Source organism: Cupressus sempervirens, chromosome 2, assembly GCF_028749045.1.
Source record: "Cupressus sempervirens isolate cs-2001-9-10 chromosome 2, ASM2874904v1, whole genome shotgun sequence".
In the NCBI taxonomy this organism is placed as follows: Eukaryota; Viridiplantae; Streptophyta; class Pinopsida; order Cupressales; family Cupressaceae; genus Cupressus; species Cupressus sempervirens.
In genome coordinates this window covers 718,750,545-718,822,633 of record NC_143119.1, presented here as the reverse complement: position 1 = coordinate 718,822,633, position 72,089 = coordinate 718,750,545, and the positions used below count along the sequence as shown (strand labels likewise).

At 36.0% G+C, this 72,089-nt stretch overlaps 2 pseudogenes; one reads left to right on the top strand and one right to left on the bottom strand.

The window, feature by feature from the left end:
• Positions 1 to 9,238: 9,238 nt before the first annotated feature.
• Positions 9,239 to 12,828, bottom strand: LOC149575403 (protein CTR9 homolog pseudogene; annotated as a pseudogene).
• Positions 12,829 to 29,535: 16,707 nt separating this feature from the next.
• Positions 29,536 to 68,843, top strand: LOC149575402 (pyruvate decarboxylase 1-like; annotated as a pseudogene).
• The last annotated feature ends 3,246 nt before the right edge of the window (positions 68,844 to 72,089 follow it).

Below are 72,089 nucleotides of genomic sequence, written 5' to 3'. Positions count from 1 at the left end.
AAGGGGGACCAAGTCACAACATGCAATCAATTCTAACCTAGATGCAAGGAAAAGAAACATGCACAAATAGCTACAACAAGAAGAAGAAAATAAGAAATGGTGAAATAAGTAATTCCCGGATTACATAATTAGTTGATGTTTGGAAAATACTTGGACTATCTATCCCTCAGCTTCTCCATGCACTAGTTTCCGGCTTCCTCATGCAACTAACTATACTAAACACACAAACTACTGCATACATCAGAGAGAATAGAAGACTTTTCTTTTTGTTGAGGAGAGTAAGACATACAATCTATTGAATGAAGGAAACAAAACCAAGCTCATTCACATTAATTCAATTCTGAACATTAGCATATTCATTCCATACACTATACTAAAAATAAATGAACAACAAAACTTAAAATAGGCTCAAAGTCACATATAGTAGTCCCAATTACAAGGGTTTTCCAAAAGTAAATTTTGTTGATCTTATTAACTTCATAAAAGGTTACATTTATAGGTCTTCAAAAAAATGGCTAGTTACATGGATGATTGCTTCACATAGCATCTTTGAATAGAAAGACTAAAAATAGGACAAGCTTGAATCATTGTTTGTTACAGGGATTGACAAAATGCCAAGAATGGCTAAAATTAGGAAAGGTAAGAAGGATAAAGGAAGATGTCTGCAAAAGCATCAAAATCATCATGTCTTTTTAGAAGTAAATGATATGGTTTTGTAAGCCTTCACGGCATCAGTTACTTTGTCTAGCTTTTCAACATCTAGAATGATGATATCATTGGCTCAGACCATCTAATAGTCATGCATCTCTATCAGTTCATCTATTTTGGCAACTCATGACTAGAATTTCTCTATTTTCCTCCTTATGATTGTATCTTCTGCTGCAAGTTCCTAGATCTTGGACACTTGCAAGTTGAGTGGGTCAAAAGCTTCATCAAAAAATCCCAAGAAATTTGATTTCATTCTCTCAATGTCCATGAGCTTTCCATTAGTGGACACGAAGGAACCTATGTGCAAGATATTCAAATATTGAAACAAATTTTCAATGATCTTTTGTACTAGGTTGTGTGCATCCTTGAGCTCATTTGCAAATCTCATTGAACTTTCTATAAAAAACTCCAAGGATTGTTTCCAATGAAATAGTGACTCTTTTCGTGTCTTAAGGATCCCATGAGCAATGGCCACATTTGTCTTCATGTCTATTACTTCTTTTAGGAGGGTCAATTGCTCTGTCAACTTAAATATTGCCTTCTCTATGGTCATCTGATGATATGAAGACACTTCCCTAAGCTTGTGAGCATCTAATACTAGGCTTCCCAAGTTTTCAACTAGTGGGGAACCTTGAGCCTTCATCTGATGTACCCATACTCAACCTACCCACCTGAATTTTCTTTCTTGATGTAGCTTTAGGATTAAATTATTATTCTCCTCTACATTCAGGTCAAATTGACTCGAAGACGTACTCCCAAGTGCAAACCTTATGCATTCCACTGATTCTCTATTTGCACCTTTCAATATTTCCTTCTCTTCTCTAAGATCTTCTAGCTTATCCTTAATTTTCTCATTGGTAGACTTCCACATGTTCACCATTGAGTCATGAACTAGGATGCCAAGATTTACTATCCTAATCTAGAAATCATCCTTTGAGTGCTCATTAAATCTACTTTCTTTTTGTGGCTCAACAATCTCAACTAGCATATGGCTAGTTGTTGAATCCATAGTCAGTGTAACAATTATCTTAAGCTTCTTTGTCTTTTTAGATGGCTGAGAGGAGGTGACTTGTGTGATCAAGTCCTTTGATGGGTCTACATCCTCATATCTCCTCTTCTTCCTATCAATCATCTCTTTGAGCCATGACTCTATAGAAAGCACATTGATAGCCGATTGCAATACAATGGGGTCAAACAACTTCCTTGAGATTAATGGAGCTGGCTTGCTCTAAGAAGCAAAATTGAAGGCAATGACCTTAGTTACCGAAAGGTCTAAGGTATCCCCTTTCTAAGATACATCTTTCTCCTATTCATCCATGGGGATGGTGTTGCCATCCAAATTAATTACTTGGACAGGGGAAGATGGCTTAGCTAGTGATTTTTTTTATTCTTTCCCCTTATCATTTTCATCCTCCTTCTCCCCAACTTTCTTGGTGTTTGGAAGAGAGTCGACCCCACAGGTAGGAGTGAGTGGTACATTCTTTTCTGGAGGTTGGTCTCCACCTTGGCCAATCGACTGTGATGGCCCTGTAGATTTTAATGTAATAGTTGTGGTGGTTTTTTCTATGGTTGATTGGGCAGCTTCAACTGATACTCAACACATAGAACTAGTGCTTCCAGTCCTCTTCTTCCTCAATCAAGTCCACTCCAGCCATTTGTATGTTCTCTTGATTATCCCCTATATAAGAACCTCCATAGTGTCAATGACTGGATCTGTTGGTGGGGTAGACAGAGTTGGGGTGCATTTGATCTTCTTGTATGATGTGGGGTACACGTAGGCTCCATCATCTGCAAGGTCAGAGACATCAAAAAATTCATTATATAGTTTTATCTCATCAATGCTTAGCCACAACCAAAATCTCTCCCAAGTTTGGTACTCATTGAGACACCTGAACCAGAAGTCTTCAATATCTAAGACATGCCTGTAGGCATATCCCAACTTCAGATGATCCCTTACAAATTTAAATGGATCATATTAAGGCTTGAGCACCTCATAGTCTAACAACTTAATTTTTCTCTCAAAGCTCTTCACTAAATTCTGAGCATCTGATCTGGAGGCACATGAATACGGGCCAACCACTATGGGGAAGGAAATCCTGACTATCTTTTTAACATTAGAGCATAGGGTATTCACTTCAAGGATTTGTCGACATAGTTCAGCTAGGACCACCTTGTCTTCTGGATATCTTGGCAATCTCTTAGGAAATTTGACATAAGCTCTTATTCGCAAATAGGAGAAACTTGAAAACTAGATGAATGAGCATCCAAATTAACTTATGGTTGAAATTGCCTTTGGTGAAAATCTCCTCTCAGGACATCCTTGAAATTATCGGCATAGCCTCATTGTGAAGGCATCATTGACAACTACATACTCCTCATAGCTTCTTTGCAACTACATGTGTGGGTAAAATTCACAAATTCTGGTGTGCTCATCATAATTTGGGATGCTAGGGAGGTCGGGCCATAAGTGATGAATTGCCAATGCATAGATCAAATAAGAGGACATGTAGAATTTTTTGAATCCTCTCGTCAAATTCAACCATGAGGCAAGCTCATCACAGATGATTTATGCCTAGTTGATCTGCATATCCTCAACACATATTTCTTGTAGTAGGAGGAAATGATGCTTGATGAACTCCAAAATCTCCTCTTTTTTCTTTCAATCTGAGGAGTGCAAGGATATCCACAATCTCTCTTTTTAGATTTGTGACAAAAGGGGTCTTTGGCATTTTGCTCTTCTTTGAACGAGCAGTCTAGAACCAAGTCCTTTGCATGCCTTCTTGTCTAAGGGTCTTCTTCTTGTTGAACATGGATGTGGAAGACCCAAAATTGACATCACAATACTACTCCTTCATAGGAATGCCAAATGTGGACTACATCAGTGCCTTGTTTATTGATATGAGAATAGACTAGTCAGGAAACAAAATCTTCTTTGTTTCTGGATTGTATCTTTTGATGCATTCCCTTATGAGCTCAGGTTCATGCACTACCATAGGAAACCCAGCTGCTTCTACTAGTCTGCCCTCTTTAAGTTTCGAAGTAACTGGGTGAATGGGTTGAGAATTAAGTCTTCTATGAAGATCACCCAAATCATAGAATTTGAAGGATGTGTCTGTAAGCTCTTTTAACTCTCTCCAAGACAATTAACTTATCGTAACCAGTACATCTTATTTCCATTTGCTATGATTGCACAAGATGTAGTTCTCCATAAATATCCATTTAAATATACTTGAAGAAACCAATTACGTGCAATTCTAAGAAAATAGCTTTAGGAATAAGAACGTTGGCACCACATGAACAAAATTAAGTTTGGCCAATGAATTTAACAATAGGGTTTGCATTTAATTCCATGAGTAATGGCTATTTAAGCTTTCTATTCATTTTCATGAAAAATACTAAAGTCCTGAAAGCTTTATTACTTTACTTAAAGTAAAGTGATATGACTCGGAATCACTCAACACACAAATGATTTAACTTTTTGGGAAGTGCCTTACTTGTCTTCAGAATCTGGAATGTAGATATACTTGATAAAATTAACATGAGAGGGAGAGAGAGAGAGAGAGAGAGACTTAGCTTTTTCGCAAACCCAATTTCCTTCTATTTGGAATCGCAACTCGGGGAGTAATCCTTTTTCTAGCTTGTGCACTTCATTCTTTCACTTTCTACCTAAAGATTTTAACACTACATCTCCTTTATTACGAGTTCATTTTTATCAGTAACTTTTGTGAAAGTATCTTTTGAGCATCTCTAAAGGATATTTGTATTTAAGAGTAACTTGATTTCTATTTTCATAGCTTCTAGAGAAGTGGCCTTTTTCATTGCCTTGGGACAAAAACCCCTTTCTCAGCAACATTTCCCAAACTACAACACAACAAACAAAACTTTTATTCTTTTATCTTAGTCGAATAGCCTTGAAGCTAGATCTTGACTCTTGAGCATGCCTTATTGGTAATGAATCCTTAAATGGCTCTTTCAACATTATGTTCTCACTATTTGGTCATTGGAACTATGATTTGCTCAAGTTATATAGCATCAGAAACATAACAAAATAACCTCTCTTCCATAAGTACACAGCAGAAAACCCATTTACCTGTGTTCCTTCATAGTACTTGATCTTATCTCCACAAATTTGAATGATATTCATTCTGGCTTCGATCCATAGCTTAGATGGCCTTTCCAACATGACACAATCATATTCTCAGCATTAATTCCTTGTGATGGTGCGACTACTTTTATCTTTACCTTTTTCGCACCTACACAACAAAAAACACAAGGCTTGTTCTAACAGTGTTATGTTGTGATCACAATTTTGATTAACCGACACTTTACTTCACATTAAAAGACCTTAACTAAAAATAAAACTTTTCGATGTTGCATTGAACTTTTAACTCAACTGTTCCAAATACATCTCGAAAGCTCACAACTTAAGATTTTAACTCAAAGTCAAATCAAAGAATTTCATCACTTCACTACTAAAACTAGAGGTTGACTTTAACTCTCTACAATCCTACAATTTCTCAGGCCTCAATTATCTTGCTTACCCTTTTTGCACCTTTGCAACTTAAGCTTTCATTGTAAATCAGACTCTTGCAACTCTGTCATGACCATTTGAGGTTAACTGTTTCCTTTCATTGTAACTTCGCAACTTGAATTCTTAACTCATTTCTTAACCCTGCAAAGTTGTGATCAAAGCATTTTGCTACTTTTCCACCCTAACTCTAGGTTACCTTTAACCACCTGTGAAGATGCAATAACCACTTAACTAAACTACTAATGTCTTTTGCACCTTTGCAGCTTAAAATTATTCAAGCCAGAAACAAGCTACGATCATGTGATTTTTAGTAAATTGCTCCTTCACAACTCTAACTTGACAATTAGCATTAACATCTGCGAGAGTGAAAAAACCATTTTGAATACCACTTTGTTGCTTCACTGCATCTCAAACAACATAACATGATCATATTCTCAGCCTTTTTACTCTTTGTTATGGCTTCATCCTTTGGATATGCACTTGATAGAGTTTGCTCAAGGGAAAAATAGCTCAAAAACTCAAAATACATGGGATATGGAATGTTAGTGAAAGATAGTAGAGAATTAAGTGTGGAAAACTTATCTTTCATCAGGAGGACACCAAAACACATCTCAACCATGCCTACATCACTTAGACACTGCACGCACCAAAAAATAGGAAACCCACATAGATGGTGTGTAAAGTTAATCTAAGGGGAAAACTTGAAAAACAAACAAAGTAGAGTACTTTGGGAAAGATAAAAAGTAAGTGACCTATGGACAATTAGAAATCACACTCACTTTCATACCAAAAGACTTCAATCTTTAAAGGGGTAAGACTAAAACTTGGCAACAGGTGTACCCCACTAGTGCGTTTTACCCTAAATCGCGACCAAAAATTGCGACCAAGTTTTTTAAATGGGTTGGTTGGTCGCATTATAAAGAAAATTTTTGTTTTTTTTAATAACATGCCTGTGTTGGTCGCAATTGCGACAAATTAGTTTTGTCGGAATTGCGACACACACCGCAGCATAAAACAAAAAAAAAAGGGCAAAAATGTAACATTTCATTTGGCACGAGGGAAGCTGCAAGTCCGATCGCCATTGAAACATTGCAACATTGGCGCGAGGGGTTGTGAGTCCGGTCTCCATCCCACCACTTCCTTCACTTCCAGCAACATTGGCGCGAGGGGCTACGAGTCCGGTCTCCATCGAATTTTCAAGGGTTAACCACTTGCCAAGGTAAAATCGTTACAGTTAACAATCTAAATTGGAGAAAATTTTCTCTTGATAACATGTGCATTTAATGTGAAAAGCCTGAAGAATCCATTAATCATCTGTTCATTTAATCCCCATTTGCTTGAAACCTCAAACAAGATTTACTCAAAAGCTTTGAAACTTATTGGGCTTGGCCCCAAAATGAATTTTCTTTGGCCAAGACATCTTACTATTAAAGATATTAGAAGCAATATTTTTTCTATGATCAAGAAGAGCATCTCCCTTTTGACCTCATCTTTCAGCAGACCAACCATAAGCTGTGACCAGTTCAAATGCTTCTGGTGGTGCCTTTACCTCTGCTGGTTCCGAGTCGACCATTGCGGGTAAAACAGTAAACCCCTATTATTCTAAGGGGTTTCGCAACCCTTGGTACTAAATTAGGATGGTGTTATTGGATACCTATCCATCAATTGTGTTAGCAATTTTTTTTTAAATTGGAACCACAAAATCAGAATGCAACAAATGGAATTCAAAAACACAAAATCATGATAAACGCTCAAGACTTAATACAAGGGCACGTCTGCTACAGATTGACGGGTGCATTTGATTCAACAATTTACTAAAACCCTCATTTTCAGCAAGCAATAATTGCATTCCACGCTACCACATCTCTTTGAGGCATTTCTTCAAACACTTCGCGCGCATTGTGCATGCTTCCACATTTCACATACATGTCCATTAAGGTAATCATCACAACAACATTAGATTGAAATCCACATCTAAATAATCTGTTGTGGATCTGCAAACCATGTTTTAGAGAACCCATACAGGAACGTACAGGGAGAGTTGTGAGAAATTGAAGTGATCATGCTGGACAATTGTTCTCTGCATTTGGTAAAACAGGGTGAATGCCTCTTTAGGAAACCCATGTTTTCTATAAGTTGAAATTATAACATTCTAAGAGAAGACGTCAAGTTCACTCGTGAATTCAAAAATGTTTCAAGCATTCACTAAACTTCCACACTTTTCATACATGTTGATAATCACATTTTGTAAAAATGTGTTTCTGGAAAATAAAGGTCCCTTGTCATTGATATGAGAATGGATTTTCTTACCCTCTACAAGGGCTTTCTTGTCAATGCAAGCCTTTAATAGATGAATATATGTAGAAGAGTCTACACAAGTGTTATTTAGAGTAAACAAAATGTGTAACGCATCTTTCAAGCGACCCTCTTTGCACAGTCTTCTGAGATGGGATGTAGATGACATTGTGAGTTAATCAAAATCATGTGGGCAACGCAACACTCACGGATTGTGATTTTTGTGGTTTCACTCAAGATGCTAAGAAAGTACTTTTTTTCAACCCCTATTATGAAATTGATTGGGTCTAGTTCATTACTCGACATAGAGGATGTGATTTCTCTCTTTCACTTCAGAGATATTTGCACTTAGCTTTAAAATGCTTGATTATTGTACAAGTCTCTACAACACCTTTAATTATCCATCTATTTTTTTAGATGGGTCCTAATTCTGTAGCACCAAATGGGGATTATGGAATCTTCAATAACTTTGAACTCATCTTTATGCTTGCCTCTTACTGGTCAATTTATCTATTTCATCTAAGGGGAAAGACCCTTATAATATTTGGTTCATCAAAGCCAATTCAAGGATTTTGCAGTCTTTCCATGTAGTAAACATCCTACTATTTTTTCTAGAAATTTCTCCAACAATGGGAATATTATATACCTTGCTGACAAAGATTATATTTCTATCATCAAAGTCTTATATAGATTTGACAAAGATAAAATTGTTGTCATTTAAGATTGATTTAGGTTTAACAGGAATATTCAAGTGTTCATGTAATGGCATTTAAAATATCTCTATCATTATTCATAGATAGAACTATTTGATGTAATAATCATGCATAATCATGCATGTTCCTTAGTATTGGATATAATAACCATCAGTTCAGAGTTTACCTTGCACAAATATTATGTTTCTAAGATTTTTATTAAGGTGACCATATTAGATCTGATGATTTACCATATTGCAACATAACTAATATTTGACCATGATAGTGAGTACATTACCCCATATATATATACCCCATTTTCCCTATTCGTCTTTTGTCTTATTCATACTACCAAATGCTGACTCTTTAATAAGATAAAACTGCAAATGTTTGTTAATTAATTCAGTGCCTTTGTAATATTAATTGCTCTTCCCTTATAATCAGATGATTCACTATCATTTTAGCTCAAATGATATAATTCTCGAGTTATCTTCGAACATTATGTTCCTTTCTTGTTTTCTATGACATCCTTGAGTAATTGCACGCAATGCATCCCATATGGAGCCACATAAAGTATACTTTCCAAAACTGGATTTCTTTCATATGTCATGGACATTCTTGTTCCACTATGAATATGACTTAGTGCAGACCAAACCGTCCAAAGTTCTCAGTTGTTGTAGAGACCGTACATTCCACCCTCATAGAGTTCTCATATAATTTGAAGTAATTTTTTATTACTGCTCAAGGATAATGGAAAAAATAATAGTTATTACTTGTAGCTATTTGTATGTCATTTTGATTTAATAGTGGAAGTATTATGTCATTTTTATTTAATATTGGAAATATGATTTCCTAATAAGGATATCTATATATTTTATAAAGAATAAATTGGTACAGTCAACTACCCAATAGATCACATGCAAAATATGAAATTCTAGGAGAGCCACCCACATCATTTTACATAATAGGATGAGGTGCATTTTGATATTGATGATTTTATTATTATTGAAATTTATAATATTGATGATTTTATTCTTTTACAATCTTGCCACTGTTCTGCTTCATAATGTGATCGAGCTAAATATAATAAAATTTGGGTGTCAGTGCCAAAATAGAATTTCCTCAAACAATTTTGATACATTTTCACTGCAAGCCCAAACTGTCCTTGTGCAAAGTAAACATGTGCTAGATTTACCCACACATTAGGCATCTGAACAAAGATGCTTCCTACTGCAGCTTCTTGAACTTGTGTGAAAATTTCCTTTGCAATATCAAAATGACCCCTTTTTGCTAGCACAATGCCTGCCCCATTTGCAGCATAGACATTTCTTGGTCTCTGAGCCAACACTTTACAATACAGTTCCCTAGCCTTATCAAGATGTATTCCCTCCGCATCTGGATCCTTCTTCTCGTTGCATGAAGCTGCAAAATAATTCCAGTTTCCAAGAGAAATGTCAGCATAAGCATCCTTACCATCTGATACATTTTGTGCAGTTTTAATTGTTTCTTTTCCTTTAAGCCAGTCATCTATTTTCAGTTCCAAGTTGCCAAGCATGGTCATCGCATTTAGTGAGGTTTTATCCACCTTACGTGCCTCCCCAATCAATTCTAGGCTTAGTTGGATCTCATTTCAAGCCTGGGCCATGGCTGCAAGTCGTATATATGCATCCACATAATCAGGAAACTTGAACCATATTAGCCTGTACAAAAAAAATTCTTTTTCAGTGTCATGTAGCTGTTCAAACAGCCTGGCAAGATTAAATAGTATGGTATATGAAATGTTTTACATATTCAACAATGGATGATCTATATTCCAAGAGATCTTTTGTAGTCAAAATAGAAGTTTGAAAATTATTGAAAATCTAGTATAAGTTCATGTTGAAAATGGTTCTAATCTTTTAAATTGAATTCACCAAATAAAGTTATTTGAGAAGATGTTTTGTAGTCAATATAGAAGTTTGAAACATAGAAAATGTTATTTGTTTTTTATTTTTTTTACAGAAAGATTTTGAAGTCAACAAAAGGAAAATCAAGTGATGAAATTTTGTTCCTCGTATGTTCAATGATATAGTTCTATTATCTTTTTTTTTTTCTTTTTATTGAATATATATCTTAAAATTATTTTAAATAAATCTTAGGTTCCAATTTATTCAATATTTGATTTATTTTTCAAAAATAAGAAATTGTAACCCACTTGAAGATTTTTGTGACATATGACTTCTAAATGATCCATGAGAATTTAACTTGTATCTTGAAAATATTCCAGATTGATTTGATTTACATTATTACATATATACCTATATGTTTCTAGAGATATTTAGTTTATTTAAATATGTTGTTGCTTCTGATCGATCTACTGTATAGGTAAAATACTAAAGGTTCACCACACAAAGAGTCTTTTTGATGAAATGATGTATTCACCAAATAAGAAGTATTACCAATGTAGGATGGAATGAATTATTTATTATATCATCCCCAAAATACCTCAATAGGAGATAAGAGGTAGTTGAATCATGAGCTTTCCATTGAGTTCGAAGATATTTTTAGAAAAAAATATATATTTTTGGAGAATGGTTAACACTATAAAAGACAAGTTATCTAAATAGATTATTGAATTTTTTGTTAGAAAATATCAACTAGGATAAGATTATAAATCAAGGATAACAACATGATTTGGTATCCTATTTCCAAGATAAAATAGGCTAAAAAGAAAGAAAAGTGGTTCACTCATAATATTCTAAAATGCTAATTTGGGTATAAATTGTGTCTTTTTGTCTTCATGGGCTTCATTTGGCTGGTCATTAGCTGAAAAACTAGGAATATATAAAGATCAATTAAATAGGGATAATCATTTATAGTTTTTGTATGAACACATTTAGACTATTTTAAATTAAATATATTGATTTTTCTTTGCATTGAGTTTCTATAATAATTTTGTTTTCTTCAAATCCATATAGCAGATTAAATAAAATGTCTCATTATGTCTATATTCACCACTACTTATAGGTGAAAAAAGAACACTCAAGCATTCAAGGACTATTGTGATATTTTTTATACAAGCTCACAATGTCCAATAGACTTTCAAACAACCAGAATGCTTCATCCCATGTATGAAAGTTTTCATTTATAAAATAGTTATTCTATGGTATATGAAATATTTTATATATTCAACAATGAACGATCTATCGTTCTCTTGTAACATTTAGCAAATAGTTTGAATACTTGACTTTCTATAATATTTTGTTACTTGTAGGCACATTTTTGGGGAGCCAAATGACAAAGATGAGCTTGAAATATTTGAATACATTCCTTTCCATACAAGTGATTATGAACATATGTCAAGATAGGTTGAAATATACATATATATATTTTTATTGCACACTTATGTAGTGCACACATTTAGATATGTGTAGTTACTTTTAAACATGTTAATCTAGTGTAACTTATAAAATATCTAATATAAGTCTAGGTTGAAAAAGGTTATAATTTTTTAATGGAATTTGTCAAATAAAGTTATTTCAGCAGATGTTTTTTAGTCAACATAGAATTTTGAAACATAGAAAATGTTAGTTATTATTTTATTTGCTTCACAGAAAGATCATGAAGTCAACAAAAGGAAAATTAGGTGATAAAATTTTGTTCCTGGGTAGGGCCACAATAATGGTTCCCACTTTCCATAATGAAGAAATCAGATGAAAAGTGGGGAAGCTAAATTTTAGGGGCTTCAAATGAAGCCAAATCTTTGAATGAAGGTCCCAAGGGGCTTCACTCGAAGCCTCCATGCCGATATTGGTGTGGGGGCTTTGAATAAATCTTAGGGTTTCATTCGAATCTGACATGCAGACCTCGTTCATACTCTTAATAACCGATCGAAAAAGCTTTTAAATCCAACATTTTTTCTTTTTTGTCCCATGGTTTCATCTATGAGTTGGTGGACTAGGGCGCTAAGAGGGAAGTCAGTAACATCATACCTTGCATCAGCATCTTCGTCTATGATGCAGGAGCACCTATTCATTGGATTTCTCATGGTTAAATTCATATTTTAAATTATATTTAAATAGTATTTAAAAAGCAACTCAATTTAAATAGTGTTGTAACTTTATCCCATGGCAACTCAAGTGAAACACCTTCTTCTAGTCGATGGAAGAATTCCATATCCTTTAAACACACAGGAAAAACTTCAGAATTAATATTGGGGCTTTTATTGATGAATTCAACCCAAACGCCATTTCCTAATGCCTCCATGAAAGTTTGCTGAGCCAACTCTAGTTCATCACGCTCAAAATGAAGAAACCCAATGTTGTTTAACAATTCAATGGGTACATCTTCTCTGCTCTTCTTCAGAAGAGACTTCACTGTGTTAAGAGAATCTAAGGCTGCACTGGGGTCTGATGATATCAATAACTCACCCATCTTAATAAAGGAATGAGCATCACGTGGATCTATGCGAGTTTCCTTTCTTAGAATTTCCAAAGCCTTCTCTCGCTGCCCTTGTTGAGCATATATATGGCCTACAGCTGTCAAGATCTCACAGTTCTCAGGGTGAACCTCCAGAACCTTTTCAAAATTTGAGAGAGAACTCTTAAGATCTCCCAATTTCATTTAACCCCATCTTCAAGCTCTCACATACTTGCTCCACTTGGTACAACACCCCATAAAGGTCATCTATTCACTTTCAACTTGGATAGCCTACAATATGGTCTTTGTATACAATTCATTTTTTGTCGTTTCATTATATGGTTTGAACAAGTGTGGAAAAAAATCAGATTTTTATTATGAATTTTTTGTTCACCAATCTATGTTAAACTAATTAGCAAGGTCAGTTTCCTAATACTCACTATAGTACTTGCTATTCAATCGGCTCATTAGTTTGTTTGTATTCTCTTTGGATTTTGTTAAAGAAAACAACTGAATGCTATATGATGAACTAAAAGTTTTGTGGTGTCAACAAGCTTGTGTATCTCTTGAGCCAAATTACCAACCCCAGTGACATTTTTTGTTGTTCAAAACTGGCACCATACTAGACTATTTGCAAACAACCATGCAGATAGGCATTCTATAGATAGACTTAGGAACATCTTGCCAAGTCTTCGGTACATAATAAAGCAACTGAATTTCATAAATTGTTTTTTTAATAGTTGATTTGTTTAAGTATTGCCCATCAAAAATTACTTAGTACATCTCATCTTTTTTCTGCATAGGAGCTTGCAGTTCTGAAGAATCTGATAGTGAAGAATTTGAAGAAGATATTGTAGAAAAGGTATATTTGGTGTTCTTTTTTAAGTGAAAATATGATTGGAAATTTTGTATATTGTCATATTTCACTTGCAGAAAGGTCAAATTGTAAATAGAGGTGAAGTTGTATGGATTTAAGTTTCTTCTTCATTATTTATAATGCTCTCGATTCCTCCTTTGTAGCTGTAAAAATACTTGTTTATTTTCACCTTTCCAAATACCCTTTACCAAGTTCTTCAAGATTTCAAAATATCTTGGGCTGACCCCACTCTAGCATGTCCTAACTCCTACTTGGTTTAGAGACCTAACTCCTTTTTATATGTGTCTTCCTCTTACTACTCCATCTGTAGGTTGCAAACAAATCATCCTTCTTCCACCAACGATTCATTCCATTCAAGAAAGATCATGTCTGAAGATATCAACGCACAAAAAAATAGGGAGACAATTGCTAGACTTTGGTCTAACTTAAAAAGAAAAGGTGATAGAAAATGTTATTGTCCTTGCAAAATGTGTAAGGGCTTAAAGACTTGAAGATATCTAATCACAACAGCTAAGCAACATTGTAGGCAACATGGTCACATTGAAGGGGGAAACGAGTATCGCCCATTGGTATGTATTTTAATAATTTATAAATTACATAAGACATGATTTGATGATGACATCATGGTCATGGTTAATATAAGGTCATCATTTTCATATAGGTCAACATCCCTAAGTTTCATGTTATGGACCATGACAATTCGGAGAATGCGGATTTCCAAACGAGGGAACATGGAGGTGTGAATATTGAAGTATAAGGTAATGATACCATGGAAGAAGATCAGGATGATGAAGATCACAATGATCAAAATGATCAAGATGATCAAGATGATAATGATGATGATGATGATGGTGATGATGACATAGAGTTTAATGTACCTTTACTTGAGAAGGCACACCAGTCCCTATATGAAGGCTCCAAAACAACTCTTCTTGCCGCTGTATTGCTATTGGTGAACTTGAAGGTTATGAATGGATTATCTAATGTAGCAATGACACGTATGTTAAGGTATGCCATCTTCTTTCATTATTTTACTCGTAGTTCCCTTACAATTAACATTGGGTTCATGTAGCAATTAATATTCTTTAAATTAAGAAATTATATTTTTGGTCGTAGGTTGATAGGTGAGTGTTTGTTACCACCATCAAACATTCTACCTCACTTGTACCAAGAATCATCTGCCATCATGAAAGATATTAGAATGGAGTATCAAACAATAGATGCATGTCTGAACGATCATATTATATATCATAAACAGCATGAATTTGCAACACAATGCCCTACTTTTCATATCAGTAGATATCAATCAGATCGATTAACAAAAAAGGTGCCTTGCAAGGTTCTTTGGCATATTCTCATTATTCCACGTCTGCAATGATTATTCAAGTGCAATAGCTTGGCACAATTTATGGATAACCATGCACGCAATAGCAGTCAAGATGATATTATGTGAATGCCTGCAGATGGTTCGACATTTAAGGAAATAGAGGAAAAATGGCCACACTTTAAAGAAGAACCTCGTAATCTCAAGCTTTCATTGGCAGCAGACGGTGTCAATCGTTATGGAGAGATGAGATCTACTTACTCAGTGTGGCCTGTTTTTCTTATCAACAATAACATACCTCCTTGGTTGTCCATAAAGAGAGAGCACATAATGTTGACACTGATTGTTCCAAGTATTTTTTGATTTAGTGGTCATCTAAATTAATTTATTATTACTAATCCATGAAATGGTCAAAATAATTATGTAATTTTTTTGCTCATTCAACTAGGTAAGTACCAAGTCAAAGATATCAACGTATATATTGAACCCTTTATCGACGAGTTGGTGGTGTTATGGAATGGGGTTACTATGTATGACATTTGTAGACCAATAGGACAAAGACAATTTCAATTTCATGCAATGCTTGTATGGACAATACACGATGCCCCTGGGCTAACACATTTTTGTGGTATGTTCTCTTCTTGACACCTCTTTTTTGGTATGTCAAAGTTAACAAATTTAATCCAATTATACACGATCTTGTAGGTCTTCAGGCAAAGGGTAAATTTGCATATACAGTTTGTGGTCCAAAGATGAAATCTCGTCATTCAAAAAGTTTAAGAAAGCAGGTGTTTGATGAGAATAGACACTTTCTGCACAGAAATCATAAGTACCGAATTATCGAAAAACATCTTTTCAATGGTCTAGAAGAGACTACGTCAAAGCCACAGAGAATGACACCTCGCCTATGGAAGTTGGCATACAATAAAATAAATCGTCGAGGTAATGTCATTCCATTTTATGCTTTTTGTTTCAAATTTATATTTCGATATTGTGTTTTGTTTACTAATGATGTGATTGATGGTTGTGAAGGTCGTCAAGACATCAATGTCCAACTTCCAAAAAGACTAAAAATTTATCCTACGCAATTTACTAGGTTTCCATACTACGAGCAACTCCCAATTGTGCATTTGTTTGATCCTATGCATATTGGAAAGAATGTAGCAGAGACATTATGGAAAATCTTGGATGGAAGGTGTGACAAAGATCAAATTGTCAAAACTTGTAGTGACATTGAAGAATCCAACCATGCAATGAAAAATGGTATTCAACCAAATAGTAATGGAGATCGTATTGATACAAGTGCCCTTAGTTGGTTATTGTTAGAGCAGCAGAGCAATGCTATAAAAGAAGTCATAAAAAAAATACGATTTCCCACAGGATTTGCTGCGAACATAAACAATGTCATATCAAATAAAAGTGAATTTGGGCCAAGGTTGAAAACACACGATTGGCATACATTTATTAAGGTAATTCATGTTATTTTGTATTCACTATATATTTATATACTGCATGTAGTTTCAATTGCATTCTTTTATAAAATATTGACAGGATCATTTTACAAATATTGCAATACGTTCTACCTCTATCTCTCCCACACCACTTTGTCAACAATGTCAAATAGGTTATATATGATCTTGGAAAATACATGAGGTGGTTGTCATCTAAAGAAATCAATAAAGAAGATATAAAATATTGGAAGAGAAAAATTCCTCTTCTGATGTGTGAAATGCAAAAGTGTCTACCTCCAAGTTTTTTCAATGCACAAGAACACTACCTCATACATCAAGTTGAGGAGATTGAATTGTGTGGACCTATACCAACCAGGTCAATGTGGATGGTTGAGTGGCACTTGAAATTTTTGAAAGGTTTGGTTCGACAGAGAGCACATCTCGAGGGTTCTATGGTGGAGGGATATATGGTATACCAGACCATGGTGTACATTACTGAATATCTTCCTAAGTTTGCAGCAAACATCCATGTAGATCGTATTTGGGATCCCAACTCAATTAACAAATTTGAAAGGGAGTACTTGATGGGCAAAGGTAGATCAAGAAAAATGAGAGGTAAATCTAAGATGTTATTGTGGTTAATTAATTCATATAAATCTTCACTATAAGTTATTTTTAATTGGTGTATTTTTTTGAAACAGGTGGTCGAGATTGGGATGCAATACAATTGTATATTGCGAATAATCTTGATTGGATGACGGAATGGATTGAATGATGTCAACAAAATGGTTTCTCATTCACATGGGAAGGTGTTGCTTCATTGGTTACAGAAGCTCATCATAATGGAGATTCCAATGTTATGCCGATGGTAGTTGATCTAGTAAAGGGTTTAAGAGGTGGAGAGGTACGTAGAAATTTATTAATAATCATAACTCGATGTATGTTTTGTATCAACTCACGATGCATATATTACACACACTTCAAAAATTGCAAGTCAAGCACCACAAAGCTATGTACTATCATGGCCACAAATTATGCATAAAAAGGTTGGATGACACAAAGAAAACTTGTGATTCTGGGATAACTGCAGTTTTCAAGGTCACCAATATATCATCTAGAAATGACATACATCCTCAACAATCTCAAAATCAATACTATGGCATCTTGGATGATATAATTGAGTGTGAATTTAACACCTTCAAAGTAGTTCTATTCGTGGTCAAATGGTACAGGTTATGACTAAATCAAAATGATCCAGATAGAACGGTTATTCAACATGATAATGGATTTACAATGATCAATACAAGGTCGTTTGAGCCAGTTGGAGATGAGCCCTATGTTCTTCCAAGCCAATGTGAGCAAGTGTTTTACTCAGAGGTTCCAAATAAACAGGGTTGGTCATTTTTTGTTAGACATGATCCAAGAGGAAGGCCGATAAAATATAATGTTATGGAAGAAGAAGATATTGAAGATGATGAAGAAGCAAATGATGAAGATCAATATGATGGTGATGACGATGATGGTGATGGTGATGGTGATGATGATGATGGTGATGATGGCGATGGTGATGATGGCGATGATGATGGTGATGATGGTGATGATGATGGTGATGATGGCGATGATGATGATGATGATGATGATGATGATGATGAAGATAATCAATGACTACAAATGTCATCACCCCTTCTATTGATGATCTTACATTCCATATATTAAGGTAAATTTGTTCATGTTTATGATGTTGCATATTGTTCATGGTGTCTTCTAAGTTATTTGTAGCATACACGTATCATGTAATTTTTAGCTAACTTAAGATAAATGATTAACATATGCCGGAAATTTGATTACATATTTATTGTGTTCATTTCTAATGATTACAACATATGTTATTTATAGTTACCAATGTTTATGTTGTGTCTGATATGACCCTTTTTGCAAATAGTCAATTGACTACAGGTACATCATCACCCCTTCTGTTGACGATCTTGCATTCCATTTATAAGGGAAATTTATTGATGTTTGTGATGTTGCCTATTGTTCATGTTGTCTTCTAAGTTATTTGTAGCAAACGTGTATCATGTAATTTTTAGCTAACTTAAAGTAAATGATTAACATATTCAGGAAATTTGATTACATATTTATTGTGTTCATTTCTAATGATTACAACATATGTTATTTATAATTACCAATGTTTATATTGTGTCTGATTGTCACCCTTTTTGCAAAAAGTCAATTGACTACAGGAAATTTGACCCGTTTGGCGTGGATTGTGCACAGTGACATGGATTAGTAGTTATAAGTTAATAAATAGACATAATTTTCTTATATTCTTCTTGTTTATCATTGAGCACGTATGTTATAAATAGACATATTATATAATCATATAATATATATATAGACAAAGCAGGTCCGTATAGAAATATAATTGTATAATCACTTTCAACTTACTACATTTTATATTTGTCACTTTCACTTTCCATTTGATGGATTGCAGGACCCACCAAATAGGTACTTGTCGGATCTATCTACATTGAATGAGGGAAATGAGGAACTGGTAGATGAAAGCTCTACATGTAGTACGGCTAAAATAGGGAGATCAACTAGAGGTCAAAAGAATAGAAAAAATTTTGATAAACACATGCAATTTTTCCTTGCTAATGGGGGGTCATGTTCTTATGATGATGAGACCAAAGGCAACATCAAGGTGCCCTTTCGGTACTCACACATTGAGAAAGAATGGGTATCCAATGAGCCACCTCCAATTAACACAGATTTTTGTGTTAATGAGAGGATATATCGCATTGCTCCATCCTCATTACATGGTTTGGGCCTATTTTCCATGGATGGGATAAAGGTAGGTTACAACAAAGTTGTCGAATTGTTCAAGTATGTCGGTCTATGTTACAATTACAATGATTGGATGCGGATTGTTCGGTATTAAAAAAGTATGCGTAAGTATGGGGTATCAGCTAATTATATACAACAGAAAAAAAAATGATCAAAGTAAAAGATTTTCTATGTACATTGATGGCAAACCAAAAGCAATAGGTAATATTGCAGGTTTTATAAATAGTATGCGACCTTCTTCAACTAGTAAGCAACCCAATTGCATATTTGAGGTGCATGAGGGGAATGAAGTTTTTGTTTGTGCAATAAAATCAATAAGTGCAGGGCAAGAACTGCTAATTGATTACCATTTAAATCGCATAGATACAAACAAAGTTACTATCATGAGGGTTGTAAGTACTCTTTACCATTTTGTTAATAAGTTTTTTTTTTGCTGTCTATTGCTTTCAATTAGCTGAATTTTTTATGTTTAATCTTTGTGATAGGACAATATGGATCCGACAGATGATAGAGGTCACCAGGATGCTACTCCCACCCCTTCTTCAGCGAGGGTAAACCTTTTTGAAATTGTACAAATTAGATAGTTGAAAAATGTTATATTATTACGTTATTTTATGTACGATTTTTTAGTTTTTATGATAGTTTTACTGATATTTCTCTCACAATTTGATGTTCAGGATAAGAGTAAAGCAGTATCAGTAAGTGTCGAGCCACTAGCTACGCCTTCTAATGAGGATATTGTTAAAACTCTTGATTTCATAAAAATATTGAAAAAAAATTTTAAAATTAATTTAGAAGCAATGAAAATTTTGGATGAGGCAAATATGGAATCCGAGGAGATGATGAAGAGGCTATCAGATTTGAGAGTGCAAGCTCATTGTTATGAAGTAAGTTCCAATGAATATTTAGTTATAAGAAAAGTTTAATAAAGATTTGTATTTTATAATCTTTTATGTTGTGAAGTAAAATATGTAATATTGGCAAAAATACTTTATTGATGCAATTTTTTTAAAGAGTTGTAAGAAACTTTAACTACTAAATTCTTGTTATACAGGAATTTTTGGCAACTGATCCACAACTTGGTCAAGGACAACGCGGTGAGGCCAGAAGTAGCAGAGATCCGACTGCCACTGGTAAAATAATCTTTTAGTTGACAAGTTAGAAGGAATTTTTTATTTCAAACATTCAAAACTTCTTAAGTCTTACTTTTATTATTTCAAAATGTCTTTTCTAATAATGTATTGTTCAAGTCATCCAGTACAGGAGACTCCTAAGAGGTTGACGGACGCCCATACGAGATTGCCGACTGCAATGTTGGCAACAAGGGGACGTCTAGCTGGTAAATCTTTGTTTTGCTATATTTGGTTTTGTGTTAATTATGAGTTGATAATATGTACTTTAATCTTGGGTGCATCACATAGTGTATTATTTTTTTTGTGGTAGGAGATGCACCGTCTGGTACTCTGCCAAATGCGGATCATAGTGCATGTATTGGTGATAATTCACCGTCATTTCCTGGAACTACCCGTATTTCTAGCACGGGAGCTATGCAGACATCGTTTTTGATTGACGATGATGAATCAATGCCTTTGAAATGTCCTAAGATTCCAGGTACTTTAAATAATATTGTTTTATATTGTAATAAGGATTTTCTTGCAAGACGTAAATATGATAGGAAGTGGTTTGGTAGGATCATCTGAATTATCAATGACCTTTTGTCTATACCGATAATTCTCTAGTTTATTAATTCGGTACATTGCAATTTCATGCTTTTAGTAGAAGATACTAGCCAATTTTTGTATAGAGAACCAAAAGTGGGAGTCTTCTTTCATATTCAATGTTCAGTTTTCAATGATTTCCCACATCATTGCTATTGCCTGTTAGAGTTTTAGAGTGCTCACTTTCAGCTTCACTGTCTATTTTAGCAATATTTGTTTTCCATAATATCCCAAGTATGATCAGTGACAACATCAATTAAGAATGACAAAAAATGAATGTCATGGCAAGTTATATGTATTATGCACTATTTTTTTTTTTTCAAGGTATATTGATTAATATAGTCACAGTACATTTTTTAGTTTCAGAACATCAGCAATAGAACCCTGGTAGAGTTTGACTAGTTTTAGACATTTTAAAATTTTTTCCAAATTTCTTGTTTGGTCAATTTTGGTCAAGTTGATCCTCCAACCCTTAAATAGATCAGTAAAAAGATGAAATGTATCTCATTTTATGTATTTGTTATTCACTATAAAAAGTATTCTTCGCATGATTCATTTTAATGGTTCTTACTATTAATTATCCCATGACATTTTTTGCAGGAAACAATACATTTTATAGGAGGCTTTATGACCTCACACTGCGAAGATTCGAGCCCACCATACATAAAAGGTGGAACATCATAACTAAACTAATTTTATCCCACTGTTTTTTTTCATATCATTAATTGGTGCAACATTTTCCCTTTCATTCGAGTCTTTTCTTATACTAGCTATATCTAACAATTTTGTGTTTTTTCTTAAAAGGTGGAACTACCAAGATCAAAAATTTAAAGATGAGCTCATCAAAGATATAGAGCATGAGTTTGGTAGTAATAGTTTTGATCATAAGAAATTGTTACAAAAAGCTTCCAGACATCTCAAGGTTGTGAGGGACACATATAGAAAGAGCCTTGTCCTAAACCCGAAGTACGAGCGTCCTCCCTTTGTTTCAATGAGCGACTGGAATGAGTTCATTTTGGATGCAAAGGAGAAAAGGGAACGTCCAAAAGAAAGTACACCAGCAAATCCGAAAAGGTATGCAATAGTATTAACTACTAGTACGTTAATGAGCAAATTTAGGGTTCAACTTCAGTATCAACAATTTCAACTAGCTCAATTTAATCTATCTATTGATGAAAGGTATGTAATTCATATGCTGACACAATTGCTTATAAATCTCAATCTCAATCTGGGCATAAATCTTACATAAGATATAACTGACACAACTGCTTATAAATCCTAAATTCATATGTTGACACAATTGCTTATAAATCTCAAACTCAATGCTGACACAACTGTATATATCTCAATCTGGGCATAAATCCTACATAAGATATAAATAGTGCACTTATAACTTCACATATAGCTATATTATGTCTTGAAACTATAGTAATGCTCAACTACATGTACCATAGTTGTATGTGTTAGCAGTATAGGTGATAAATGATATTCAGTAATTGTAATGACAAGTACATTTTTTTTGAAAAACTTTGCAAGAATTTTACTAATGGTCAATCTCCTAAAAGTAATAAGCATCACGTTCAATGCCAGAAACACAAGTTAATGACAACAATCACGTTCCTATCTTTGAGGACTGACAACAACACTTGTAGATTTATATTTATTGGTATTGTGGAGAGATGATCCAGCCTACACTAGGTAAGACAAACTATTTGAGACTTCGATTGGATGACATTATGTATGTTACCTATAGACCATGGCTAGGCATAGAGCCATATATGACACTGGATGTGAATTGTCAATGATATATAACTTCACATATAGCTATATTATGTCTTGAAAATATAGTAATGCTCAACTACATGTACCATAGTTGTATGTGTTAGCAGTATAGGTGATAAATGATATTCAGTAATTGTAATATATAATGATATATAATAATTGTAATATAATATAGTAATCATACCTGAGACCTGTAGTTAGAGCGAGATGAGACCTGTCATCATACCTCTTGGGCTGCTCATTATTATGTAGTATATGAAAATGCAGTACCTCTAGCTCAACATGTCTCAAGGTTCTTTGATTATGCTTGAGCTTCTGATGGTGTAGTGCCTCCTGCACGTGCAGATGTTACTCCTCCTCCTCCTCCTAGTGATGAGGGGGAAGGTTGTAGTTAGTTCCATGCTATCTTTTGTTCCTTTTTGTATCTTTATATTGATCATGAGATTCATTGTATATTTGATGTATCATTTTGAGACTTGAGATATTAATAGTGCTCTGATTAGCACTTAGTTTTGATCTTTTGATTGTATCACCCCTCCGACATGTCAATGATATATATATGACACTGGATGTGAATTGTCCACTCTTAGAAAGCATTAGAATTATTCATTGCAGTTTTCCTAGTAAGATAATGGTGAGCTTCTATTTACCTAAATGTCTCTATTTGGAAACTGACACTCAACTTCTGGAACATTTTGCAAAAGTGAAATCGATCAGGAAAATCACCTGTTCTAATGATGAAGATTTTGCTAATGTCAAAGTTCTACAATGTTTTCCTTATTTGGAGGAGTTGTGCATGCATTCTCCATTATTGGTTGTGTCCCCTACAAGTGTAAGCATTTATGTTATTTTAATCTGCATGAAAGCATTTGTTTGCAAGCATTTAAAGTTAGGAATTTTTTTTTGGAAAACTCTAACCCAAATTTCATTCTTATAAATAATGATGGTAATTTCTACTATTTCTTTCCACTCTATGAAAGTTACTGTTTCTTAAACTCTTATAACTTATTTATAGGATCAAAATTATGTGGCATTATTAAAGCGAATGGTTTAAACATAATCACATACTAATTTTCTTAATTTCTACAGTAAAAGTGTTAAAGTTGACTTTTTATTTTTTTCTATCCTTAATTCTTCTTTTACTGTGTGACTTTTAAGAATAGTTGAAGCTTATCTAAACAGTTTTCTATCCAAGTGTCAGCTTTTAAATCATTTGTTGTGGATATAGACTATACGAAACATCCTCCAAACTATGATGTAACGTTTCTGATCTTCTCAAACATTCTGAATGGTGCTCCACTGCTAGAAGCAATCAAAATTAACATAGATTAAGACAAGTCTTAAGTCGCGAGTCTTCTGCTGGAACAATGCTAGGTAGTTCCTGTTAGTCGCTAGTTATCTTAGCAAATCAGTGGGGATTTTGTTTCAGTTACAACCACCATTTATAAAATCAATTCCATGTAGTGTGGAGGCTAAAGAAGCACTTGATGCACAAAGGTGTTGTCTTTTAAATTGAAAACAAAAAAATACTTACTTTTCAGCTACGGGTAAAAAGGAATGCTACTAAAACAATCTGAAATTTGACATTCGCCCTCAAGTTTATACCTATTGCAGCCTTAGGGATAAAAACACTTTGAGTGTGGAACGTAGGGATAAAAATTTAATCTATAAAATCTACTAGCTGTTTCAACTTTTAGCTTATCGTTTACTTTGTGTGACAATGGATAATATAGACTATCGAAATTGATGTGTAATTTTATGGAGAGGCATGTTAGAATATGGATAAATACTTAGCATGAACTCCATGGATAAATAGCATGATTACACATGTCAATTAAAGGTATGATGCTATAATTTCTTCCCTTTTTTCATATTTTTGGTGGAACATGCTACTTTATGCTAAAACCTTCATACCATATAATAATCCACTATTTAGTACTGATCTTTATATCTATATCATCTAGCATATTTCAAACTTTTCATAGGTTGTAGGACACATCAAAGGCAACAAAGGTGAGGCTGGAAAAGGTTGGGCAGCGCAGACTTGGCTCTGGGGGATATTCGAAAATCAAAGCACACATTGTAAGTAGCAATAAATGAATTGCAAAGAAAATTGATTTATAAAATGCAAATAATTTTGTTAATTAATAAAAAAATGTAGGGCGCTGATTTTAATCTGGAGGCCACAGAAGAACACAAAAAGATTGCCTTCAAGCAAGGCTATGCAGTGGTGGTTGAATGCCTATGGCAAACTTCCATTCCCCCAACCGAACAGTCTCCTGCATCATGTGCACAGGTAAATATGCCAACATATATATTAGAAATTGAATACTTGAGCAACAATTTATTTGATAATAATGTCCATGACATTGCAATGCAGCCTGTTAATCGTGACACAGATCATACGCAGCATCATGAAGCCCCTGATGTGCATTGTACTATCAATGGAGGTGCTCATTTGTTATTTAAAACTAATTATATAATTATTAATACAATTTAACATCTTTAATTGAACTTGGTGTAACCTTTTTGTGTTGAGGATATAGAATCATGTCGTGCTGAACGAGTGCCGAAGGATGTTCAGACTGATCAGCAGGTAGATCATGTCGCACATTTAGGTAAAGAAAATCTATGTTTTGTTCTTTTAAATTAATTTATTGATTTATAGTTCTTTTACTTAAATAAAAACTCATAATTCACTAATATAAAATGGTGTGAATTTAACTCATGGAGTACTTGTTATTGCAGCGGACCCCCCTTTGGTGCAACAGCCTCATGATGTTCCTGAACGGATGAGGAGGAGGCATGTGTTAGAACCAGTATAGGAGGGGGATGACGAGGACATTGATATTCCTCTTAGAAATTTTATGAAAAAAAGAAACGGCAAGAGAGCAAAAAACAAATGATTATTCATGAATGACTTACTCTTGAATATTGTTAATGAATATTGGGTTAATGAATATTATTCATTAATGTTCGGTGTTAATGAATTATTTAGGAATGACTTACTCTTGAATGTTGCGTGTTAATGAATTATTCACGAATGTTGTGTGTTTATGAATTTTATGTGTTAATGAATGTTATCATGTGATTATAATGATTGAATGCTATATTTCATAAATGGATGAATTGAATGTTATTAAATGTTAACGGGGATGACGAGGACATTGATATTCCTCTTAGAAATTTTATGAAAAAAAAAGATACGGCAAAAAAGAAAAAAAGATATGATTATTCATGAATGACTTACTCTTGAATATTGTTAATGAATATTATTCATTAATATTGGGTGTTAATGAATATTGTGTTAATGAATTATCCATGAATGACTTACTTTTGAATTATTCATGAATGTTGTGTGTTTATGAATTTTACGTGTTAATGAATGTTATCATGTGATTATAATGATTGAATGTTATATTTCAAAAATGGATGAATTGAATGTTATTAAATGTTAATAGGGAATTTAGAGTGATGTTGGGGGGGGGGGGAGACGGGCCAAATGAGCTTCCACCTTCACGTGGTTGGCCCTGTTAAGTAGAGAATATTTAACTATTCTCGAAACCAAGTGAAGCTCAAACTTTAAAGATAAGCTTATAGTTAATAGTGACAACCAATTAGCAAGTCGAAATGAAGTTCTTCGTTACAGGTACCTTTTTAATTTTTTAAGCACAATATCATGTTTTAATATTGTGTAGTTTTTTTAATTAAGTTAAAGTATTCTTTTACTATAACAACATAATTTATGAGCATTTCAATAACTATTCTAACATCGCTTTATGACAAATCTTGTTTTGGCAAAGATGGCGATACGTGGTGCTGTCTATTCCTTGGGAGATTGGATTGCACAGGGTTGTATCTCAACATCAACATGGCAAATGGTGTGAAATTGCACTTTCCTTAGTCGTGGTTGCATACCTACTGCACTCTTTCACTTGAAAAATGAATAGAAATACCATATCTAGTAGCTTCTCTATGTTGTATTCATTTATTGGTAATGATTCAATGTCATGCCATTTGATGGTAGCTTCTAGACTTTCATTTAGTTGTAAGGTGTGTCTTATCTTTTCAAGTTTTTATACTCCATTTGGTAGTTTGGTATTAATTGATGATGTCTGGGATCTTCTACCTTCATTGTAGTCTTCATCATCATCCAACTTGTTGTTTGGTATTTTCCATGTTATCCTCTATTTCCATGGTCTTCAGCATGGTTGTGTATTTTATCTATCTAGTTCAAAGACTCTATGCGCCTAAGGTGGAAGCCATTTAGAACTAACAGTTGGAGAGATCATGTTTTCCCTTGTAAAACTAGAAAAGGTCACGAGTTTAAGGTCAAGAAGGAAGAAGTCGTAACATTTTGAGTAGCAAAATATGCTTAAAATTACATATTTAGTTGATTCTTTGGTGAAGTTTCTTATTTCAATTCAATTGATTTTGGTTGTCAACCAAATTCCTAACTCCAATGTATATTGTATTTCAGTGCTACATTTTCATAGGGATCTAAGTAAAATGACAGTTCACTATTATTTATATTTGAGAATTTGTGTAGTGCCTTACTATGATCCTCTGATAATAGAAGACAAATCAATCTGAATTTGTTTCTCATGTCCCATGTTCGATGCTTCTTCTTGTGTAACTAACCACTTTTGATGTGGGTTATGAACTCTGATGCTAGTATGCTATTACACTGCCATTTATTATGGAGTAGATATAATAATTATCTCTAAATATACTGTAAGGTTCTCTAAACATGAGTAAAGCAGTATTACATAACGTAGATCTGAACTCAAAATTCATGATGTTTTCCACTTTGGAGAAAGAGGGGAACTTAATATACTCGTAACACACCCCATCAGAAGAGATCCATTAGATGGTTTTTGTTGGGGTTTGACTCTCCTGGTGTAGCGCTAAGCTAGGCTTCTAGGTGCTAGGATATTTGCTCTTGTTGGTGGTTCTAGACCCGCTGAATGCTCTAGATAATTGTCTGTCAAATTTTGGTTGAAGGAGCTATGCTTGGGCTGTCAAGTCTTATGCAAAGTTTGTCCTATTTTGTGGTGATAACATGAACTTTTATCAGTGCAGAAGTATGGTCTATAAATTCTTAGAGTCTCTAGTGCCTCTAAGATTTACACCATTGGGTGACTAATTCTTTGAAGTCCCTAATGTTTGGTGACATTGAGCTATACCTATGTGAGTTATGTTTGGGTTTTCCTTCCTCATCTTCATTTCACTTTTGTGAGTTGTTTTGCCCGAGGCCATTGGAAATTCCCTTTGCTGGTTCCTAAAATTGGATGGATCTAGTACAATTTTGGGCTATTCTATGTTTGTATTTTAGTTGAAATAGAGATCTCTCCACTTCAATCATGGTTGATGAGAGGCCACGGGTGAAGCATTGAATATGAGGGTTTTCCATTTTGCTCTAGAGATTGCATCTCTATAGGATACATGCCTAATGATTGCCATTTTGTGTTGGATAGGAGTTGTCACTTGATGGAGGGCCGTGGAAAATGACCATTTGCAATTAGAGCTTCTGATTCTGTTTTAGATTTTCCTTTTGAGGACTTGTTTTATAATGAAGAAGAAACTTTTTTTGATTATATTGATGCTTCTCATGCTGTTGGTTTGAGCTAGACTTCTATCGCTTCCATTCTTGTCACAATTTTGGATGTTAGACTATATTTCAGGTGCGATGCCCGCTAGCCTTGTGGCCTATGTTGTTGAAGTTACTGCTCCCACTTCTATTTTGAACAAAATTCTACTGATAATGCTAACTCTTAAATAATAACTCTTGGGCCTTGTTGACAGGTTGTAGTGGGGTTTCCTTTGTTGCAATCCTAACGATAGTGTTGCTTAGACTTTTGTCCAAGTGCATAGGAAAAGGTTTATTTTGTTGTGTTGTTGATGCCCTATGTTTATGCTTTCATCCCTTGTTTGTGTAAAGGTTGACAACCCCTTGTTTTGGCTGTTATAGAAAAACAACATATCAATATCATCCTTTCAGATTGAACAATACTAGACGAGTAATGATACTATCTTGAAAAATACAAGAAGCCAAGACTACAATATACACTCGTTTGATGAAGCAAATAAAATCCTTCCAACAATAATTAGTCAGAACTATCAAAGTGAATTTTTAGGATTGTATAAACACAATTGGAAAATGGATCAAGAAGATTTCATGTCTTTCTCATGGGTGGCAACTTTGTTTATTATGTGTAAAATTGGCCTCATTCTTTTAACAATTATTTTCATGTTATCCGTAGAATTATTTTTTATCATTTAAGTTTCTTGTTCTTGCAAGATGAACTACGAGATGCAGTGTTACTGTTGTTTGCAAATAAGTAGGATATTCCCAATGCAATGAATGTTGCAGAGATCATGATAAACTTGGGTTGCATTCTCTTAGGCAGCGACACTTGTGAGTATTACATTCTTTATAATTTTCAGTATTAAAAATTCTAGATACTGATCATCTATTATGCTGCACTATTTCTACTTTGCATATAGTTTATCATCACTCTAGTAAATGAGAAAAAAATTGGAATGTTTAGTGTTGCTTGTGAAATAGCTTATATCATGTCCTAAGGTATATACAAAGCATATGTGATTGTTTGTTAGAAATAAATCCTTTTATTTTAGTTCTTATGGCTTTTGTTTTATTTTGCAGGTTTGAAAGATTACAGTCGAATAGGGTTCAAGAATTTTGTATTACAAAAACGTCTTATTTCTTTATTGATATAGATAGATTGAGGAGGTAAAAATTCAGTTTTGATGCATACTCATATGTAGGATGCAAACTTATTTTGATGTGACATTATGTGTGTTCTCTTTTACATTTTACTATCAATTTTCTATTCAATTTAATGACCCAAAACTACTGAGAAAAATTGTGAAGGTACTGATCATGCCATTTCTGTAATGCTTATTGAGAGTAAGCCAGTTTATATCAGCATTAGCTATAATCTCCCTGGCATTCCACACCATACGTTCTGTGATGAGCCTATTCCTTTATGCCTCACTCCCAAGTGGGCTTTTTTCTTCCTTTTAGGTAAATTAGTTTCTTCTACATGGACTTTTTGTTTTGATTCTACTTTTTTTAGCATCATTATTTAGAATCTCACTCTTTGATCCATCATCAGAATGTAAGAACATAAAAATATGTAAAATGTATTTTTGTAGTTGCAGATTGCAAGTTTTTTCTCATATTACATATTTTGTATGCTCAGACAATGGATCATAGTATGATCTAAACCATTGATATTAAAAAATACAAAATACATACACAATCAAAATCGAAAAGCCATACATAATATTCAAATAGACTGTGGAAATTTGATTAGTTTGGAATTAGTTTTAATTTTTTTACTTGTACAATGTCCTACATGTCTAAGTATTAAATGTGTGAGTTCTTCATGTTGTGGATCTCGGCCTCTTGTTTCCAACTGAAATTTTTCTTTTGAGGGGTGATCAAGATTTTTTAGTCTTTGGCCTCCTGTCTTTTTAGTATTTTCAAGATCTTAATGTTTGTAGGTTTACTTTGGTTTGGTTGATCAACATTTTCATTTGTAGAATCAATGAAACACATTTGAGGGTTTTTTCATTCATATTATTTTAAATGTTGTCAAATTAGTTTTCTCATTATACTATATTCAACTCTTCCTTAGTTGATCTAGTGTATATCTTTTAGCATGCAAGGTTCACCACACACACTATTTCCAATACTTTGTTTGACAGTAGTAAGGTTTATATTATCATTCAAGACATTGGGTCAATGTGTAAACTTTATTCCCTTTTCATTGTTTCTTAATGTGTGTGTAGCCTTTGCAAAATGAATTTAGAAGTGTGCTTTTTGTTTTGTTTCACCATGACATGTTCTTATAGTTTTCCAATGTTTGAAAGGTCTTGGTGGGTCACAAAATCCATTAATTAAATTAAAAGCAAGGTTTGTATGTCATGAAACTCTTGCATTGCTCATTGCATTTGAAGCCACTTGTAACTTGTTTTTTTAATAGTTTTTTTAGCTTGCATGAACTATAGGCTAAGCAATCCAAGAAGTTTGGAAGTAGCTGTGGAAACAACTATAGAGTTCCTAAATGCAATAGTTCAGCAAGTGTTGGTTAGGGGTCCAAAGCTTAAGGTTGTTAAGGCAAAAGATGCATTTTTGGAATTGAAAAATGCTTCAGGTTATGTTGTGGCTGCAATGCCATCGACTAAAGGTAAAGTTTCAGAGACTCTTCCACATTTCATAAGAACTTACTGGGGTGTAGTCGATACTGCATTCTGTGCTGAAATAGTTGAGTCTGTAGATGCTTACTTATTTGCAGGGCCCATTTTTAATGAATATAGCTCAATGGGATATTCATTACTCCTGAAGAAGGAGAAAGTTATAATTGTGCAGCCTAATCTGGTAACTATCACAAATGGACCTACTTTTGGGTGTATATTAATGAAAGACTTCTTAGAAGCCATCGCAAAGAAGTTGAAGCACAATACAATGGCCTTCGATAATTATTAGCATATATTTGTGCCTCACGGTGTTCCCTTGAAAGGTGCTCCAAACGAGGCTCTTAGAGTCAAATTGTTATTCAAACACATCCAGGTAAAATTATTGAGAATCACTACATATCATAAAATGACTCATGGTTCAGTCGGTACTTCAATCCTTGGTTTTGTTGTTGTTCCTATAGATTAATTAGTAAACACTTCTTATTTGTAGGCCATGCTATCAAATGAGACAGTTTTCATTGCAGAAACTGGTGACTCTTGGTTCAACTTCCAGAAGCTTAAACTCCCAGAGAAATGCAGGTAATGCAAAATCTCTTGCAAAAGTTTATATAATTAAATTTTTGACTCATTTATTTTGATGATGGATCATAGTGTATGATTTAAAATGTTGATCTAACCAAGAAACTATTGAACAACAAAATTTTGAACAACAAAGTTCATAAAATTATAATACATGATTTGTCTAACTGACTAGCTTGTTACCTGTAAGTCACAAATTTGCGCTGAAATAGTTCCTACAATTTATTGCAATTATTTATGCCCCTATTTGGAATTGGTTATCAAGTTTAGTTTGAAGAATCAGTAATTTGTGACATTATTTTTCTTAAGGCTTGTGTCAATGTTGAATGATTCATTATAATGTTGATTTTGTAGGTATGAGTTTCAGATGCAGTATGGATCAATTGGTTGGTTTGTTGGAGCTACACTGGGATATGCTCAAGCATTGTACAGGATGAGTTTAAGGCCCAATCCCATCACCTTGAGAGGATCGTAAGGCTTGTATTCCATCTTCATTGATATTCCCCAAAACCATTTGTATCTCTACTAGCATACTTCCTTCATTGCAATAGTCTTTGAATATCCATTCTTGCTATTACAATCAATGCTAGCAAAGCTTTAACACACAAATCCACTCAGAGTTTCAAAAGAGAACTAAGGTTAGATTGAAGGATGTGGAATTTCTTTCTCTCTCCAGACCATGTGGCAACAATTTTAGCAATTTTGCAGTACCACCTAGAATACTTAAATGATGCCTTAATTCTTTGTCATTGCTTATTCCACAAAGTGCCTGTAACGTAGAACTTTGTATAACATAGTGCCTCTCATAACCAGTCTATGTTGCACTACTATTAACTATGTACATAATTCCTCCCTACTACCCTCAACCCTTAAGCATACTTGGATTTCTCAATGGTTGCATATTACTTGCACTTAGATCAGTTTTATTAAGTTATTGACTGCACATCTTTTCTTGTGTTTTTCTACAAACACAATATTTTAGAATAATTTCTAAATCCATTTGCAATCCTTGAATGATACATGATGTCCAATTTTCAGCTATTTAATTGCAATTATTGAGTTTCTAAAGGATCCATGTAATTCATCATTTTATGAAAGGTTCAGTTAGTTTACTAAATCTTTCTTTCTAGTTGCAAAAAAATGCAATAACTATATGCAAGAATAATGAACTGAAAAGTGATCCAAACTAAATTGAATCAAATATCAACACACCTAACAAGACAAATGACACACATTAGCACTAAATTTTTCATCCAGTAAAACAATAAAATAAACACAATTGCTATTAAAATCTTGTACTACCTTTTTATGTTTATCACTTACCTATCTGCAACTCCACAATCGATATTGACAGTCTCTTGCCCTCACCGTGCAATTGAATTACTTTAGTTTTATTGATGTAGCTGAACTACGAGTGCCTTTTGTGTTGTTGACAAATCGTAAGCTTTCGACTTTTGTGAAGCCATTACAGATGCAAATGAACAACTGGTGAGGTGTCAATTTTAAGGCAATTTTTTGTTTCTATAATGTACAGTTCAATTGCTAGAAATATTTCATCTAGATTGTTAACTTTTCATGTCATTTTCTACTTTGGTTGGGTAGTTCTCCTTGCATTTGTAAATCGTAAATCTTGCTGCAGTCTTTAGCCTAATGACAATTTGGTATTACATTCAAGGCGATAACATAGTTGACTTAAAACTTTGCATTAAAGAAAACATCAAAGGATAATATTTGAATTGTGGATATTTGTAAATTATGTTGGTTTTAGACATAGTTATAGTTATATATGCGCTCTTATGATGATGTGATTGGGACTGTAATTTTTTTTGTCACGTTTATCTGTTTGAAAAATAGATGAAATTATTGGCTTTCATTCCTGATAAATAATTCTTTCCTAATTTTATTCTTCCTTGCAGGAACCAAAATTTAGAGGTGTTGTGCCAATTATTGCAAAGGCTTTGCTCTTATAGGAGCCTTTTAAACTGCACAAAATTTGAGTTGTAAAGCATAATTGCTCGGTGGAGACTCAGGATATCGTGCACATTTCTTCCTCTTTCCCATTGTTTTGTATGAAATAAATCATGTGACAAACGAAACAATGGTGTGGAGGTAGAAATGTGCACGATACCTTGATGTGAACCGAGCAATTATGCTTTAGAATCAAGTTTTGTGCAGTTTAGAAGGCTCCTATGAGAGAAAAGCTTTTACAATAAATGGGATAGCTCGTCGAAATTTCTACATATCTTCATCTCAATTTCGACACAAATGCAATATTTTGGTCAAAATTTTGATGCAAAACTGGTTCGCTTTGGCATCACGAGTATGGCATCAGCAGAAAAATGTAAAGTGCTTTCGTCGCAATTTCGACCAAAATGCAATATTTTGGTCAAAATTTCGACGTAAAACTGGTCCACTTTGGCTTCGCGTGTATGCCACTAGAGGAGAAATGTGAATTGGATTCATCACAATTTCGACACGTCACTATGAAGGTTTACGTTGAAATTTCGACGAGCACCGCTGGCAAATGAGGTAATATCACTTCAGCTTGGACCAGGGAAAGTGACGAAATTTGTCTCGATAAGTCGACCTTTATGTAGTCAAAATTTCGACGCAAAATGTATGTGGCAAAAAATCGACCAAAAAAGACCGACAGCAAGCTTGGTCGCCTTATTGACCTACTCTTGTCAAAATTTTGACCTTTTTGCATTGAAATTCAAGCCTAAATTTACTAGTGCCCACAAAATGATCCACTAATAAAAAATATATGGTTAAAGATATTGACCGTGTTCTGAGTCTATTACATTTGTATAGTATCTCAATCCTTGTTAGAGGACTTCGGCATTGTTAGAAGCCTCAACCTTGTTAGGAGTTGTTATATACAAATACAAAATATATGCAAGATGAGCCCACCATCCAACCATGCACTATACAATAAAATTCCTTAATACAAAGAGATAGATACAAAAACCTCTTTCATGTTGCTACTAATATCTTTAATATATGATATTTTCCTTTTGTCCTTAAGGTTTGCACCATTGCCTAAATTTTTTACCTAAAGGCAACCTTGTGAAACTTGGAAACAACCTCCAAGTTGTGGGACTTGAACAATGGGGTTGAGTCTCTAGAGAAGGCTAGCTTCCTTTGCTATTAGGATGCACCTAAACTATACTTGGGTAGGAAAAGGGAAGAAGGCATGCATGAAACACTTACCTAACCTATCCTAAGGAGGTGATACACCTAAATATAGCGTTCAACCTTGTCTTTGCCCTATACATGCACAATTAACTATCATGACGTCAAAATATATAGATTCAAATGTGGTTAATCAAACAATAACATGCAAATTAGATAACCAGATAAATGACACGAGGAAGGAGAATTTCACTATATATCATTCATAGGCCAAAAGAGATGCATTCCTGCAAATGATAGACAACCACAATACATTGATGAAAGGCAAATGAATCTCACACAGTACATCAATGACTAAAAGGGATAATGCAAAATATCATGAAGTTCAAAGGAAATGGGACTTTACAATGTGTATGTCAAGGCAATAGCAAAGAAAACAAAGAAGTATTGACACCTTACAAGGGTTTGAAAATGTGTCTTTATAGATCATCATGGCCTCTGGATTACTTCGCAATCTCAGCAATATATTGAAGACTGTCTGAGGATGATTAGATGCAATCTAGATGATAGATTTTATCTGGTACACCTTCAAAGGCATGTGAATCATCAAATCCTGACTAAGAGAAACCTTAAAAGTGACATGAAATAGTGCCATTAATGCTAACTCATTAGATAGATAACCAGTTGGAAAGCAGCATGTCCTTTATAACCTTCTAGCATGGCATTCATTCAGAGTTGGTTGGGATCAATCATGGAGATCAGATCACGTAGAGAAACCTACTTCTTTTCCTTCTAGTTTGACAAATCATCAAAAATCAATAGTCAGTTGGGTCAAACAACCAGGATGAGCCACATGAACCAATAATGTTGTTTATTTCTACCATCTTGCAAAGTCTTCATGAATTGACCGCCTTATCATTTCGACCTTGCCACCCTTTAACTTAACGGTTGTTTGTCCCTAAAATTATGAACCTAATCGTGACTATTTGCCTTTTAATTGGGCCCATAGAGACACATGCCCACCCATTGTTATGTCACCATGGACAATGTTCTTGTATCTTTTGCTAGCAACATAGCGATGATACTTGATCTCCATTCCATCTAATGGTTTGAAGATGATTAGCCTGTGTCAGTACCTTATCCAGTGGGAACACTATCCTACACTAACTCATCTAACACCTTTTCCACCTTGTCTGTGGCCCACAAAGGAAATAGGACCCTCATGTCCATGTGTCACACTGTCTTTATCTCACTAAGGAAAATAAATTTACATTTTACCATAGCAAGATAGCGACAACTGTTGATCACCCTAAATCTAACAATGGACAAAGATATGCTGAGAAACTAGCCCACTTTCATCAAGTGTGAAAAAGACCTTGTCATTTGTGCTTCATCTAACAACTCCACTAGTCGTAAAAAAAGAAACGCCCATCCTGGATACATAGAACCCTGTCGCTTTTTCGTTAATACTTTGGTTCATGCAGTTTCTAACAATGACAAAGCAACAGCTGTAGATCTTTGGAGGATTAGATAGATGAAATAAAGGGGCCCAATGGGCTTAAAAAAGTATGCGGCCACTTAAAGGACTTAGGTAATAAAACATAACCTAAGTTTTTGGCATGTTCTTTATTTTATTCAAATGTTTCAATTTTTGAATATTATGGTTGTTAGGTATGCTTGGCCTTTCAAATCAATTTTTGGCAGGAGGGCAAATATAGCCAATAATTTTGGTGACTCAAGGGGAATGCAAGCTTGCTACGCATTGACTATTATGTATCCATTGGGCTATGGAGTTGTAAAAAACATAAGGGTCTGCTCTGTAAAATCAAAAACATCAAGGTACTACAACCTCTATAATTGGAAAACTTTGAAAACTCTTCATCTATCTTCTCTACAAAACTTCTCAAAAATTTTCATTCCAAAGGAATAACACTTTGTGCACTCTACACTTCTTGGAAAATAGGAAAGAACTGAAAGGAAACCTACTCTAACTATATACATGAAACTTTCATCATTGTGAGAAGCAAGGTTTAAGATATATTCGATCGACTAGAATAAGCAAAATTTCACATCAAGCTTGCTTAACTAGAAAGCATTTGACTGCTTTCAATTGACTATCACATAGGGGTCACTCCATAATGCATCAAATTTTAAATGCGTCCCTAGTTTATCTCTATCTACATCCCACTTTAGCACAACATCACCCTCTTTGAAATTCTTGACCTTAGCCTTCCTATCAAAGGACCTTTTCATCTGTTGTTGATGTGTTTCCAAGGTTTGCATAGCTTGGTTTCTCTTTTCTTCTAACTCCATCAATTATGATATCCTTACTATCATAGAATCACCCTCAATCAGTTCCAATTGATGAGCTAATTCTAGGGAAGGGATCTCCAATGAGATAGGAAGCCTTTCTTCTCTTCCATAAACTAGCATGAAAGGGGAGTTCCCTATGGCTCTCTTAGGTGTTATTCTATTAGCCCAAAGGGTTGTTCTCAGATTCTTATGCCAACACCTCTGATTATCCTATATGGTCCTTTTCATTATTCTGATCAAATTCTTATTGGATGATTTAGCTAATCCATTACCTTGAGGATAGTAATTGGAAGATGTACTCAAATAAATGTCATGATCTATTGCCCATTAACATATCTGAGCTCCTACAAATAATTTTGCATTATCTAAAATGGTGGAAGGGGGCACCAAACCTTGTGATGACTCCATCTAAGAACTCAACAACTGAATTCTCAGTAGCATCATTTAATGCAATTTCCTATGTCCACCTAGTAAAATAATCTATAGTAGCTAGAAACAATTTATGGCTAGAGCTAGAAGGAGGGTTAATAGGACCTATGAAATCTAATCCCCATAGAGTAAAAGGCTGATCCACTTGAATAGGATGAAGTGAAAGAGTTACAAGTTTTTGCCTACCTGAGAAGAAGGCACATTTTTCACACTTCCTAACATGTCCATGGATACCATTGAACAAGGATGGCCAATAATAACCTGCTCTCATTATCTTCATGGCAGTGGTTCTTGTTGAAAAGTGGCCACTATTAGGACAATCATGAAGCTCCTTAATTATTCCCTTAGCTTTATCTACATCAATACATCTTAGCAAAGCTCCATTGAAGTCCCTCCTAAAAAGAATACCATCAAAAATGGCATAGGGGATTGATTGCAATCTAAACTATCTTATTTTGGCCCTATCCAGTCTTTGAGGATATCTATTTCCTAATAAGAACTTCATCGTGTCATCTACCCAACTCCTTGGATTCTCATCTCTTACTTCTTGTTGTTTTGTCAATGCCAAGCCAACTTCTTCATCTAATTCTTGAGTTTAGACCATTTTCTTACACAACCCTTTCCCTCTTACCAATTTAGTGACCTAGAAGTTCACATCACACTCCATCACTTTAGTAGTCTAACCTACCCGTTTCACATTGATGTCTTTGCTCAAAAGGAAGTCCTTAACACTTGCATGGGGCACTAGTAAACGGATCTTATTTTGGGGTAGAATATGTTTGAATTTCTTTAAAGAACCTATGATTACAAGGATTTACTTGTCCACATAACTATAGTTACCCTCATTTCCTTTAATCCCTTCACTAAAGAAGTAAATGGGTTGTTCTTCATTCTTATCATTCAATTTAGCCAAAAAAGTAGAAATACTTGACTAAGGTGTACATAATGAAATCTCTCTCAAATTTCAAATTGATGAGAGTAGGGCCTGAGGCTATAGCTGCTTTGACATCTTCAAAACTTGCTTTCCCTTCCTTGGTCCATGCAAAGACCATGTTCTTCTTGAGCATAGTTGTAAGAGGTTTCACCATGGTGGCTAAATTAAGAATGAATCTTCTCACAAAATTTATCCTACCAAGAAAACTTTGCAGCCCCTTCTCTTAGTTGGGAATAGAGAGCAAGAATAGCCTTGGTTCTTTCTGAATCAACATTCAGACTATCCTTGTCCTAACAGCTTTCCTTGGTTAGTGATGAAGACACACTAACTTGGGTTTAGGGATACACCATATTCTCTACATCTTATGAACACTTGTCTCAGATGGCCAAAATGGTCTACAACATTCTTTCAATACAGTATGATATCATCAAGGTAGACCAATGCAAACCTCTCATTCATGTTCTTAAAGGCCATCTCCATTGCCTTTTGAAATGTGGCATATGTGTTCATTAGTCCAAAATGCATTTTACTATAAGCATAAGTGTTCGATTTGGTTGTGAAGGTTGTTTTGTATCTATCAGTTTCCTTGACCAATATTTGATTGTAGCCTGAGAATCCATCTAGGAATGAGAACCTTTCTAAACCACTGACCTTGGATAGGATTTGTTCCATGGAGGGAAGGGGATGATGATCCTTAAGGGAGGCTTGGTTAACATCCCTAAAGTTTACATATTATTTGATTTCTCCACTACTCTTCCTAACAGGGACAAGGTTTTCTACCCATGACGAGTACTTGATAGGGAAGATAATATTAGCCTCAATCATCTTAGATAGCTCCTTCTTCATTAATGGTTCAATTTTAAAATTCACTACCCTTTGCTTTTGACTTACTAGTTTGGCATCTTCCTTTGGATCTATGGTATGTTGAAATAGGCTTGGGTCAAAACCCTTTAGGTCATTATATGTCCATACAAACACATCACTAAATTATTGACATAGACAAATGAAATTCTCTTGGTCAATTTCAGTACATACCTTTCCTGTGTTTAGAGTCCTTCTATCAGCAACCATGACTAGTATATGATCATACATAATTCAAGCAAGGTCCATGCCTCTATCTCTTGCTCGATCATCAGGAGTGAAAGCATTTTCTAAGGTAATCAGACCATTAGGCAACTTGTTGAAACTGAGATTAATGATCTAATCCCCATACTCATCATGTAATCTTGACTTATTTCTATCTGACAACTTTGCCTCATTCTGTGAAAAACTCACAATTTGTGCATCAGACTCAAACACTTGCCAATTGACATTATTATCAGGAATAGCAGGACTAACCACCACTCTAATCTGCTACGTCTTCTTATCTTCAAGGCTCCTTGGCATATCATAAGATGCATCCATTGTTGCAAGTCTATCAGCATGTCCATTTTCTTTCCTAGGGATGCTTTGAATATTAAATGCATTGAAACCTTCAAGCAAATGTCATACTATATGTTTATAAGACAAGTAAACCATTCTTGGTGACATTTTGATTTCTTACTTGATGGACAATCAACTCACTATCCCCATATACACTTAGGGCTTGAATTCCTCTTTTTTAAGCAAGTAGAAGACCTTGAATCAATGCCTCATACTCTGCTATGTTATCAGTACAATTGAATTCAATCTTAAATGAGAAGTAGTACCTTTCTAGTGTAGGAGAAACCAACATCATACCAGCCCTTGATCCATTTATATTCCTTGATCTATCAAAGTACATAATCCATATCCCATTCGTGTTCCCCTTGGTCTTCATAAGGTTAGGGACAAGAGCATCCTTTTCAAGTACCAAGGCCTATCTCCATGGTTTTTGATATCAGATCAAACTAATATGCATTAGCCCATTCATCTAAGAGAAAATAGGTATCTCTACCAAAGAAGCGGAAAGCTCTTGCACTAAATCATTTTCATATATCTCTAGGGTAGTGCAATTCATATTGATGAGATTAGGAGTGTAGGGCTCAATATGATTGAGGGCTAAGGGCTCTGCTCTAATTGAAGCTTTAGTTCCATATCTTGTTCTAAAGAACATGTATGATTAATCAAAGGATATGTAGCCACCTATTTGGGTTTGTGAAATCTCTTGAGAGATAGATAGAAAATTGTGGTTTAACTTCAACAACTAATATATCTTGGACTATATTGCAACTAGGGCATGCATACAGAACCATTTCAACATTTCTGAGGATTCCTATAGTGTTGATAGTACTACCATTCAACTGCAATACATCCCTAACAATGGGCCCATATTTCATTCCTAGGACATTAGCAACACACTTAGGCATCACTGAACTACTAGCCCCTAAATCAATCATGCAATTATGGACTAGCTTATCCCCTATAACCAAATAAGCATAAAATGGGGGAGGTTAAATCTTCTTACTTGTCACTCCTTCTTTTGATGGTTGCACAAGGCTTGTCGCACTCTCCATGCTAGGTGGTAGATCCCTCGGTTCAATGTTGTCTAATTCCTACTACAATAGCCTCTTTTGCATAGGTATAGTAGTAATAGCTTCCCACATGGAAATGTTCACATTTGTTTTCTTCATCTGTTCTACCACACTGAATGATGTGTTAGGTGCTTTGGTAGGAACCTTGGGAGCTACATGTGTAGGAGGCTAACATGCAATAACTTGAGGACCATTCACATCCTTTCTGCTATTATTTTCCCTTCAATGTTGAGAAGCATTAGGTTGATCATTTACTGCTTGTACATGAGGTACTATATTTGATGTTGATGCCTTTAAGGAGGAGGAGGGGTAGTACCTTCAATGGCCCTTCTCTTGCTCCTAGTGTTGTGAGAAATGGGATCTTGATTTGAATGACAATGTTCTTCTACTTGATTATTCATAAAGGAACAATCACCTTGTTGTTACAAATGTAATGCATCATTGGGTTTGCTTACTTTGTACGATTTCCCTATTGCAGGTTCTTGAGTGGTCAAAGCTAAATAGGATTCATTCTTTTGACTTTAATTTGAAGTAGAAGGGTGACCATTTTTCCTATTCTAGTCAGAAGAAGTATTCCCTTGATTCTATTTAGAGGCCTATCATTCAGAGGAGTTCGATATTGAAGTTGAGGAGCCTTATTACTTTAATCTTGTTGTCTCTCCAAAGTCAGCACTTTTTTGATCATTTTCTGAATCATAGAGAAGCTATCCTCCAACCATTTATCTTGAATTTGCAATTTTTTGTCAGAAGCAATAGTCCACCAACATAATTAGGGGGGGTGAATCAGTTATCCAACAATTAAAATAATTATCTTATTTAAACAAAATTAACCATTCAATTGAAGTAAATAGCAACCATAAACCATAAAAAGATGCACATAAACAAATACACCAGATATGTTGACTAGGGAAACCCTTGATCGAAGGGAAAACCCCGACGGGAATGATGCCCACAAGATGATGTACTAATATAAATATTTCTTGTTAGAGGATAGACCCTATTAGGGGTCTATTATAACATTTAGTACAATGACTCCCTATTAGGAGATTTTGAATCCCTATTAGGAAATTCCAACCATGTTAGGAGTTGTGGTATAATGTATGCAAGAAGACCCCACTGCCCAAACATACAATTTCAACTACAAGATGAGCTCACTACTCAAACAAGTAATCTAATGTTATTTTCTTCTTTCCTTTGTCCTTTCCTCTACCCTATCAACCAAACCAATCATTATCAAACCTTGTAGACCAGGTCACAAACCATAAATCCAAATCCCAAACCTCGAATCATTTAGCAAAACCTCAACAATGAAGTTTCCTTCACTTCCGCACTCTACTCTGCTCAGCTTTGCATTCTGTAATCTCTGCTGCTTTTCAAAAATTCATAATTTACATATATCCATGCCATAATAAAGGAAAATATCCTTCCTTTATACCAAGTCCATTAATCAATTCCTTGAGTCGGTTGTTAGTTATTCTGAATTAATTATTATAGGACCACACTAAGAACACATTACACTTAACGATAACACAAATCTTCCAACTTGCAACTTGAATAACTTTCCATACACATAATATTATTACAAGCAAGCTTAGCCATGTTATCCTTAACATGTCTTATCCAAGTCCTCAACCTCGATCCACAAGATATCAACTCTGCTAAGAGATATAACAAGTTTTCCCGAAAATGCCTCTATAAACTCTATCTAAGAACACACATCACCAAAACTTACATAACTTTTTCTAGAATTATCCTTTCTATTTCTAATGTTAACTAAATATGCCAAATACACAAATAATCTCACATAAGCTCAGGTGGTTGTTATGCTCAACTAGTTGTCCATATCAACTTGATCTTTCCACTATTCTTCTGTCAGATACCACAGAAGACATCAAACATACTATGTTGAGATCAATGACAAACTCAGTTATGAATGTAACATATCATCATCAAACCAATCTTCCAACAACCTTTCCAATCTTTCAACAATCTCCCCCTTTGACATTGATGGTAAAATAGATGAAAAACATCTAGTTCCAAAAGTAACAACAAAAGATAAACAGTCTTCAAATGAAATCTTGCTTCATGCTTTATTTACCTCAATGGTTCTCCCTCATTGTTAATACCAGAATATTGTACTTATGTCGAACATCTTCTTATCATAATGTGTTCATGTAAATCTTCTCTCCATAGTATGATGCCAAACTCTCCCTCATGGTATGATGTTTTTCATGCCAAACTTCTCCCTCATTGACATCAATATCAAACGTTTCAGCAACCAATATCTTTGCATCAAATTTTGCAACAACTTGCTATCCCAAGTGTCAAAAGGCATTGTTTACAACAATATCAAGTAAGAGTCCTTGATGACTTTGTCCATCATAGATACTCCCCCATATAGGAAGCATCATCATCCAATCTAGACAAATAATGGTGCTTTGTTACCTTGGACTGATGCACTCTTGCATCTTCTACTCTAATGTAGGAAGGGGCATAACCCCAAGCATACCTTGCAAATACTCAAAAGTCTCTTTGGGAAGAGGCTTAGTGAATATATATGCAATCTTCTCTTTTGTTCTTACATACTCCAATCTGATTTCTTTTTCTGCAACTTTTTCTCTCAACATGTGATATTTAATAGAAATTTGCTTATTCTTTGAATGCAACACTGGAATCTTAGACATATTTACCATGCTTGTGTTGTCACACAGTATAACAACAGGTTCATTGATTTCTATCTTTATATCCTTTAGCATCTGTTTAATCCAAATAACTTGATTACAATTATTTGCTACTGCAACATACTCTACTTCTGTTGTACTTTGAAATGTACAATCCTGCTTCTTGCTTAACCAAGAAACCAATCTTCCTCCAAAAAAGAAGTCTCCTCCACTGGTGCTCTTTCTATCATCCATATTGCCTACCCAATCTGCATCAATAATAAGCACTTAGAGTAAAATCATTAGATCTATCATACCATAATGCAAATTCTAAAGTTCCTTTTGCATATCCGAATATCCTTTTCACTATTGCATAGTGTACTTCTCTCGGATTAGCTTGGAATCTTGCAACAATTTCAATTGCATTTGCTATATCCGGCCTTCTTTGAGTCAAATATTGCAATCCTCTAATCATAGATCTGTACTTTTTCTGTTCAATAGTAGGTGTCTCATCCTTTGTAGATAACTTGTGTTCAGTTATGGTAGGTGTTCCAATCGGTTTACATGTTTCTAAACCAAACCTTTTTAGTAAGTCCTTTAAGTACTTAGTCTGAGAAATAAATATTCCTTCTTTATTATGTACTATCTGCAATCCTAGGAAATATTTCATTTCTCCTATCAGACTCATTCCAAATTATTTCTTCATCATTACCTCCAAATATAATGTCATCAACAAATATTACCAAAACCATCAAACCATCATCACTTTCTTTTTAGTACAGATTGCTATATGTCATACTTTATTATATCTGAGCTTTGTTAAATTGTTGTCTAACCTTGCATACCAGGTTCTAGGTGCTTGCTTCAATCCATGCAATGCTTTCCTTAGTCTGCATATTATGTCCTTGTCATTTATCAAAGGAGATCCTTCAAGCTACTCAATGTATACCTCTTCTTCAAGTTCTCCATTCATAAATGCTAACTTGACATCCATCTGATATACTTTCAATTTCTTTTATGTTGCATAGGCTAAAAATAGTCTTATTGCTTCTATTCTAGCCACTAGAGCATAAGTCTCCTCATAATTTATTCTTTTGTGTTGTGAGTAACCTTTACATACCAATATTGCTTTGTTTCTTAAAACTTCTCCTTGATCATTCATCTTGTTCCTGAATACCCATTTGGTTCCTATCACATTGTTGTCTGTTGGTCTAGGGACCAATTCCCATGTTCCATTCTTTTCTATCTGATCCAATTCCTCTTTCATAGCTTGTTTTAGGTAGTCATCTTTACATGCTTCATCTACATTCTTTGGTTCAACTTGAGATATCAAACATAGTTCTTCATTCACTCTGCTTCTTGTCATCATGCCTTTGTCTTTGCTTCCGATGATCTATTCGGATGGGTGATTATTTATCATGTTCTTTCCTAAAGTAGGAGTTGCTATCTCAACTTTTGGTTCTACTGAAGGTTCCAAGATTTGTTCCTACCTTGGTTATCCTTCATTCTGAAAATCATTGTTAGTCTCAAGAAATATCTCATCATTCCTTAGCTTAGTAACAATATCATCATCTGAATTGTAATCAACTATTCTTTCTGCAATGCCATTTTGTTCAAGGGTCTTCAACTCAACTCTTTTTTCTACTCTAGGATCAGATCTCTACTCTTCAATTTGATTCCCATTCTACAAATCATTGTTAATGATAACTTCCATATTTTCATGGTAAGCCTCTAGATCAACAATAATTACCCAAGCTATCTCTTCTACTACTTCCTTTTTCTTAACCATTTCAAGCTCATTATCATAATTTTTCAAGAATCTTTTCATACTTGCTTTAAATTTTTCATCTTCATCAAAAATCAAACTCTTTCTAGTTTTGCTTACTCTCATAGGGCACGTAGATTAAAAATGACCAAACTCTTTACATGTCCAACAAGCAAAAAATTTCATACCTTCTTTCTCTCTTTTCATAAGTAGATCAATACCCTTCTTTGATCTCCATGTCTTCTTTGGATCTTGATCTATCTTTACTTATGCCTCTATCCAAAAACTCAATGCTTAATTCTAATCTCTTACCAAGAAGCTCCATCTTTTGGGTGTCGAAATTTCCACTATCTAGCTTAGAACTATCTTTGCTCACCATGGATCTCCCAAAGTTGTTAAGCTTATCCTTCGAGGACTTGATGCTCTGATACCAATTGTTAGAAACAATAGTCCACCAAGATAACTGAGCGGGGGGGTGAATCAATTTTCCAAAAATTAAAACACTTATCTTCTTTAAACAAACTTAACCATTCAACCAAATTAAATAGCAACCATACAAAGATACACATAAACAAATACACCAGATATGTTGACTAGGGAACCCTTGATTAGAGGGAAAACATCAGTGGCAATGATGCCCTCAAGATGGTGTACTAATATAAATATTTGTTATTAGAGGATAGACCCTGTTAGGAGTTTGTTACAACATTTACTACAACAATTCCCTATTAGGAGACTTTGAATCCCTCTTAGGAGATTCCAACCCTATTAGGAGTTGTGGTATAATGTATTCAAGAAGAGCCCACTGCCCAAACATGCAATTTCAACTACAATATAAGTTCACTACTCAAACAAGTAATCTACTATTGTTTTTTTCTTTCCTTTGTCCTTTCCTCTATGCTTTCAACTGGACTAATCACTGTCAAACCTTCTAGACTGGGTCACAAACCTCGGATCCAAATATCAAACCTCAAATCACTAAGAAAAACCTTGGCAATGAATTTTCCTTCACTTCCACACTCTCTACTCAGCTTTGCATCTGTACTCTCTGCTACTTTCCAAACATTCATAATTCGCATATATCCGTTCCATGATGAAGGAAAATATCCTTCCTTTATACCAAGTCCATTAATCAATTCCTTGAGTTGGTTGTTAGTCCTTCTTAATTAATTATTATAGGACCACACTAAGAATACGTTACACTTAGTGATAACACAAATCTTCCACCTTGCAACTTGAATAACTTTCTGTACACATAATATTATTATAAGAAAGATTAGCCATGTCATCCTTAACATGTCTTCTCCAAGTCCTCAACCTCGATCCTCAAGATATCTACTTTGCTAAGAGATATAACAAGTTTACCCAAACATGCCTCTTTAAACTCTATCTCAAAACAGACATCACCAAAACTTATATAACTGCTTCTAGACTTATCCTTTTTGCTTTTCATGTTCACTGAATATGTCAGATACTCAAATGTATCTCTCATAACCTCAAGTGGTTGTTATGCTCAACTAGTCGTCTATATCAACTTGATCTTTCAAGTGTTCTTCTATCAGATACCACAAAAGACATCAAACGTGCTATATTGACATCAATAAAAAACTTAGTCATGAATGTAACGTATCATCATCAAACCAATCTTCCAACACTTTTTCCAAATATCCTACATTAGGTCCTTCAACTCTCCTAGCTCATTAGATGATGTGGAAGATGTGGGAATAGTGGCTATTGTCGATTGGTGATTTAGTATATCAAGGTTTAGATTGTGGTGGCAATATCACTATTTAGGGCCTTAGATAATGCAAAAAGGCATCACCATGGGTAGGATTCACTAGAGTTGGTATTTTATCCAATGTTTTTTGAAATCTATAGTTAAAGTCAGACATGTATTCATGGGGTGCCCTTTTTATAGCAGTCAGCTGCTCTAGGAGTGAAAGATGGTCACTTTTATCTTCAAAATGTTTGCATAGGGTTGCTCCTAACCCATCCCAATTTGTTATTGAGTTATGAGGCAACCCTCTATACCATTGGAGCGCTTTCCCTTTCAAGGATGAGGCAAGAAGCCTAACTACTATATCATCTTTAGTTATTCCATGAATATTGCAGACATTAGATATTTCTTGGATGTTCTCTACAAAGGAAATGGAGGTTTCACTAGTAAAGTCAAGTATTCTCTTAAGAGCTAATACTAGTATGTTATGTCTTTGAGCCAAAAGGAGAGGGCTTCCACCATTGAAGGTGGAAAAAGCATGTGCTCTAGGTTGTGCCATATGGAATAATGACCTATTCAAATGGAAGGATGGCACCCTTGGCTGTGATCTATCAACAGGAGTGGAAAGAGATTTGCAGGTGTAGTACTTACTAGTACACTCCTAACTAGTGATAGGGATAACCTATTTCTATTTCTTCTAGGCTTTGAAAATGAAAGTTAAGTATATTGGAAATTACCTCTAGAAGAAGCCCTCGTGTGAGCTTTGGGCATGAATCACAGCAACTTTGGTCTAAAACTAGATGTGAAAATATGATAGAGTTTCCAAGTACTTGTAGAATGAGCCTCTCGAAGGCTTGGAATATTGAGAGTGGCACTATCTTCTCAGCATCAACTTGAAATTATCTTTTTGGACACCAGTGAACTTTAGATCTTCTGATATGAGAGTCCCATCGAGCGTACCAAAAAAATTTGTTACTAAGGTTTGCACCCTTGCCTAAATTTCTTAACTAAAAGTAACCTTGTGAAACATGGAAACAAGCTCCAAGTTGTGGGACTTCAACAATGAGGTTGAGTCTCTAGACAAGGCTAGCTTCCTTTGATATCAGGATGCACCTAAACTATACTTGGGGAGGAAAACGGAAAAAGGCATGCATGAAACACTTACCTAACCTATCCTAAGAAGGTGATGCACCAAAATATAGCATTCAACCCTGCATATGCATAGTTAATTATCAAGACATCAAAATATACAGATTTGGACTTGTTTAATCGAACAATCGCATGCAGATTAAATAACTAGATAAATGACAAGAGGAAGGAGAATTTCACTATATATATCATTCATAGGCTAAAAGAGATATAGTCATACAAATGATAGACAACCACAATACATTAATGATAGGAAAATGAATATTGCATAGTACATCAATGGCTAAAAGGGATAAGGTAGAATATCATGAAGTTCAAAGGAAAAGGGACTTTACAATGTGCATGCCAAGGAAATACCAAAGAAGACAGAGAAGTTTCAACACCTTACAAGGGTTTGAAAATGTGTCTTTATAGTTCAACATGGCCTCTAGATTGCTTTACAGTATCAACAATGAATTGAAGACTATTAGAGGATGATTGGATGTAATTTGGATGATAGATTTGATCCAGTACACCTTCAAAGGCATGTGAATCATCAAACCTTGACTAAGATAAACCCTGGAAGTGACATGGCAGTGCCATTAACGCTAACTCATCAGACAAACAACCAGTCAGCAAGTAGCATGTCCTTTACTCCCTTCCAACATGGCATTCATTTGGGGGTGGTTGGGATTTATCATGGAGATTAGATTGCATAGGAAAACCACCTTCTTTTCTTTCTGGTTTGACAAATTCTCAAAAATCAGCAGTCAACTAGGTAAGGCAACTAGGATGAGCCATGTCGACCAATAACATTAATTCTTTCTACCAACTTGCATTATCTTCACGATTTGACCACCTTATCCTTTTGACCTCGCCACCCTTTAACTTAACCTCTGTCTATCCCCAAAACTGTTAACCTAACCGTGACTATTTTCCTTTTAACTAAGCCCGCAAAGACACATGTCCAACCGTCATTATGTTGCCACAAATAATGATATTTCATCTTTGGCTCACGACATAATGATGATACTCGATCTCCATTCCATCTAGCAGTTTGAAGATGATTAACCTATGTCAATACCTCATCCAATGGGAACACGGCCCTACGCCAACTCATTTGAAACCTTGCCCACCTTGTCTGCAGCCCACAAAGGAAATAGAACCCACATGTCCATACATCATACTATTGCCATCTCGCTAAGGAAAATGAATGTACATTTTCTCGTAGTGAGATATTGACAATCATCAATCACCCTAGATCTAACAGTGGACCAAGATACATTGAGAAATTGGTCCACTTTCGTGAGGCACTAATAAGACCTTGCCAGTTGTGCTGCATCTGAAAACTCCACTAGTTGTGGAAAAAGAAAGGCCCACCCTAGATACGTGGCACGATGTCACTTTGTCGTTAAGACTTTGGGCCATGTAGTTTCTAACAACAACAAAAAAGCGAGTCATAAATCTTCGAAGGATCAGATGGATGAAAGGAAGGGACCCGTCAAGGTTAAAAAAGCACGTGGCCACTTAAAGGACTTCGGTAATAAAAGATAACCTAAGGTTTTGGCATGTTCTTTATTTTATTCAAATCTTTGAATTTTTGAATATTATGACCGTTGGGTATGCTTGGCCTTTAAAATCAATGTTTGGCAAGAGGGAAAATTTAGCCAACATTTCCTTTTGCTGCTCAACAAAACTTCAGTTTGTATTCCTTTGATCATACATTAGAATTCACATAGCATATATTACATATACATTACATCATGTACAACTTATACTTTAATTTTAGATTTTCAAAATGTCTTTTATACCTTTTCAATTATAATATTATTACCTAGTTAGCCTTCATGCTTTTACATACATTACAAAATATAATTTTATAACTCATTAACTTAGGGTTAACATCTAGGATGATATCCTTAACTATATTTCATAAATGCAATAATTCCTTAACCCAAAATACTCATTTCTTTGTTTAGCTTTGTTCTGCCTGTATATTGTTGTAATTGGTAATATGCTAATAACTATGTATGTACAGTCTATACTCTCTTGTGCTATGGCATATGTCATCGTAGTAGTTTTCACTATCTCCCCTTGAGTATGCACATAGCAATAGAGCTTCTATGAAGTTTTCCAACCAAAACTCTATCAATCCTATATGATACTTGGACAATTTTCTAAGCATGAATGCCATAACTTAATCTTCAAAATATGTCATCTTCATACTGAAGATATGTTTCCATAAATGACAACATCCAATGTCTACCTTAACCAAATTTCCAACACATTAACCACCAAGGAGAAGTACAATCCCTTCCTTTGTAGAAGATTGTATGAGACTAAAGTAGCCCAAGACCAATGCTCTTTATAGAATCCTTTAATGTTGAGTGCCAAACTAATAGTGTGCAGCAATATGCTGAAAAAATAGTCTTTCTCAAAGAACCAAGACTTGTCATAAACTTCTAATTTCTCCTAGTTCCTTTTCATATCATTTCTCTAATAATTTCCAACTTCTAGCTTAAAGAGATGATGCCTATAAAAATCTTCATGAAATGTTACATAATCTTTGTAATTAATGCTACCAAGATTGTCATTTTTTACATAACTTTTAGCATCTTAATAGATTTCAACAAAGAAATACATTTCCTCTGGTGCGACTTTTTCTTTTACAAGAATACTTCCTTTGTTTCCAAAAGATAGGATATCATCATTATACATACCAAGTGTTCCACCTATCTCCTCATTTATCAAATCATTGTGATGTTCACGTCATCTCTATAATATGGATTTTTTACCACAGAGCTTTCCTCTTTGATAGCTGGTAGGAATTGACATACAATTTATTCCTTGCATAGAGTGTTGTCCCAAGCAATTGACCTGTCTTGACATAGTGGTACCTCATATGTATAACTAAGAGATTCCGCCTCCAGGGTGGAGAAAGGTTTTGGTGCAATCTTGCTATTTAAATTTTGAAGATTTTCAACATCACTTTGCTCCTTTCTTGTTGAATTCATGCACAGTAGATTTTTTCTTGATGAGGATGGTGCCATAAATATATTTCAACCATCTCACTTTCTTTTCCACATATTCTATAACTTCTCTAATCGATTCATTTATGAACGGCGGAATAAAGATAAAAATATCCAAGTAGCGTATCTTCTAGTTCTTGTTGGAACCTGATCTTTTAAAATATCCAAATATGCCAAAAGCACCTCTCGACATTCATCTTCAATAGAGTCGCTAACCTCCATCCTTGGAGATGCACATTTAGATTTTTGAGAAAAGAAAACACTACAACTTTGATTTCTTTTCTCAGCAGAGTTGCCAAAAAATTATTAGTGAACAGATTCATCTTTATAAAAATATCTTAAAATGAGTTTTGTTTTCCCTAAATGAAAATTTGAAATTAGGAACCAACATTTAGATAGATTATCATGAGATTGATAATCTTCCTCTATATTTTGCAAGGTATAGCTTCATGTGTGAAGTATCCAATGAATTCACTAAACTAAAAACAAAGATTATTTTAACTCAAAAGAAAGTAAGGTATACAAACATCTATTCATAAACATGGAATAGATGCGAAAGACTTAAACACACAAACAAAAAAGAAAGCACAAAGAATTCATATCCCTTTTCAATGAATGGCTTAGTTTGAAAGAAAAAAAAAGTCTCAAAACCTATCATACTTCTATACTGACATTGATACTGAAAATGATTACAATAAGACACAACTTAATATAACCCAAAGGAAACAACAATGGATAAACATACTCAAAATGCACTCTCTGTTTAATCAATATCAAAGAATAAGCTTACATACTCAAAAACAATACAACAAAATCCTATTGAAAAGAAAATACATTCTTCCCTTATTACAATAAAATTAGAATAAAACTCTCTCCTCTTGTAGCACATTGTCTCCAAAAAAAGAAATAGAACTTGACTTCCTTGTTCTTTCCTGATGTTGCATATTTATCATTTCTCCCCTTCGGAAACCTTTATCCATTTCAATAATTGATTCTTGGAAATTGAATATTTTCTCTTTTAAACTTTTTAACATGTCTTCTCATAACCTTTTTTTCTTTTATTTTTAGATTCCACATCTTTATGAGGATTTAAAATTAAGATTTATAGGGACAGTGTTCTAAATTTGGAAATGGCATACACCTATAATTAGGAAAAGACATATACATCTAGTTCTTGACCATTATGAATAGAAAGAGTAAATGGACTTTGGATTTTTAATTGAGGGTCCATATGCAGGCCAACATTGGTTCTAACTGGAGGAGAATTTTACATGAAAAATGAAGAGAATTTCGGCATCTATGGTCAAAAGAAATTAGTGCCAAGAACCATTGGTAAATAGTCATAAGGAATGAGGGTGCAGGGAGCTTCTTGTAAAGAGGGTGGAGAGCAAAAGGACAAACAACAAGCCAAAACACCTAGACTAATATCAAGCCAAAACAAGCAACTAATGCTAGAATAAAATAGGCTAAGCTAAATGTAATAAAAACCTACAAGGAAATGACATATTCACATGTACATAGGTAGGAAATTCCTACCTTGAGAGGCAAGATAATAATAATTCATACATGACCATTAACTGGTGAGGATAAGTATGATTCCTTCCTTTGTAAAAGATTGTATGACATTGAAGTAGCCAATCCCCAATGCTATTTACAAAATTCCTTAGTGTTGTACATCAAACCAATAGTGTGCAACAATTTTGTGATAAAATAGACTTTCCCAAACAATCGAAACTCATCATAAACTTTTGATTTCTCTTGGGTCCTTTTTGTATCATTTCTCAAATAATTTCCAACTTCTAGATGAAAGAGACTACACCTATAAAAATCTTCATTAAACATTGCATAATCTTTGCATTTAATGCTACCAAGATAGTCATTTTTTACATAAATTTTAGCATCTTGATAGATTTTAGCAAAGAAAGATATTTCCTCTAGCATGAGTTTTTCTTTTACAGGAATACTTACTTTTTTCCAGTAGAAAGGATATCATCATTGTACATATGAAGGATTCCTCCTATCTCCACATTTATCAAATCATCATGTTGTTAAATGCCATCTTTATAATATAGATTTTTTATTGCAAAACTTTCCTCTCTGATAGTTAGTAGGAATTGACATATGATTTCTTCCTCACATAAAAGAGTTTTGTCCCAAGAAATTGACCTCTATTAGCACTATGGTACCTCATCTATGTAACTACAACCTACATTAAAGACGAGCATGAACAAAATACACACACAGACTAAACATGCAATAGTGGGGAATGGTGCATTGTGTAGATACGACTCCCTCCCTCGACCATATTAGGCACATCAACACAAATGCAAAATAGACATGCACATCATAACATTGCAAGTATGAAATAAGTACTATAAAAAATCATGAGTACAAACAGCATCAAAATCTAATATAAATAACTCGTCATCATGAAGATACAGTAATCATCTTTTATAGACATATCATATTACATCATCATCAAAGAAATTGTGTTTACTAACTAAGAGTGATTAAACCATCATCAATTTGAAAGTAATTATTATTATCAAATAACACATCAAATGTATCAACTATGTAATTAGTCTAGATATATAATCAAATCATGAAGCAATGGCACATAATTGTAAGTCACGTATCTCTAAAACCAACTCATGCATGAAGAATCGTCCTAAAAGAGTTTAGCAAGAAGAACATAAAAGAAAACTTTGAATGGGCACTACATTCACCCCTCCTAGAATTAGGCTAACTCCAAGAAGCCTGCAACAAATATATTTATATATATAAATCAAAACTCAATGTGCAAGTCCCCTAGGACCCTTCCACCTAGTACGAGGACGAAACTCGACTACAAACATCCTCTAAGATCTACTAGCATCACAAACTATGGGCTTTGAAGCTATAAGTCCCTGTCTCGAGAAAAGTAGTACATGTTGGGGACAAGTGGTCACTTTATAGCTCTCTATTTGTGCTCTGAATATTGTGATACCTCCTGAACAACTCTCTCGTCCAAAGGTAAGTTCTCTAGGATCTAACTAAGTAGCTCTCTAGTATTAGGCCCTTCTAACTCAACATGTTGCTCACTACTATTACCCCCTCTAATCCCTTACTAAAGAGGGTCCTTTATGTGGGCCAAAACAGGACTATAATTACTGCCTCTCCTGTGACCTCTACCACATCTTGAGCTATTACCCCTAACAAAAAATCTAGACCCAAAAACCATCTCTCTTACAACACCCAAACATAAAAACCAAATCTCATAATCCATCAAAAAACATAAGGGTATAATGTATAGACATAAAGCAAGAGTCTAGGACATAAATGTTATGAGTTTGCAAGCTTCATGTTGTAGTGTTCTACTCTTTCCAAACTGGTGGTCCAAATTGTGTTGTCTAAGTTTTCGATTAATAGATCTAGTTGTTTAATCTTGTTGCAAGTTTAACTAATTATTAAATGATGGCACACAATATGCCTAGAGTTCCCATTGTCAAAACGTGGGCTTTGATACCAGCTGTAATACCCCATTTGAGATCTCTAATAGTAAGAAGTCACTCCCTCTAAACCTTGTGGTAACTTTCTCAAGCACCACTCCCATTGTGGAGGAAAGATATGATCTACACATAGATAATCAAATCATAAAAATGAATCCTACAAAAGGAATTCTAATAGCTCAATCTACCTCAAGGTAATACTAACTACTCATTAAGAAAATATAACCAAAGTCAAAAAGATAATCAACCATTACCAACATCACAAACCAAATTCAACATATGGATACCAGGTATAAATTAAGTATAAAAATCAAAGAAATACAAGCATAGAAAGAATACCAACTTCCAAATGAGATGCCAAACATCAAAAGCACAATAATTGACAAATAAACAACTGTCATCAATGAGAGTAAAACATCAACCATAACTCCAATGATAAATACACCACCAAAGGAAAATACAAAATATACTAAGGAGACTCACGTCACATACTAGGAAGTGCACCCTTCAACCTGCAAAAACAAGTGAAACACCCTACAACTCACTCAAACAACAAGAAACATTAGATTGTTAGAAAAAACAACATATAGATAGAAATGGATGATTAAATGACCCATAGTGGGGTCCCACCGAGCGTGTCAAAATGTATATGAGAAATACGTTAGCATTTAATACTAATATATTAAGAGAACAAAGCATTAACTAGCATAAAAATCATAACATATATGAGAGACAAAGTGAAACCCTCAAATGAGAATATGAGCCGTGGAATGGCTCTCCCAATGAGGATGGTCACTTGATTTAGGGATGAGTCTATTTGATAGGATTTGCGATGTATGCTCAAAATGCTCAAACTATGCTTCAATGGAGATGGATAGGTAATGGAAAATTGGTAGCTTTGTGAGCTCTCAATTTGGCATTATAAAGGTATGGTTTAAAGGCTTTGTTTCTCAAACTAACATTATAACTTTAGCTCAAAGGTTGTGATGAAATGGCTTGGGAGGGGATTCAATTTATAGGCAAGAGGCTTGAGGGTTTGAGGGCTAAGATGCAAGCAGAGATGAAGGCTTAAGGAGGGCTAAGATGCACTTAAAAGGAAGCACATGGATTGTGCTTGTTTAGCACCAATGGGGAGGTGACACTTGTCACAAGGAGGATGGGTGTGAGAGGATAGGATAAGGGTTGGTCAAGGGCTTGATGAGGGTGGTTGAGTTTGTAAGAGGGATGTAAGAGTCATGAGTGAGGATGGGAGAGGTGTAAGAGTCATTTAAGGCGTGGTGGTTGGGATATTTTGGAGAGGAGACTTTAGTTTGGCTAAGGAAAGTCTTAAGCTCACTTAGGGAATGTGACAACATTAGGGGGTAGATTAGGTTTGGGTTTAGGATTAGATTAGGGATGTTAGAGATGTGCAAGTGGATGGCATTCACGAGGGTGGGTGAGTTAGTGGCTAAGCTTGGTTAGTATGGGTGGATGGGGTGGATTAGGCTAAATGGAGGATTAGAGATAAGTTAGGGGCTTTTAGATTTGAGGGATTTATTTATCAAATAGATTTATTTAATAAGTGGGGATTTTGGAATTAGATAGGAGAATAGGGTTTAATTGGTAAATGATAGGTTATTTGATTTATCAATTAGGACTATAGATGATTAATTAAAATTAATCAGCTAGGGGATGGCAAAGGATTAATTAAATAGGAATTTAATTAATGATGCCTTTAGAGATAACTAAATAGGATTACCAAAGTGGTGTAATCAAATTTAGGTATCTACATTTTGCCCCTCTTTGACATAGTGTTGAGACAACACTATTTCAAAGAAGTTCAAACAAAGACGACACAAGGAAGATGTTTTAGCAACAAGGTTGCCCTAGTCTCGGATAAGAAGACGAGAGACTAGACTACGAGATGCCCCCTCAAGAAGGCAACGGAGAGAGAAATGAGGCTTGACGGCTTCTTGAAAAGTACAAGAATCCGAGATGAGCAGAGACACAGATTGGCAAACAGAAGGGGTTGAATTAGCTCAAACTCTCACTACGGGAGAATGATCAAGGGAATTCAGAAGCACAAGAGTAAAGCAAGCTTAAGACTTTCCAGGATTGGGGGGAGGATGAAGGAGCGGAGCACTATAAAAAGGAATCTGGGATAAGGAGATGGATGAATGGGATGATAAAGCTGATGCAACGGGATTTCAAAAAGTCAGATTGGCGAAAGATGGGTTTCGGAGATCCCTAGGACTAGGATTGTGGATCTCAAAAGATGAGGCTTGGTGGATTGATTTGACTGGTGGATCCCTAAGACTAGGATTTTGGATCCCTAAAGCTAAGCGTGCAGATTGATTCAAAGAGATATTGATGCATAAGCTAAGGTAGGAGAGACAGATGCTGGATATGGATGGGGAATAATGGAGATGAAGGGAATCCATTGAAGCTTTTTGAGCAGGGGGATACTTCAAAGAGAAGTACCACCATGTAGTTGAGCACTAGATTTCCTATAGGACTATTGGTTAATTGCCAAAGTTACCAAGAACATCAAGGCTTTTTCACCAACCGTCCAGAAGACTGACGGACTGACTCGAAACAATCATGCAACGGTTGCCCCAGCATGACACATGAATCCCAAAGGAAGCAGCGTGGAAATGACACTAGGTAACCCACAAGCAGAAAAGAAAACAAACAAAAGACCTGATCAAGACCTTACGCTCAGATTGCCCCATTCACAGTATACCATGATATGGAAGATCGTGGCAACCTTGAGGAGGGAACAAGGAGATTGCTTGGAAGAGATATTTCAAGACCCAAAAGAGAAAATTCCAAATCAAAAGAAAGTGAAAATCCAAAAGAGAATTGTTTTCCAATGAGATGGGTAGGACAAGGTACTAACAGACCCAGATCAGACATGAGGAAAGCTATATCCTGCAAGGATCTATCGGAGAGCACCTAAGCTGGTGGATCTGGATGAGTGATGTGTCTGGCAAGCTAAACTAAGAAGGATAACACTTTGGTGACAGGAAATCTAGCTAAAAGATGCATTGGAATAGCTAACTAAGATGTGCGATGTGTGCAAGATGTTAATCAAGGAGGAACTGACACGAAAGCTAGATAGATACAATGGTACTAAGCTAAAGAGGATGTACAAGCGAATAGACCAAGATATGTTACAAATGTACAAGGTTGGTTCATGTTTTGATTTTTGTGAGATGGAAATGTTTGTGAAGGGTGGGATGTCAGTAATAGTTGATAGGTGGATAGGTAGATGGTTTGAAAAAAGCTTATGTGAAAATGGGGTTCTTTGTGTACATGTGATAGGATGCAAGCTAGGATACAAGATTATTTACAAGCTGGAATATGGTACAAGCGGTGGACAAGATTTGGATATACAAGCTATGATACAAGGGATGATACAAAATTTACAAGCTGTACAGGAGGTATTTACAACCTTCATTAGATTCTAGATATTTGGTTAGAACACCAAGGGAACAAGCAGGTGTTTTATGGGATGGTGGGTGGATGGATGAGGGATAGGATAGTGATAGATAATGGATTAGTCTTAGTACACAAGGCACTTGAATTACCAGGTTTTCACCAAGGTACCTATCCAAGGCGCTTGAATTACCAAGTTTTCACCATTGGACACTTATTTCTCTTTACTATTTTTTTTTTTTTTTTTTCAAAAAGCTGGGTATACCAAGGATCTTCAAGCATAGAACTTCTTGAGATGAATGATGTTAGTAGGATCATTCAAGAATTCTCCTTCCGGTGTAGATAGCTGATAGGCTTCAGAGCCAAAGGATGCAGTGACAACATAAGGACCAAGCCAGGTAGGTTCAAACTTACCTTTCTTTTCTCGATCTGCTTGGACTTTCATGATTTTTTTTTAGGACCATGTCACCCGGCTGAAAGTGTCGTGGAAGTACCTTCTTGTTGAAATTCCTTTTGAGACGAGTTTGATAGACTGTGAGATGATCATAGGCTTATTGTCGCTTCTCGTCTAAGAGATCTAGCTGGGTGATTCTAGCTACTCTGTATTCTTCATCTGATATTTGCCCTTGCAAAGATATGCACAAGGAGGGAAGTTCAAATTTGTATAGGTAGTACCGCTTCGGCACCATAGACTAGGGAGTATTGGGTTGTGCCTGTGGATGTACGGAAAGAGGTTCGATAGGCCCATAGGGTTGGATTTATTTATAGGTGTCAATCGCGGCAGGAATCATTGACAACTTTCTTTAAGATTTTGAGGAGGGTTTTGTTAGTTGCCTCTGCCTGGTCGTTACCTTGTGGGAAATATGGGCTAGAAAATCGGTGATGGATGTGAAGAGAAGTGCACAATTCTTCCATGTTGAGATTTTCAAAGTTACCTCTGTGGTCGGTGAAGATGGTGGATGGGATGCCGAAGCGGCAAACAATGTGGTACAAAATGAACTTGGAGACCTGAACTCTTGTAGCTGAGACTAGGGGGACTGCTTCCACCCACTTAGTGAAATAGTCTGTAGTTGTTATTATCCATTTATGTCCATCAGATGAGAGAGGTGTGATAGTTCCAACTAGATCAAGGCCCCAACAAGCGAAAGGCCAAAGTGGTGCAATAGGCTGTAGATCTTGTGCTGGAGCATGCACAAGATTTGCGTGCTGCTAAAATGGGAGACATTTTTTGACAAATTCACATGAGTCTTCTTTGATGGTAGGCCAATAGTAGCCTGCTCTAAGGAGTTGTCGTGCTAAGACAATACCACTCGTGTGGGAACCGCAAAGTTCGGAGTGTACTTCTTTTAATGCCATCGCGGCCTCCTCTTGGTCTAAACATCGAGAGAGAGTATCGTCATAAACCCGACGATATAGGGTATTGGCTATGATAACATAGCGGGATGATTTTCGAATGAGGTTTTGGCGTTGGGTACGTGTGAGGTGAGGGGATATGATACCATCTTTAAGGTAAGCATGAATCTCATGGTACCAAGGGGATTAGGGACCAACCAAGATACAAACACGGTTTAAGTCATCATTCGCATAGGCAGGTGTGAGGAGCTGCCCGACTAAAAACTCATACTGCATAACCGCTTGGGGAATTTCCAAGAGTGAGCCGATAGTAGCCATAGCATTTGTTGCTTTGTTCTGCATTCGAGGTACTTGTGTAAACTGAAGCTTTGTAAAATGTTGGGTTAGTTGATCAACTAGCTCTTTGTAGGGTAATAGCTTTTCATCTTTGGTTTGATATTCATTTAGGGCTTGCTTGATGATGAGCTAAGAATCGCCAAAGATTTGTAACTCAGTGATGTTCCATTCTGCAGCTATCTTTAACCCTGCTATGAAAGCCTCATACTCTGCTATATTGTTGGTGCTAGGGAATTGTAGCTTGAAGGCTTTTGGAATATAATCTCCTTGAGGTGTGACCAACAATATTCCTGCCCCTGATCCATGAGATGTGTATGAACCATCAAAATAAAGCTTCCATGGGGGTTGTTCTTCAATTAGGCAGATATGCTCATCTGGAAATTCTGTGATTAAAGGATATGCGTCTATTAAAGGTGCATCAGCTAGGTGATCCGTTATAGCTTGCCCTTTGATTATTTTTCTGTCTACATACTGGATGTCAAATTCGCTAAGGAGCATAACCCATTTGGCCAAATGGCCTGTAAGTGCTATTCTAGAGAGCATATACTTGAGAGGGTCTATCTTGGAGACTAGTTGGATGGTATGACTTAGCATGTAGTGGCGAAGCTTTTGAGTTGAGAAAACAACTGCCAAACAAGCTTTTTCCATAGGAGTATAATTGAGTTCATAACCAACTAGGGTTCTACTGATGTAGTAGATGGCTCTTTCTCTGCCATAGTCATCGCGTTGTGCTAGAAGTGCCCCTAGAGCAGTAGGCGTTGCTGATATGTACAAGATCAAGGGACGACCAGGAACTGGTGGAACCAAGATAGGGGGATTGGCGAGATACTGCTTCAACTGATCAAAGCCGCGTTGACATAAAGGATCCCACTTGAAGTTTTCATCTTTCTTCAGTAAATGTGAAAATAGTGTACACATATCTGCAAGTTGGGAGATAAAGCGCCGAACGGATTGTAGCTTTCCCTGAAGAGAGCGAAGTTATCGCAGTGTCTGGGGAGGAGGCATGTCTAAGATAGCCTTGATCTTCTTGGGGTCGATCTCTATACCTCATTTAGAAACTATAAAGCCTAGAAGCTTGCCAGATGTGACCCCAAAGACACATTTCTTAGGATTTAGCATGAGATGATATTTGGCTAACCTATCAAAGACTTTCTCCAGGTCAGCAAGATGATCTATGAAGGTGTGAGATTTAACCAAGATATCATCCACATAATCTTCCAAAATGCTATGGATAAGATCATGGAAAATGGCTGTTATAGCTCTTTGATAGGTAGCCCCTGCATTCTTTAGGCCAAAAGGCATCATGTTGTAACAAAAGGTTCCCCAAGGGGTAGTGAATGTTGTCTTATGCTAATCCTCTTCTGCAATCTTGATTTGATTGTACCCAGCAAATCCATCCATGAGGGACAAAATTTCATGTCCAGCTGTAAGATCTACAATCATATCTATGTTGGGCAAGGGAAAATCATCTTTTGGACAAGCTTTGTTAAGATCTCTGAAATCAGTGCAGATTCTGATGTCACCAAAAAGCTTAGTGACGGGGACCATGTTGGAGATCCACTCTGAGTAGTCAATAGGTCGGATAACCTTAGCAGCTAACATTCTTTCCAATTCAGCTTTGACCAGTAATGCCACCTTGGGGTGCATTTTTCTAAGCTTTTGTCTGACGGGCTTGATCTTTGAATCGACTGCAAGATGATGAACTACAAGCTTTGGATCTAGCCCTGGCATGTCCTGATATGACCATGCAAATCGGCCAATGTTCTCTCTTAAGACCTCAAATAGGAGGTCAACTTGGTCTTGTGAAAGGGATGCAGGAATGTGAACAAGTCTGGGGATCTCTGAAGAACCGATGTTGACTTCTCTAGTATCTTCAATTAGAATAGAAGACACCTCTAGTCGATTATCTTGAGGAGGCAATGCTAAATCCTCATGTTCTGCTTGTGGCTCTGGATTTTCTTGCTGAGGGGTTCTCTTCACTGCCTTAGCTAGTCCTGAATTCACCTTAGTTCCAGTTTTGGGTGTATCAGAACTAGTTTGGGGATTTTCTCCAAAATACCCCTTGGGATCTAGCTTATAAATATATGTGGAGTCTGGCTTTGTTTGCTTGTGAGGTGTTTCAGCTCCCATGAATCTTAGAAGCGCTTCCTCAAATGTGAACTCATCAATATGTATGACACTTGGTTTGTCCCAATCTATGAGTTGTGGATGGGCGAGTGGTAGGTCAATGAAATGGATGGATAGTTCTTGGAGAACAAAGTCTCCTAGGGAGATTTGGTCAGGGATATCATCGTAGGCTCTCTTTTCAACTTCCTCAGGAATGTCTTCGATTTCGACAAGGTCGCGGTGAATGTTCAAAAAAGTGTGACCGTTCTCATTGGTGCCCCCAGTTGTGGGTATGCCAAAGCCAAGACCTGACTTTGTTTCCCACTTGTGTGCTTCGATGGGGCATTGCATGCCTCTTTCTTCTGGTCCTAGAACACCACCTTCATAGTTCCATTTGTCAGTAATGAGCTTATGTTCTTGGGGATACTTTTGGTTGAAGTGATCAAGGTGTGCTTGATTTTTTGGAGGTGCATCCTTATGTAACCAATTATTGATATCTGAAGTGAGCTCCCCATGAAGAGGGATTTTCGAGGATACAAAGGTTGTTGGGCCAAACTGTTTGTATCGAGGAGGTGGAATCTCCTTAGCTTTTTGATACGTCGGTCGTCCATGGGCATGTGGATCAAGTGGGAGTGCCCCGACAGCAAATACATCTGACAGACTATACTCTCCATAGCCTTTGTTATTGATCTTCACGGTAGATAGGGTGGAGGCGAGGATGGTTTCTGAGTCATTACAAGTGTTGGATGAACTGGCGATGGCTGTGCCGATATCAATTCCAAGGCAATGGTTTGTATATGAAGCTTCAACCGCATTGCAGTAAGAAAAGAGCCCTGGATTGGCATGGATGGTTACCTCAGTGCCTTGATGTGGAAATTTGATGCACTGATGGTAGGTAGATGGAACGGCTTTCATGGCATGAATCCATGGGCAACCGAGGAGGATGTTGAATCGTAGGTTTAGATCAATAACATGGCAGAGTGTTTCTTGGATGACTGGCCCAACCTTGTTTGGCAGCAAAATAGTTCCTTTTGTGGTTCTTTCCAAGTTGTCATAAGCTTTGATGGTGAGAACGTCACTGATGATATTTGCCTCAGTATACCCAGCTTGTTTTATGAATTTTAGGGTGCAAATATTCAAGGCTGATCCATTATCTATCATTACTCTTTTTACGGCAAAATTGGATACCATGATGGCTATGCGAAGCGGAAGGGTGTGATCTGACTCGACCGCAGGTATGTCGTTGGGTTTTAATGATAAGGCACATGAGGAGGATAAGTGTCCAATGAGATTACAAAAATCAGTAGCGTTGATATCTGAAGGGACACGGGATTCTATGAGAGCACTATCAAGGATGCTTTTGTACACAGGACTAGTGCGAAGAAGGTCTGAAATAGAGATTTGGGCTGGCATGTTCCCAAGGTGTTCCAAGATATTGTATTGGCTTTTTGATGGAGCTGATGGTGTTGGTGAAATGGGTGGGCCTGCGATGTTAAATCACGCTCTTCGAGTGGTGACTGTACACTCATTGTTTGGTCCTTGGATATTGATAACATTGACAAAGGGCTCTTTCTCATATATACAACCTATGAGGCTACCATAGTCTATATAGGATGAAGTGTGGTCATTGTTCTTCCCATGTTGTTGGTTTGTCTGGCGGTTGTTGGTGTTGTTGTTGTTTTGGATAGGTGCTTTTCTAGGATTTTGATTGTTGTGAGGAGGAAAAGCATTTTGATAGATCTGTAAGCCTGCATTTGGAGAGGTTTGGGCACCAACGGTGATTTCTTTCCAATCAATGAGATCCTGCACATAATCTTTCAATTTCATGCATCTGAGGGTGGTGTGACCTTTTACCCTATGAAATTTGCAGTACTCATTATCTTTGTACCATGTAGCTTTGGATTGGCTTGGGTCAATTTGCTAGGTAGGAGGAAATTTGATGAGGTTATCCTTGACTAATTTTTCAAAAATGACATCCAAAGGCTCACCAAGGGGTGTATAATTTCTAGGTGTAGGTTGGAATCTGGGCTTTTGCCCTACAGCTACATTGATGGCATTAGCTTGATTGCTAGACCCTTGAAAGTTGGGTCTTGGATTGTGGCCTTGATAGCTTTGGTGATTCTGTTGTTGGTAGTTGATAGCTTGTTGATTGTTTGGTTGATTGGTGGGTTAGACTAATTTTGAGAAGGACCAACAATATTCACATGTCTGGTGTTGGTAACCCCATCTGTTGCAACATGCTTGTTTTTGTTCCAATACCTAGACTTGTCACTAGAATGTGATTGATTTTGGTTAGCCTCTTTGTAAATCTTGACAACGTCATCTTTAATGAGTCCTTGCTCAAGGATCATTCCTTTCTCTTTGATATCTTTGTAGGTTTGCAAATAGTTCATGGTCATGTGGTGAGCCAAGCTGGGATGGGCATTATCAATAAGCATTTTCACCAAATGGCGCTCTGGCAAGGTGCAAGATATGTGGGTGGTAAGGGTTTGCCATCTTTGCAGATATTCAGGAAGGCTTTCTCCACCTTTTTGCTTAGTGTGGACAAGATCAACTACTGAGAGCTATGTTTCAACAAGATGGGCATATTGGGCTACAAATGCCTCAGAAAATTCAGTAAAGTTTTTAATTGTGCCATATGGGATTCTATAAAACCATTCAAGAGTTGGTCCGGTCGAGCTTTTGGCAAAAAGACGCAAGAGGAAGACGTCATTTTATGCCACTTCTTGGCAATGCATGTAAAATTTTTTGATATGTGTGACAGGGTCTCCTTTTCCTCTGAATTTGTCAAACTTGGGTACTTCAAAGTGTTTGGGAAATGGTGTCATGGTAATGGCTCTGTCAAATGGGTAAGGACACACATTCTCAAACTTGAAGGTTTTTGGATCATTTCCCTCTTGGATGTTCTTCAAAGCTGTCTTTATGGTTTCCCATTCTACATTAATGGGTGATGGCTAGGGTGCCCCTAATGTAGGCATGCCCTAAGGTAGGTATGTGCTAGATGGGGCAATGGAATATGGATGGCTTTAAGGTATGGACCGGTAGGGATTGTACATGACTTGGGCAACTGAATGGTGGATAATGGGTTGCTAAGGTGGAGGTGGCACATATTATTGCATGTGTTGCGAGGCTTGTTGCTGGTATGGGATTTGGGATAGGGATTGAGGAACATAAACTGGCTATGGGATAAATGGATTGCTTTGTGGAGGTAAGGTATAAGATGGTTGTGAAGCTTGGGGAAAGGATCGGGGAGCTTGTGGAACTTGACTTTGGATTTGAGGAATTTGACCAATATATGTGGGTTGTGCCCCCATCTGGGAAGGTGTCTGCATGGCAAAAGAGGCCAAGTAATTGGTGGTTGGTGGTGGTGGTGGATTACCTCTTAGAAGTGGCATAAAAAAATAGTTGGTAATAGGAGGTAATGGATTAGTTGGTGGTGGAGGTGGTGGGAATTGAAAGCTTGGGAATGGAGCTAATGGGGTTTGATAGCTTGGTGGTTGGATTTGAAAGCTTGGTAGAGTGGTGGCAAGAGCTTGGGTCACTTGAGAGCTTGGCACAACATTGGTAGCAGCTTGTGGGGTTTGATAGCTTTGTGGAGTGAGGGTAGTAGCTTGTGGATTTGTGGTTGATGGCACTGAGCTCCAAGGACCTAGTGGAAATGATGGAATTGTGTTCTGAGCTGAGGTAAACAAGTTGGGGGTGATGAAGGGTTGATTACTTGGCCCCATGGGTGGCATCCCTGTTGTATATTGCTGAGGTTGGCCAAAGATACTAGCATTGATTTGGGAGATGAGTGGATTTGGAAGGCTGGGTTGGAGAGCAGCAGCAGCAATACTGAAGGGAGTGAATGATGAGATGTTTTGGGCGAAGGGGGTTTGGGATGGAGTGGTGTGGACCAATGGTGGAGTGGTGGTGGCTGGATTAGCTTGCGGAATGGAGATTTCAACTTGGGTGGAGGATGGTATGTTTGGGTCTGTTGGATCATATGGACTGGTTTGAGGCTCTTCTTTTGGCACATATTGAGGATAATTCGAATCATAAGAGCCTATGGGTGGTGGGAGTTGCTCAAACAAGGGGTGAGATGGATCTGATAAGGGAGGAGGTCTTCCAAAGTTGAAGGCTCCGATGTTGTCCCTTCGAAAGTTAGCCATGATTGTTTCTTTGTTTTTGTCTATAATGGCATTCACCAATACTGCATTTCCTGGTTGGTTCATGAAAACTTCAACGTCAATAGGTGATGGTGTAGCTTTCTCTGGGCTGAAGGATGGCTGAGTGCTCAAGGGGGGTGATGCTATTCGATCCAAATGATAGGGCTCCATTGTTTGTTTCTTCTTAGCTAAGCGAGTGACTGGTGGCATGAAAATGCAAAATGTTCCTAGGGATGAGATGCAACACTGCTGATGGATGCAAAGGGGGGAGGCTTTTCTATGAAAATGATTTCCTAGCTTCAATCAAAGCTATATGAAAAAACCTAAGGAGGATTGGGTTGGGGATTCTAACTTCAAAGATATGTTGCCAAATTATGAAAGGTCTGCTTTCCTATGTGCAAGCTTGGTGGTGATTGTGTCAACTTAAGGATAGACTGATGATCCTTTGGGAAGAACACGAGATTGACCACTTGTGGATCCCAACCTTTAGCTCAAGGTGATGAGGGATAACAAGTGACAAAGCTAGATTACCCTAGACAAAGCTCTGTCAAAGGGATAACCTTGGTGAGATTGGTGGATTTGGAAGATTTTAGGAATGGAAAACTTTTGGCAAGGTGACAACAATTTTGAAGGCTTGGATGGGAAGTTTAGATTGCTGGCTAGATGGTTTAGAACTAAATGAGATGGATGAGCTAAAAATGCTTAAGGGGAAGACTAAAAATGGTTGGCTTTCCTACAAAGATGATTCTAAAGTGAAGCTTTTGCAAGAAGATGTGAGGAAACAAGGGGGTTTAATCATAGAAGTCATGCCTAGTTGGTAAGGCATAAGCATTGTTAACTCCTGGATGTTGGTTAAGTTGGATGGTGCGATCTAACCAGGCGTCTTGAAGGGCTTCGTCGGTAGCTTTGTCTTCTGCTTTGTGGAGTTTGGCAATTCGAGGGCTTGGTGTTAGTTCTTTTCTCTTGGCTGAAAGTTCTTGGTATGCTTGAGATGGCTTGAGTTTAACTTTGTGAAACTTTTGTTTGGGTTTGGGTTGTTCTGAAAGGAATTCCTGAATCTACTTGGCTTTGAAAGATCTTGGTTATTTTGCTTCGACTTGTTCAACTTCTGGAATAGGCAGTGACTACGCTAAGTATGCCCTAAGCTAGGATTGACCAAGTTTGACAAACATTCATTCAACAAATAAAAATCAAGCAATAGATAGGAACAACCAGATAGAAGTTTTTGATTCTCAGAATGTGATACTTGCGCCACGGAGTGTATATGTTTTATAAATGTTTCGATCAGTCACTTCAAACACATTAACACCCTAGATGGTTGTCTGCAAGGCTGACAGTTGGTTTAGCTAGGGAGTCCTCGATATACCCAAGGTACGTGAGGCCCAAATTCGTAGATGAAAACAAAAAGATGTCGCACAGCCGAGATGAGTGGTAAGCCACTTCTCCTCTTTCACTTTTCAAGGGTATAAAGTTCCTTGAAACTTAGCCCGACTGACAAAATCTTGATTCCAAGAGAGGTGTCTTTGGATTCACCTCCCGATCTTTATACTCCGTCGGAATGCTGGAGTTGAGGTCGTCCCAAGGGGTGATGAAATCCCCAAGCAGGCCTCCTAAAAAGAGAAACAAGGTTTTGGATCCTAATCTTACCCAAGATGGCCTCGAAAGACGACAAGGGGAGAGAAGACTTGGATGACCTTGGGCTAAAAAACACACTTGTTCTTTTACCAACTGACTCTTATGTGTGTTGATCTAGACTTTGCAAGCACTCATGTTTAAGAGACAATGTTCAATTCCAACTTGAAGCATTAACAAAAGTAAAATCGATCGAAGAATGCATACACCAAAAAGATTTAGGGTCAACAAAAGTAAACTCGCGCGCCCGGAGGCCCTCCAAGTCAAGTATCGATTGATTTTTCTTTAAGGCATTCAAGATTGAGTGAGTTTTTTTTAAACCCAAAACAAAGGTGTGTGAGATTCGATTTCAAGCGCGCACCCAGAGGCCCTCCACGTCAAGAGTTGTTCAATTTTAATGCCCAAATGAAGTGTTAGCGAGCCTAATGTGCATTCAATAAATTTTCTAAGTTAGAAAAACTAATAAAAACACAAGTGAAGTTTGATCATTGTGGAGCACTTAACACCCTCTTAGGTGGACCCATCCCCATAGATGGCGTTGAGATTGCAACCAATGGTTAAATTGATGGGTGATTAAAGAGGGTGAGTCCAACTACAAACTCACTTAAAACGTCTTTATTTGGTTTTTATAATTTAGGAAGTTTCTAGAATGTAGATTCTTTTTATGTCCCAAAAGATGAAGTGTGATGATATTGCAATGGTTAATTGATCTTTTGCATTCAAGATTGAGTTTGTTTGTTTTAATCATGCATTCAAAAAAAAATTGATTTTAAACTATGGCATTCAAGAGTGTGTTTTGAGCAACATACATTCAAAGAAAAATGTGTTTAACCATTCATGTTCATTCTACGAAAAACCTAAAAAACATGATTAAGTTTGTTGCTCCAACCTACAATAAGACAAAAAAGCAAATTGATTAGTCACCCAAAATCTTCCAAAATGAAAGCTTAACTATGGAAAAAAAATTTAACTTTTTTTGCTCTTTTTCCTAGGCGTAAAAATGCTTAGAAAAACTTCTACTCTATCAAACCACCAAAAGTTAAAATTTGATGCTAAAACAGAAATATAACAAAAACAGGCAAAGACGATAGTTCATCAGGCGAAGATGCCAAAATTCGGAGACGTTGATCTACGGAGACGCCAATTTGCTGAGACGACAGAGAAAGAAGCAGAGACGATAGGTCGGTTTGGCGGCACAGAAAACAGGAGACAAGCGGAGACGCTAATTTGCGGAGACAACAGTTTGGATTGGCGGCAGCGGAGACAACAGAACAAGAGAGGCGGCGGCAGAGACGACAAAGTATCTGGCGGAGACGCTGATCTACGGAGACGATAGTTAAGGATGCGGAGACGACAGTCTAGTGGCGGCATCAACAATAGAAGACTAAGCGGAGACGCCAAACTACGGACACATCGGTTTGATTGCGGAGACGACAAAGTAGCTGACGGAGACGACAATTTGCAAGCGCAGACGCCAATCTGCGGAGATGACACTGCGCGAAATTAGCTGAAATGTGCGAATTTTTTCCAAAAAATTTTATATTTTTTGTTATTTTCAGATTTTTGAGGGTATGTCTTCTTCCCAAGTGTGCCCTTCAACCTTCGCCAAGTCACTAGTGTAGACTGAGTTCAAGACTACTTGGAAGTGATCAATATGGACCAAGCTTCTACGTCTATCGAGTGCATGATGATGCCGAATAGTAATAGTGGATGTCAAGTATTAGAAGCTCACTAAGTCAACCTTCTGAACCTAAGTTCCTACAGTGTGGGCCGACTTTGTGCATTTTGTGTAAACTTGTATTTTGGTCGACTTTGTAAATTGATTAATTGGATTGGTATATATCTAATGTATTGTATCACATCCAAAGCGTGAAGTAATAATATTGAAGCAATGTAATAAGCAAAAGAGAGTAGAAAAGTGAAGTCCAAAGCCATAAGCAGTATAAGGAGCAGCAAATATTTATCTATAACAACAAGGTGATCTTACACTCAAAGGTATCTCATTCAGCAAACCAAATTGCATATTAGAGATTAAGCTATTGTTTCATCCTAACAGGTGGATCAGTCAAATCTTCTAAAAAGGTAGAACTAACAGTCTTATGTAAATCTCTTTACCAAGTGCATACTTCATTGTATGTTTGTAAATCTTTTAGCAGGGTGGACCTAACAATCCTTATTGCTCCTATCAGGCTAGATCATCAGAAGTGATCATTGTAAGCCTAAACAGGCCAACTTTATACAGCAGTACTAAAGCTTGTGGGTATCATCCCCACCCCAGTTTTACTTTCTATTTGGGAGGTTTTTGGGTCACCAAATTGTGTGTTAAAAGTGTTATGTATGCTTTCATATTTTTAATTTCTTATGCATGCAATTAGATCATAATACATATAAAAGGATCAATTGGAATTTAAGGATTAAATTTTTTGCAAGTTACTGATTCACCCCTCCCCTCTTAGTAAATTAGCCTTTCATAATATTTTCAACAATTGGTATTAGAGCTTTATGGTTCTCAGAGAAAATTTTAACAGCTTGAGCAAAGATCAAAGGCTATAGAGATATTCAAACTTGACAAGGCTATTGATAATTAGAAGCTAGATTTGGAAATGGTTATTGCACAACTAAAGAAAGCAAAGGAGCAACTCTCTCAATTCCTGAAAAGAAGAAAAGATCTTGCAATCCAAATGAATGACAATCTCTTCGTTGAAGAAAGAATTGAAGACCTCCATTCAACAAGCATCCCAGATGAAGCCAAATTTAGCAATCAAAAAATGGTTCACTGCAAGAAGAAGTAAGAAAATTAAGAAGACAACAAGAAATTCAGTCAGTAAGACTATGCGAAGATATGGAAGAGAAAAACAAGGTAAAAGAAGAAATAGAAGGAAAGAATAATGAGATTCAAAATTTATCCGTTCAGCAAGCTGACTTCATTAATTAGCTCACCAATGCAAATGAAGAAATCATGAATCTAAGATCAGAGAATGAAAGGGTTCAGAATGATCTAAACACTGAAAGGAAAACCAATGAGAGAATTATAAAATCTCAAGCAGACATAAATTAATTGAATGAGAAAAGTCATTATAGACAAAAAGGAAAAGCAGGAATTGGATATACAGAAGAAGGTGAATCGTCCAAGCAAGGAGCTCAAAAGAATCAAAGACCTACTTGCAGTCACTATGGTAAGATAGGTCATACATCAAACAAATGTTGGAGCAATGGGAAAGCAAAGTTCAATGGAAAGTGCTACAATTGCAATCAGCATGGTCAAAGGGCTAACGAATGCAAAGAGAAACCTAAATTTGAAGGCAAATGTCACTAATGTAACAAGCATGGGCACAAGCCATCAAAATGCAAAACTAAAATACTGAATCCAACAGAACAGATTGTGAAAGCTATATTTGGTTTGGACTATAACACTTGGTGCAGATGTGTAATATGGAGAATTTGGACACATTGGAATGAATTATGTAAAGCATCATATTAGGACAAAAGATTCTACCAGAAGATGTTTCATTTGTACAGAACTTGGCCATCTTGCCAAGAACTGCATGAATACTAGAAGAATTGAAGATGAAAAGAAGGAAAAAGTTGATAACTTTAAAAAATAGATGAGATAGCCATGGGTTCCAAAGTCTTCTGAGAATGCAAGTCTGAGCTATGATGAACAAGTCATTCAAGAATTAGGTGACTCAACCTTTTCCACTTGATTTCTCAAAGGAGAACTAGAACTAGGATACTGAAGAAGACATCTAATATCAGTTCCAGTTAGCAAGATCAAAGATCCATATCAGCATTCAAGATGCAAAGGGATCACCGAGTAAAAGATGGAAGTCACTACCTTACTGAGTGAGGTCGAGTTACAGACTTTACCAAGCAAGTTTGGGAGTAACTAAAGTTTTGTATGGTTACCAAGTCATGAAAGACTCTACCAAGCAACATCAGGAGTGACTAAAGTTTTGTGTGGTTATCGAGTCATGAAAGACTCTACCGAGCATTTAATGCATGTGAAGTGGATAACAAATTGTCATTTGGGCGAATAATCATGCCAAGCATTTATGGAAAAATTTAATAAAAAGGGTAAAATCGAAGTTATTTCTCACCATGAATTTTCAAGAGTTATTTGTCCAGAGTGATCTTTCAAGCATTCAAGCGATTTGAGCGAATTGTTGTTGAAGATTTTTGTGTTTCTCTAAACCCTATCAAGTGACAATGGCATCTACTAGAAGCAATTCAAAGAAAGGTTCAGACATATTGGTTCGAGGTGTGGAATGGAAGGTACCTGATTTCAAGCTAACTCCTGCCATTGCGAAAACCCTAGATCTGAGCAGAGCCCAATCGCAGATTCCACCAAAGGTAGTTTTAATCAATGATATTTGTTTTCATTTCAAGTGTGCTATTCAAGATATTGGTACATTAGAAATGGATGAAACCCTTGAGAAACTATGCTTCAATGGTGTATTGAAACTAGAACACCAACATCTGGAAGTAAAAGGTTTAACCCATATTCCACATATGCCACGAGAGTTTCAAATAAAGTGGATAAGACACATTCTCAGTCGTGTGCACAATGATAAGCTATGGTTGG